The following is a 59,275-nucleotide window of genomic DNA, read 5'->3' as shown; positions in this document are numbered from 1 at the left end:
GAGGGAGGGTGATGTGGACCAAGACATGTGAAAGGGTGTCAATATATGTAAATTAATGCACCTTCTATCTGGCAAATATCATGTAACCCTTTTATTAAGTTCAATAAAAAAGAAGCAAAAAACCCCAAATATTTGTTTAACTATGTAAAATGTGGAATTACATTACTTTCACTCTTTCAGGAATTGCTAAATTATTTGTGTACTCCTATCCTTGTGGACACTCACTAACTCCTATTAATGGTATAAAACAACAAACTTCTTATTTGTAATTTATGATTTGTGTCATTTCTGATGTTTTTACACTTGATAGTATTTTTTTAATGTGTGCTGGTGCTAGAGCATGAACTAACAGCTTGGACACCACTCCTGAACTTTTATGCTCATACTATTGCTCTACTATTTGTCCACAGCTTTGTTTCAAGATTTTTTGGAAATTTCTTGGAGAAGAGTCTCACCGACTTTCTCACCCAGGCTGGCTTTGTACTACAATCCTCAAATCTCAGCCTCCTGACTACCTAGGATTCCAAGAATGAACCTTCATTCAAATTCACTTTTTTTTAGGAACCTGAATATTGTTTTCCCTCCTTGATAGTCTTTCCCAGCACTAATATATATGGACAACAGTAGCTTTCAGAGAGTGGCAAAGACAGAAACAGAGACAGGCAGATAAAGAAAGACAGGGATAGAGGAAGGGAGAGAGGAGAGAAAGAAAGGAGGAAAGACTGAAAGGTAGGAAGCAGAAAAACAAGAAAGAAAGTAAGAAGGCAGGAAGGCAGGAAGGCAAGAAGGAAGGAAGGCAGGCAGGCAGGAAGGAAGGAAGGAAGGAAGGAAGGAAGGAAGGAAGGAAGCAAGGAAGGAAGGAAGGAAGGAGAAAGAAAGGAAAAGAAATACAGAGATCTGCTGACTTCAACACAAGACAGCATGATGGAATACTGGAGTGGAAGAAATGAGAAAAGTGGAGAGGGAGAAATGCAGTGGGGATCAGGGATCAGAGGTTCATTGGCTCTTGAGCCTTGAGTTCCGGTAAGCAAGCTTCTTTATTTGGCTTAGTCCAGGGAAGGTTCTCATGGGTGGGTGCAGGAAATAAGTCCTCTATACTGTTCTGACAAGCACAGAGACAAACAAGAGTTGTGTGAATAACCAGCTTCCTTATTGTTTTGAGAGTGACAAATCCAAACATGTATTCTACTTCATCTAGCTCTCAAGGTCCAGCTGTCAACCCTTCCATCACTAAGGAAAGGGGCTACATTCCAGCCTGTTACCCCACTCCAGAGCTGTCTGTTTTCACTCTTCCATGGCCAAGGGTAGAGTTCCAACCCCCCAAACCTTCCTTAGGTATCACAGCTCAGCTTCCATGTTCCCTATATTAGACAGTGGTTACCAGGTGGCTCTTGAAAAAGATGTCCACAGGAGAAAAGTACATAGATTAGAAGAATGGGTTCAGGAGCCCCAATGCACCTCAGAACCACCATAAACGATGATATATTGAGTTCCTGAAAAATGCAGAGTTGATGTGAACAATTTTGACCACAAATATGACATGTAATTGTGTAAGGAAATAGACACCTGTCAGATTTAAGCATTACAGAATGGGAAATACAGCTGTACATTATACTGTATGCATCAAATATATGTAATTTATCAGGCTATGTATATAAGTTAATAGTAGACAGATAATTTTTTAAAAGAAGACCTAAATACACTTTTCAAATAGATATAGGAGGGGAGACTCAATGGGAGCCTGGTGGCAGGAGCAAATTTGTCTATATGTATGGAAATATTGAAATATTACAATGTTACCACTCCATATTACAAATCTACCAAAATTCAAAAATACAAGATACTTTTAAATGGGGAGAATGTAGAATGAAATGGGGGAGAACGTAGATTAAAAGTATCAAAATATAGGTTGTTAAAGACGGTAATGATAATGATGATGGTGATGGTGATGAGACTGTGTATATACATGTATATATACATATATATATATATATATGATTTTGTACTTTCCTATAAAAATTACAGTTCAGGCCTGATACTGGTGGCCCATAACTGTAACGCTAGCTTTTCAGGAGATGGAGTCCTGAGTTTATTATTTTATTCTGACACAACAATCTCTGAGTGTATATTCCAATGAATTAATTTGTTTGCCAGTCCTGGGGCTTGAATTCTGGGCCTTGCCACTGTCTTTGGATACTTTGTTCTCAAGCCTAGTGTTCTGCAACTTGAGCCCCAGGGCCACTTCTGCCTTTTTCTGAGTATTTGGTTGCAAGGAATTAAATCCAAGGACTTGGTGCATGCTAGGAGTGCACTCTATCACTACGCCACACTGCTGGACCTGAATTAAATTTTTCATACAAAAAGTACAAATTTGCCATGTGCGGTGGCTCACAACTGTAATCCTAGCTACTCAGGAGGCTGAGATCAGAGGACCAAGTTCAAAGCCAGCCCAGATACTAAGGACTGTGAGATTCTTATTTCCAATTAACCAGTAGAAAACCAGAAGTCTGGCTGTGGCTCAATGGGTAGAGCGGTAGCATTGAGCCTAAGAGCCCAGGGACAATACACAGGCCCAGAGATCAAGACCCAACAAAAACAAAACAGAAAATGTCCAAGTTTATACTGTGAACAATAGACAATTCACGGAACCAGTCCAGATGAATGGATAAAACCATATTGAAAGGCCTCATATCTAAAACATATCAACAACTAAAAAAATTGAATCACTCCCAAACTAATCTTCAAAGAAACAACCATCCGATTAAAAAATGGGCCAAAGACTTAAAGAGAGACTTCTCTGAAGAAGAAATAAGAATGGCCTATACACATATGAAGACATTTATGATTTCTTCTTCTCTATGTTATTTTTCATCTCTTTTGTTGTACCTTGGTTTTTCTCATATCACTACAATATCTTACCTTGTTATCTAGAATATTGTATATTTGACTATTTGTTTATTTGAAATAAGAAAGGGAAGGGGGAAACAAGATGAGTGGAGGCATGGGGGAGGGAAATGGCACAAAAACATGAGAAGGGGCATTAATGTGTGTAAAGTAATGCACCTTCTATTTGGCAAATATAACTGTAACCCTATAAATTACAATGAAAACATGTTGGGCTCTATAAACTCATGAGTATTATTTAGTGCAATAGAAAAATGACATTTTGGCCATTTGTAGAAAAAGATGGGTTGAACTGTGGACTATTAGATTAGATGAAATAATACAGGTCAAGAAAGAGAAATATACTATGTCTTTCTTCCTATGGGGGAAAACTCCAGATATATAGAAAAATGAAACTCATTATTTTTTCAGTTAATGACAAAATGTTGTCTTTCTTCCATATTGGATAATATTTGGATGGCAGGTAAACCGATTTATCTCCAGACATTTCTCTAGAGACTCAACCATAAACCAATAATACCTGGATTTTTGTCTCTTCTAGAACCAAGTATTACTTAATGAGATCTATCGTTATTTTTTTAAGAATTTATTAACGTTGATTTTACATCATATTTTAAATGACAAGTTTAACGTACAAGTGTTCAAGGAAGGAATCTCTATTTATAATCACTGGGACTTAGTATTAAGAACTTAATCACAATTAGGCTAAGGGTTTGTATGTCATAGAAACATATTAATTTATGAAATAAAACATTATGTCTATAGAGTCATAGGTTTTTATGTTTATATTTCCATTACAAAGTCCATAGCTTTGGGTGTGCAGTTATTGAGTCCTCGCTCTTGTGCTCTTTGGATTTAACAGCCACATATTAAGGATACCATGCGCCTTTTGATCCTTAGGTCTTGACTTGTCTCACTCAACATGATTCGCTCTAGATTCATCAACTTCCCTTCAAATGCCATTATTTTATCTTGTGTGTTGGCTATGTAGAATTCCATTGTATATATATACCACATGTTCTGTATCCATTCATCTGAAGTAGGGCATCTAAATTGTTTCCATCACCTGGCTATTGTGAATAGTGCAGAGATAACATAGCTGAGCAGGTGTCTTTATAATATCTTGGGTCATGATGTTCAGGATAGATGCCCAGAAGTGGTATGGTGGGATCGTAGGGAAGGTCTCTTTTCAGTTCTTCAAGAAACCTCCACACTGCTTTCCAGAGTGGCTGAACTAGTCTGCATTCCCACCAGCAGTGTAGTAGGGTTCCTTTTTCTCCACAACCCCGCCAGCAACTGTCATTGTCTGAGTTCAAAATCTTGGCCATTCTTGTTGGGGTAAGGTGGTATCTTAGGGTTGTTTTATTTGCATTTCCTTTATGACCATAGATGATAAACAGTTTTTCCTGTGCTTTTCTGCCATTTTAATCTCTTCTTCTGATAAATCTCTCTTTAGTTCCCTTGCCCATTTAGTGAATGGTTTATGGGGTTTGGGGTAAGCATTTGTCTGATGTATTGTTGGTGAATATCTTTTCCCAGTTGGTTGGCTGTCTCTCTACTTTTGCCACTATGTTTTCATCTGTACAGAAACTTTTTATTTTTAGGTAGTCCCATTTATCGAGTCTCTCTCCAACCTGTTGTGACCTAGGATTCTGTTCAGGAATCTTTTGCCTGTGCCTGTGAGTTCCAGTGTCCCTCCTACTTTATCATGTAGCAGTTTCACGGTTTCTGGTCTGTCATTGAGGCCTTTGATCCACTTTGAGTTAATGCTTGTGCATGGAGAAAGGCTAGGGTCAATTTTTAGTTTTCTGCATGTGGCTGCCCAGTTTTGCCAGCACCAATAATTGAATAGGCTGTGTTTGTTCCACTGTATATCTTTGGCTCCTTTGTCAAATACAAGTTGCCTATAGGTATGTGGTTCTATTTCTGGGTCTTCTATTCTGTTCCACTGATCTTCTGGTCTGTTTTTGTGCCAATACCAAACAATTTTTGTTATTATGGCTCTATAGTAGAGTTTGAAGTCTGGTATTGTAATACCTCCAGCATTGCTCTTTTTGTCTAGAATTGTTTTGGCTATTCTAGGTCTTTTCTTGTTCCATATGAATCTTTGGATTATATCTTCTATTTCTGTAAAGAATGTCTTTGGGATTTTGATGGGGATTGCGTTGAATTTGTATATCAATTTTGGCAGTATAGCCATTTTCACTATGTTGGTTCTCCCTAGCCATGAGCATGGGATGTCTTTCCATTTCTTAGTGTCCTCTTTAATTTCTTTCATTAGGCTTTTATAATTTTCATTGAATAATTCCTTTACTCCTTTGGTTAAGTATATTCCTAAGTATTTTATTCTTTTGGGGGCTATTGCGAATGGGACCATTTTCTTGATTTGGCCTTCTGTTTGTGTATTTTTGGTGTACAAGAAGGCTACTGACGTCTGAAGGTTAATTTTGTATCCTGCCACTTTGCTAAAGTGGTTTATTAATTCTAGAAGTTTGGGAGCAGTGTTTGTTGGGTCACTTAAGTAGAGGATCATGTCATATGCGAATAGCGATAGTTTAATTTCTTCTTTCCCTATGTGGATCCCGTTGATGTCCTTTTCTTCCCTTATTGCTCTTGCTAAGCGTTCCAGTTCTATATTGAAGAGAAGTGGATAGAGTGGGCATCCCTGTCTAGTTCCTGATTTTAAGGTGAATGGTTCCAAGTTTTTCACCATTTAGTATACTACTGGCTATAGGTTTGTCATATATGGCTTTAATTATTTTGAGGAATGTACCTCTTATTCCTATTTTTCTAGTGCTTTAAACATGAATGGATGTTGTATTTTGTCAAATGCCTTCTCTGCGTCCAGAGACATTTCATATGATTCTTATCCTTAGCTCTATTGATGTGATGTATTACATTGATTAATTTGTGAATGTTAAGCCTGCTTTGCATCTGTGATCATAGTGTATGATTTTTTAAATTTGTTTCTGGATCCTGTTGGCTAATATTTTATTGAGGAGCTTTGCATCTGTGTTCATAAGAGAGATAGGTCTGTAGTTTTATTTTTTTGTTGGGTCTTTCCCTGGTTTGGGGATGAGAATAATATTAGCTTCATAAATTGAGTTTGGTATTGCTCCTTCTGTTTATATTTCTTGGAAGAGTTTTAAGAGTATAGGTGTTATTTCATCTTTAAATGTCCTGTGGAATTCTGCAGTGAATCCATCTGGACCTGGGCTCTTTTTGGTTGGCATTTCCCTGATTGCTTCCACAATTTCGTTGTAAGAGATTGGTTAGTTCAATTTGTTTACCTCATCGTTATTCAGTGTGGGCAGCCTATATTTATTTAAGAAATCATCCATTTCTACTAGATTTTCTTGTTTCTTTGAATACAGGTCCTGGTAGTACCTATTCATTATAGACTGAATTTCTTGGGAATCAATTGTGATTGTTCCCGTGGGGCCTCTAATCTTGTTTATTTGAGTCTCCCCTTTCCTTTTTTTGATTAATCTTGCCAGGGGTCTGTCTATTTTGTTGACTCTTTCAAAGAACCAACTTTTTGATTTATCAATTTTGGGTATAGTAGATCTTATTTCAATTTTTGATAGTTCTGATTTTATTTTTGTTATTTTTGTCCTTCTAGTTTTTTTTAGCATCAACTTTTTCTTGCTCCTCTAGGTGTTTCCATTTTTTTAGGTTATTTCCATGCAGTTCTTCTGTCTTTTTAATATGTGCTCCTAGTGTGATAAATTTGCCTCTTAGAACTGCCTTGCTGTGTCCCATAAGTTCCTTTGTGATGTTTCTTGATTGTCATTACATTCAAGGAAGTTTTTAATTTCATTTCTGATCTGATGTTACCCAGGAGTTATTCAGAAGTGTGTTGTTCAGTTTTAAAGTGATTGAATGTGTTTTGACTTTGTCTGTGTTGTTCAAAATTAATCTGACTCCACTGTGGTCTGATAGGATGCATGGGATTATATCAGTCCTCTTGTATCTGCTTAAGTTTTCTGTATGAACTATTATATGATCTATTTTGGAGTGTGTTCCATGTGCTGCTGAGAAAAATGTAAAAAGTTTCGCCGTTGGGTGGAAGACTCTGTGTATATCTGTTAAGCCCAGCTGGCCTATGGTGTCATTTAAGTCGATGGTGTCTTTGCTTAATTTTTGTTGAGTTGACCTGGCATTTGTTGAGAGTGGTGTATTGAGGTCTCCCACTATGATTGTGTTTGAGTCTATCTTGTTCTGTAGTTCTAAGAGAGCTTGTTTGACGAATTTGGGTGCTCCCATGTTGGGGGAGTAAAGGTTTATAACTGTAATATTATCGGTATGGATTGTACCCTTTACTAATATACAATGGCCGTCTCTATCTTTATGTACTGATTTTACTGAGAAGTTAATTTTGTCGACCTCCATCATCCACTGGAACCTAGTCCATCTTTCCCCACAAGTTATGTTCTGTAGAGCCTTTTAAGCTTCTTTACTCTTTCTTACACAATGTCATTTACCTTTGTATTTTCTGTTGTTAGTGGCCTGTTTATTAACTGTATTGATTGTCATATGCGTTTGTTCTTGTTAACAATCCCTATAATTTTGTAGCAAAAAAATTACATGGCCAAGTGCTGGTGGTTCATATCTGCATCTGTAGGTATTCAGAAAGCTGAGGCCTGAGGAACACAGTTTGAAGCCAGACTAGATAAGAAGTCCATAAGTCTTCTTAGTTCTAGTTAACCATCAAATAACCATGAGTGGAACTGTGGCTCAAGTGGTAGAGCACTAGCCTTGAATGCAAAAGTTCAAGGACAATACCCACCCAGTCCCTGAGTTCAAGCTCAGGAATGATAATGTGAAAGAACAATTGAGTTCAAGTGAATGAGTTGTACTGTTGAAAAAAGGACAAACTTGTATTATTATAACATTAGTTTTTCAGGACATAATTGTAACCTATTTGTGTGTGTGCGCATGTGTGTGTGTGCGTGTGTGTGTGTGAATATGTCTGCCAGCACTTATGTTTAAACTCTGGGCCTGGGCAATATGCCATATCTCTTTTGTCTCTAGGCTAATTCTCTACCACTGAAGTCCCACTTACAGGTTTTTGGTGGTTATTTGGAGATAAGAGTCTCACAGACTTTCCTGCTTCACCTGGCTTTGAACCTCGATTCTCAGATCTCTGAATAGCTAGAATTACAGTCTTGAGCCACCAGTGCCCAACCTTCAATCCTTTATGATCGCTCTTAGCAGATGACAGGATTCACGTGAATCAATTATAAGAGCAAAACATCAGAGCAACACAAAATCTCAGATCCACACAAGATCCCAGCTTTTCCAGTAAGAGAGGAACACCCAGGCTGAGTGCCAGAAGTTTTATTGTAGGGGTAGAGATTCAGTCCTTCTTGGCCCTTAGCCTCGTAGTCCCCATCACACCATCTTTTCAAATCCCTCTGGAGTACAGCTCCCCTTCAGTCAACCAACTGCAAATTCTGTTCTCTGCTCTTAGAATGCCTCTGTGTGCTAGGAGAGATTTCAGGTGACCCATCTCAGAGCACAAGCATTGCTAGCCTAAAGGACCATCTCCCATTCCCTTTCTCACCCATTTGAAAGGCCAAGAGTCTGTAGTCTGTTTCATTGATTTCTATTCAACAGGCATTAAGACTCTTGAGTTGCTTAAATCACTGTGATTGTAAGCACACAGCTCACAAACTTGCATTTAGTTCTTATTTAACCTTGAATGTTCTGTATCAATCAGGCCTAATAGCAGTTTTTAGGGTAGCAATTCCATAGATGTGTATAGTAGCTTTCATTTGTATTCAACCCTCCCTCTGGTCAACTGCTTCTTAAAAACAGCCCTCTTAATTCCACATATAGCTTGTTTGTTTGTTGCAAAATCTTTTCTTGCCAGTCCAGGGCCTTGAACTCAGGGCCTGAGCATTGTCCTTGGTCTTTCTCAAGGTTAGAGCTCCACCACTTGAGCCATAGCATGACTTCTGGCTTTTTTATATACATATGTGTTACCAATGAATTGAACCCAGGTCTTTGTGTATGCTAGCTAAGCATTCTAACACTAGGGCAAACTCCCAGCTCTGTAAAATCTAATCTCTTACATATACGATCACTTCCTTTCTGCATGATTTAGCTCTCCAGGCTTATTCATTGTCCTGAATAATGACATGATTTCTTGTTGTTTTGTGTGTGAGTCTTGTCAAGTATGCATCTATCTGTATAATATATCATATACGTATACCACACTTTATCTACTTTTTAATACTTTAAGATGGTTTGGGGTGTATACAATTCTTGAAATTTGTGCTTTTGCATTGTCTGGGGTTTAAACCCTTAGCCCCATCATTGTTAGGTAAATGCTTAAGCATCCAAGCCACATCTCCAAGCCTTTTGAATTTAGGTTATTATTTACGGAGGGTCATACATTTCGTCCAGGCTGGCCTCACACCATGAACCTCCTAGGTATATCTCTCCTCTTGAACTGTGATTATGGGAACATATGTAACCAGTCCCAGCTTATTAATCAACATTGGGTTCATTTTATTTATGTTTGTTTTTACCATGAATGGCCTGAAACTTCCATTTTCCCTATCTCTATTTCCTAAATATCTGAGATAGAATACACCAGCTAATATCCAAGTAAGATTTCAATATTTTATTTGATTCAATCAGAAATATATTTTATCTGTGAATTCTGATGATGTAATTCAATCTGTAATCACTGAAGAACCTATACAAATTAGCATAAGCCCAATGCCTATTCCTTGTGACTGCTTATAGAGATAGTTGGGGATTGGGTCCTTTCTCCTATCTGTGTCTGTCATTGTTTTGGTTCCAGTTGGAAAGAATTCACCTAAATGGGCTTTTTCTGAAATATTCATCTGTTGAGAAATAATACAGTTGTTCAAAAGATGAGAATTCTATCTCAGATTAGATGCCCAGTGTAAGAGGACATGGTGAACAAATAAACTTGCAAGTGAGATACTGGTCACTCCCATCTGTAATCCTAGCTTCTCAGGATCTGAAATCAGGATCACAGATATAATTAACAGTCTGTGAGACTCTTATATCCAAGTAGCCACCAAAAGAGCCAGAAGTAGAGTTGTGGCTCAAGTGGTAGAAACCTAACAGAGCCACAAAGGCTAAGGAACAGCATTGAGTTCAAAGCACCAAATAGACACAAACACAGGTACATATGCACACACACCCACACACACACACACACCCACACACACACACACACACACAAACACACACACACACAGCCACCTCAATAATGTAAGTCAGTCATATTTATAACAAATTCCCTGAGAATATGTATGCCTGAATTTTTAAAGTATTTCCTCATGTCTGAAAGACTCCTTTTGTCAACTCATGTATGTCTGCATAGCAATGGTTTTCTTTCACATCGTTGATTATATTCCATCTCACGTTCCTTGTCCTTATGTGCTAAGGATCTGCAGAGAATGTTATGAATACTCCTTTGTATCACATGTATACCTTGTATCTTACTCCTCTCAGAAATTTTCTAGGGATTTTTTTTGGCAGTGAGAAGACTCTAAAAGTAGAGAAGTTCCTCTTTGGATTGAAATATATTGATGATATCTGTGGGCATTGCTCCTGAATACTGGTATCTTATCCAAATTCATTAAGATTGCAGCTGATAGTGTTCTTTAGTCTCAGGGCCTCACACTTCTTTGGCAACTATTCTACAATTAGAGACATTCCAAATCTTTTGGGTTTTTTTTCCCTCTAGCTTATTTTTCAACAGGATCCTGTGTTGGAGTCAGTTAAAGCACAGAGGGAAGGAATTTACATATGGAAAGATGATGCAATTAGCCATAAAGGGAATAATTATTTCTCTATGCTCCACTCAAAATCAGGTGTCATTCTTGCATTATTTTGTCCAATTAATTTGTTTGGAATCATGTCAATATATTTATGGCACTTCCTTATTGAGTCTTATCAATTCTATTGAAAAATTTTGGTATTCTATCATATTAGTATTTGTATATCTTGTTGCTTTGTCTTACTAGAGATTCATGTTCTTACTAATACACTGTTTTTGCTTATTGATAATTTTTTTCTTTCATATATTTTTTATTGTAATTAATAGAAGGGTTAAATTTTATTTGCCAGGTAGAAGGTGCATTAATTCACATACATTGATACCCTTTCTCATGAATTTGTCTCCATTTCCCTCCTCCCACCCCCACCCCATCTTGTTTTCCCCCCTTCCCTATCTGATATCACATAACCAAATACAAATATATGAAAGATATCAGATAACAAAGTGAAATACTGTAACAATATGAGATACCCAAGGGACAGCAAAAGAGATGAGAGATAACATAGTACATTAAGGACAACAATCAATCATTATATGACTTTTGTTTCTATATCCTAGAGGTCCTTTCATTTAGCATCATACTGTAATACACTTTTTATAGCAGTAATGAAGTTTGAACTCAGGTTCAAGGTACTTTCTCTGAGCATTTTATTCTCAAGGCTAATGCTCCACCACTTGAGCCAGCCACATCCACAACAGTTTTTGGTGTTTTGGGTGAGATTAATTGTAGATAAGAGTCTTATGGGCCAGAAGTGTGGCCTGGTCGTAGAGTGCTTGTCGAGCATGCACAGAGCCCAGGATTGATTCCTCAGTACCACATACACAGAAAAAGCTGTAAGTGGTGCTATGAGTCAAGGAGTAGATCACTAGCCTTCAGAAAGTTCAGTGCCTAGGCCTTGATTTCAATCACCAGTCTGGAAATAAAATAGCCTCATGAACTTTCCTACTTGGGCTGCCCTTGAACCACAATTCTCAGTCTCATAAATAGCTAGGATCACTTGTAGGAGCCACCAGCATCTGGCCTAATAATGAACATACATTTATGTAAACGCATAGGTATTTGGTTCACATATAGCAGAAAGAATAATTGGTTCTGATATATCTCCCAATTTTTTCTATTCATTCCAATAGTCCACAAAACATCTGCAGTAGAATTATTCATTCAGATTAAGCATAAGTAGCAACTCCTAGCCATCTCGAAGGTATTCAACAGTTATTCAAGTATACCAAGTTTCTTCTCGTATTCATTTTGGAATTTCAATAAATTTAGTATTTTACCCAAAGTTTAGATCCTCCTAAGATACATCTCTATCTCTATCTTTGTCTATCTATCAATCTATCTATCTATCTATCTATCTATCTACTTATTAGAAAAAAATAGATGAGAAGAAATTAAAATGAATGGCTACATCCAATGCCAGGAAGTAAGAACTAAGAACCTGAATGAAAAGAGAAATTATGAAATGTAACACATACATTAAGTACAGTGTCATAAGTTAGAAACACACACACACAAAAAACTCTAATCAAATGTAGCTATGACAAGAGAAAAGAATGGGTAAACACAAAGAAAAAGAATTGTGGTTAGATACACATTGCATCCAGAGATTCAAGATTTGTTATTTATATTATTATAAAAATTATTATTAAGTACTAAAAAGAGGCTACAATTTGTAAGTCAGGTTATGAATAAAATGTTTTTTGGACATTTTCACTTCTTCTGTTGTCCTCCACCACCATCCCAGCATTCTTAATTTATATATTCAATTTCAGGGCCTCGGCACTGTCCTTGGGCTTTCTCAAGGTTAGCACTCATCACTTCAGTAACAGCACCACTGCACAGCTTTTTCTATGTATGTGGTTCTGAGGAATCAAACCCAGGGCTTTGTGAATGCTAAGCAAGCACTCTACCACTAAGCCATGCTTCCAGCTCCTCTACTCCGAGTATTTCTTTCTGCCTATTCTTGATTTTGCCTAGGGGAGAGCAAAGGCACAGTGATCATGCCAATCTCCTGAGAATCCTCAGGAGAGCTCTCTTGATGTCCCTGTTCCTCAGACTGTAGATGAAGGGGTTCAGCAGAGGTGTGACCACGGTGTATATCACTGCCACCACAGCCACCATTCTGGGAGACTGAGAGATGGCTGAAGCAAGGTAGATGCCGGTGGTGGTACCGTAAAACAAGCCAACCACAGACAGGTGAGATCCACAGGTGGAGAAAGCTTTGTACTTCCCCACTCTTGAGGGGATTTTCATAATGGAGGTAACGATGCGTGTGTAAGAATAAAAGATCCCTAAGACTGGGACACCCCCAAACACAACACTCACCACGTAGATCAGTATGGAGTCACTGGAGATGTCAGAACAGGCAAGAGTGAGAAGTTGAGAAGCCTCACAGAAGAAATGGGGAATCACCACCTCCATGCAGAAGGTCAGATGGGACACCATGGAGCAGTGCATCTGGGCATCCAGGAGGCTGAAGAGCAATGTCACCAGAACCAACCCTCCACAGAGACGAGGGTGCATGATGACTTGGTAGTGCAGTGGGTGACAGATGGCCACCAGGCGGTCATAGGCCATCACACCAAGGAGCAGACTCTCCAGACATCCAAATAGGACAGAGAAGAACACCTGAGTCAGGCAGCCAGCATAGCTGATGGATTTGCTGTGTGTCTGGAGGTTGGTCAGCATCTGGGAAACGATACTGTTGCTGAAACCAAGGTCAGCCAAGGAGAGGATGGAGAGGAAGAAGTACATGGGGGTGTGGAGGTGAGGGTCAGAGCCCACGGCCAGGATGATGAGCAAGTTTCCCAGCATGGTGACCAGGTAAAGTGTCAAGAATAACACCAGTAATAAGGACTGGAGTTCAGGATCCTGTGAGAGTCCGAGGAGGAGAAATTCCCAGACACAGGTGAGGTTGTCTGCCTCGCTGTGGATGGGACATCTGGTGAAAGAGAAATAATGTTTAGTCATAGGATTTTTTAAAATTTATTTTTAATGCAAACCAAGGAAGATGGGAAAACAAGATGATTGGGAGTGAATGGGGAGTAAAACTTAAGAAAGGGTATCAATGATTGAGAAGTAATGCACCTACTATCTGGCGATTGTAACTGTAACTTTTCTATACATTACCTCGATAATTATAAATAAAGTGAAGAAAAAGCAAATCCAGAGGAATAAGTGTCCTTGTGGACTGCACATTCAAATAAGTTCAGGAATATTCCTGAGCTGAGCTCTTTAATAAAACTCATTGGAGTCTATTAAAGCCACTTGTTCTGTACTAATCCAATCTGTGTTCGGTGGTTCCAAGAACTCTGGACTCAAGGTCATTTTTTGAGATCATACATCCTGATCTCAGTTTCTTCTTTTTGAAGGAAAAAAATAGGAAAAGGGGATATCCTTCTCTCCCTAAGGGAAAAGTAATCTAACTACAAGGACACTATGAATTTTTCAAATATAAGTTATTTTATTCATGTTCAATATTCCTGCTAATGATAAGAATATAAATCCTGCATGTCTCAGGTGGTTTACATGTATAATCTGAAGATCTAAAGTTCTAAGAGTTAAAGATTTCCGTTCATAGTGAACCTAGGCTGTAAAATCTCTGAGCTTCTTATTTCCAATTAAAGCAAAAAGTTGGAAGTGGAGCTGTCACTTACGTGATATTGTGAAAGCCTTAGTGAAAAAGTTCAGGGATAGTGTCCGGGGTATAAAAAATAGATACATACATAGGAGAAAAATCAATCATCTTTCAATGGGTCAGCAGCTGGTTGTAGAAGGCACATTGTTTGGGCCTCTAATTACAGGGAAATTTTCAGAATTCTGTAGCACAATTTATGACCCTTACCTTGGTTTTTGGTTTACTTTATCCAGTCTTTATATACCTGGTTTATGGAGATAAAACTCTTCTCAAATGTTGTGCGATTGGGGGTCAACTATTCTTTTTAGTTTTTATTCTTTTAACATAACTCAAAATATAGCTGTTTGTCTACTGTACATCTCCTTTGGATAATTAATTTAATGAACCAAAATCACAAGACAACAACACCCTAATGACAATTCTGAACTACCATGCACTACTATTGACAAGTTTAAATAATATTATATGGTGATGGTCAGTAAGTGCAGAATTTGTATTTGTGTTTCTCTCTCTCTCTCTCTCTCTCTTTCTCTGTGTGTGTGTGTGTGTGTGTGTGTGCGCGCGTGTGTGTGCATGTACGTGTTTGTGTGTGTTTCTGTGTGTATCCGTGGTCATGTACCAGGAACTTGAAACTAGAGCCTAGAAATGGTCCCTCAGTTCTTTCATTCAGGGCTGGAACTCTACTACTTGGGTGGCAAATGGGAAATTAGAGTCTGCTTGACTTACCATTGATGGGCTATCTTCAAACTATGACCCCCACACCCCGCAAGAGTTTAGGATTAGAGAAGTAAGCCATGGGCACTCAGCAAGTGCAGAATTTTATCATGGCTTCACTATCTCAAAGAAATATATAAGGTTGTGTTTGCCAAACAGGTATTTGCTACTGTCTATCTGGAAATGATTTCCTCATCAATGACATACCTCCATTAGGTGTCATAAGAAAACGATGTCCACAAACACAGCAGAGCTTGAAGCTGCAACTCTGCCAACTTATGGTATTAGTTCAAAGCTTTCTAACCTGTTGGGATCTGAGGATCATGGCTCCAAGTCAGCCTGGGCAGAAAAGTCCCTGTGAGACTTTTATCTCCTCTCAACCATTCAAAACCCAGAAATGGAGTTGTGGCTCGAAGTGCTAGTCTTGGGTACAAAGATCTCAGGAGCAGCACCCAAGCCAGGATGTAAAGCCTGATGACCAATAAAAATTATTTGAACTTCATCCTTATTCGTAAAATAGATAGAATACCCCCCAAATTCAGACTCTTGATGAAAACTCAAACTTTCATCTCTCCTAGCAACAGAAATATAAGTAGGGAAATTTTTAAAGAACATTAAAAATATCTTGACAATTTGGTCATCAATAAAATAGGTATAATGTCACCTTACATGTGATTATATTTAAAAAATTAAATACGATGTGCTCTATTGTTTCTTTTTTATTTTTGTTTCCTTGTATTTGAATTTGTTTAGTTCTTGGACTTGAACTGAAAGCCTAAGCAAGGTCTCTGAATTTTGTCCCACTGAAGGCTGACCCTCTAAACACTTGAGCCACAGCTCTAATTCCATCTTTTTTAGTGGTTAATTGGAGATAACATTCTCACATACTTTCCTACCCAGGCTAGCTTTGAACTGTGAACTTCAGATCTCAGCTTCTTGACTAGGTAGGAATAAAAGCATGAGCCACCTGAACTAACCATTCTTAGAGATTTATTTTGTGGGAGCCATAATCTTCCCCAAAGTATTAGATTGTCATAAACTAGATCATGTGCAAGGAAAGAAAAATTACCTATGAGAGGAATTCTACCCTCACAATCTAAAGACTTTAAATTTCCTGGGCTTCTGAACTCAACTTTGCATTCTGGATCCTTTGCTTCTGGCTCACCCACCTGCCATGACTGAAGAGGTTATGAGGAAATACACCTGTTGTCCTCCTCCCTCCTAGCCCTGTAACTCACTGAGATGCCCTGGGCTTCTGTTGGAACGTGAACAGTGCGTCTCCATCCTCTCCCTTTCCCATCCTTGGTGTGTCAGCAAAGTTGAGGTTTGGTCACCACAACCGCTAGGCAGGAGGAGTCATGTGTGGACCCCTAGAACCACAGAGTGACTGAACGGAGATCACAGGACTGCCGACTCCCCAGATAGGAGCAATGGCCTGAGTAGGTAGATAGAGAAACAGGACTGATCATTTATAAATCTAGCACCTTGAGATCTCAATGCACAAAGCTCTGCATTCACTAAATTGCTCCTTGTTATTTCCAGTCTCTGAGGACATGATGATTGTAATGGATGATGAAAGAAGAAATTGTCTTTGAAAATAATCAGGCCCTTGCGATTCTCAGGAGAAATCTGTGTGCCAGTGAGCTTACAGCAATACCTAAAATTTATTATGTATTAATATCTCAACAATATTAACACAAATTATGTGTGACTTAGATTTTGATAGTGCAACTATTATTCCTATCAGGTAATTTGAGGGGAAATTAGGAATTCTAGAGCAAATATCCTGCGGCATTTCTATTTTCTTCAATATTTGTATTTAATAGGAACTTTTTGGTAGCTAAGGTCAGACTAGGGTTTGCATTTACTGGAGATGACTAGGGTGTATTTTTCCTCATTTAAATGATGGCCAAAGTCAAATGTTTGTTTTTGTCATTGAAATATGATGGGCAGCCTGCCACGTCTGGCTCATGCCTCTAATCATTTCTAACTCAGGAGGCTGAAATTTGAGGACCATATTTTTGAAGCAACCTCAGAAAGAAAAGCCCATGATATTCCTATGTCCCCTACACCAACAAAGAGCTAAAAGTATGTGAGACTGTATTCAGGCACAATAATTGGGATGCCCTTGAAATTTGATGTGGTGTAGATAAACCTGAATGACAAGATAGGCATGAAAATTATGGCAAAATCTCAACAGATATGAGGATCTAAACAGTACACACGTCATAAAAAATGCCGCAGGCACCATCAGAAAAAGCTGGCAGGAACATCATGTACGTAATAATTAAATAGCAGGGAACTTCCAGTTTCTTGGGTGACTTTAAGAAGATTCTTGTAGGTACTGTCAGATATAGTAAAAGAAAAATGCAGCAACAGATGCAAGGACAAGAACCACATGATAAACTCAATAAGTGCAGAAAATACATTTGACAAAATTCAACATCCCTTTATGAAAAATGCTCTGGAGAAACTAGAAATCCACGGAACATTCCTCACTATAATACAGGCTGCTATGACAATGTTATTGTCAGCATTACACTCAATTGTGAAAATCAGGAAAGAGAGGAAGATGGAAGAAGGTGGTCAAACAACAAGGAATTACTTTAGTTTTCTGAACCCTAACAGGAGATTTCAGTTTGTAACAACACTTCTCTTTGAAAGATTGACAACCATAGGTATAAAAACAATCTGAAAAACAAAAAATACAGCCAAGCTGAGAGTCATAGGAACTGAATAAACTCATAATTTCTACACATAAGCACAGAAAATCACAAAAACAGCTCTCCCACACACACCCCATTCTCATGCCAGTTATGTGAGATAGTGTCCTGTTTTCTGCCTTGAACTCTAAGACCCACCAGCAGACTGCAGCATCCTGATGCTGGAAACTCCCACACCAGACCCAGAGAGAGCAAAGAGAGGCAGAAGCCAGTTGAGAAGTACAGGACACCCAGACCTAGAGAATTTTCAGCGTCCCAGTGGTCAACCTACAGTGAATGTGCAATCGTCCACCACTTGAGAGCCATGGGAGCCATCTGGTAAGGGGAGCCGTTCCCTGGAATGGCAAGTGGATGGAGTAGCCCAGTGACCAGGCAAAGGGAACAGTTCAGCAGTGTGGCAAGGAGTGGCCTGGTGGTGCGAGTGATTCAGTGCATGTCCATCTAGGAGAATATATATAAGCTTTCCTGTTTCCACCACATAACTGACTGAATTCCCTCCAACTACTCTTCTTCTTCTTCTTCTTCTTCTTCTTCTTCTTCTTCTTCTTCTTCTTCTTCTTCTTCTTCTTCCTCCTCCTCCTCCTCCTCCTCCTCCTCCTCCTCCTATTCTTCATCCTCCTCCTCTTCTTCTTCTTCCTCTTCTTCCTTGTCCTCTTCCTCCTCCTTGTCTTCTTTTTCTTCTTCCTCTTCCTCTTCTTCTTCTCATTATTTGTTGCATTTTATTGTTAGGATAATGTATAAAGGAGTTACAGCTACATTCATCAGGTAATGGGTCCATTACTTCTCAAACCTTGATACCTTTCTCATGTTTTGTCCTCCTTTCCCTCCCCTTTCCTCCTCCCAAACATCTTGGTTTCCCTCTTCCCTTCACCAATTCAAATAAACAAATAAGCATATATACAATATACCAGGTACCAAAGTCAGATACAGTAACAATATGAGATTAACCATAAGTGAAGAAAAAGAGAAAAGAAATAATTTCACATAGTAATGAAGAACAATCACAAAGGTAAACCTCTTGTTTTCATAACCTAGAGTTCATTTCATTTAGTCTCATCCTGCATGACCATATGTACATAGCTTTTGAGCTTTTGTGACTCTCTGCTAGAAGAATCCTAGATGTGTACTAATTATTACAAATGAGGGAAGCCATGGAAACTATGTTCCTTTGGGTCTGGCTTACTTCACTTAATAGGATTTTTTCCAAGTCTTTCCATTTCCTTATGAATGGGGCAATGTCATTCTTTCTGATGGAAGCATAGAATTCCATTGTGCACAAGTTCCACATCTTCTTGATCCATTCATCTGGATTGGTTCCATGTTTTAGTTGTGGTGAATAATGCTACAGTGAACATCATTGTGCTAATGGCTTTAGTATGTCTTTGTTTCTGGACATTTGGGTAAATGCCAAGAAGTGGGATGCTGTGTCATAGGGGAGCTCTATGTTTATTCTTTTGAGGAATCACCATACTGCTTTCCAGAGTGACTGAACGAGTGTAGACTCCCACTAACAGTTTAGTAGTGATCCCTCCTGGCTACATCCCCACCAGCATCTTTTGTTATTAGATAAATTGATCATGGCCATTCTAAATGGAGTAAGGTGGAATCTCAAAGTTGTTTTGATTTGCATTTCTTTTATGGACAGAGATATCCACCATTTCTTCATATGTCTGTAGGCCATTCTTATTTCCTCTTCAGAGAAGTGTCTATTTAAGTCTTCGGCCCATCTTTTACTGGGATGGTTGTTTCTTTGAAGATTTGGGCACTGTCCTTGGACTTTCTCAAGGCTAGAGCTCTACCACTTGAGCCTCAGCACCACTTTGGCTTTTTTTTTCTATGTATGTGGTACCGAGGAATCGAACCCGGCTCTTCATGCATGCTAGGCAAGCACTTTAACCACTAGGCCAAACTCCCGGCCAAGAGATTTATTTTTTGAGCAGCTGATATATTTCAGATATGAGGCGTTTCTCTGTTGTATGATTAGTGAAGATCTTCCACTCTGTGGGCTTTGTATTTAACCTTTTATTTATGTCTAGTGTATCTAATGTACAGAAGCTCTGCAGATTAATGCAATCTCATTTGTCCATAATTTATTTAATATGTTGTTTTCAGGCAATTATTAAGAACGTTTTGCTCTCCTCCTCCTCCTCCTCCTCCTCTTCCTCCTCCTCCTCCTCCTCCTCCCCTTCTTCTTCTTCTTCTTCTTCTTCTTCTTCTTCTTCTTCTTCTTCTTCTTCTTCTTCTTCTTCTTCTGTATGAACCCATATTCAAATAGGCAACTAATATTTGATAAGGAAGGATGCAGTTGGTGCTCAAGTGGTAGGATGCTAGCTTTTGTTAAATAAGCAAAGCAAGAGAATTCAGGCCCAGATTTAAGACCTTGGACTTGTATGTGCATTCACACACCACACACACACACACACACACACACACACACACACACACACACACACACACACACACCACACAGGATAGATGCAAACATAGACAAATATTTTAAGGCACCTGCACACAGACAGATGGACAGACAGACAGACAGACAGAGAGACAGACAGACAGACAGACAGACACACACACACACACACACACACACACAGAAACTCTCACACACACAAAGATATTAACAAAAGGCTGAGACTGTGAAATAACGGTTCGAATTCTGGGTGGAAGATTTGGAACATTTGCTTGTCTCTGAAGGAGAATTCCAGTGATATGGAAGGAGAAAATCACACCTCATTACCACAATTTCTCCTCCTGGGCCTCTCAGATGATCCTGAACTCCAGCCCATGCTCTTTGGGCTCTTCCTGTCCATGTACCTGATCACCATGCTCAGAAATCTGCTCATCATCCTCGCCGTCACCTCTGACCCTCACCTCCCCAACCCCATGTACTTCTTCCTCTCCAACCTCTCCTTCCTGGACATCTGTTTCAACTCTACAAGATGCTGGTGGACCTGCAAGTACAGAATAAAGACATCTCCTATCCAGAGTGCCTGACACAGATATATATTTTTAATATGTTTATTGGATTGGATAATTTTCTACTGACTGTGATAGCCTATGACCGCTTTGTGGCCATCTGTCACCCCCTGAATTACCCACTCATCATGAGCCCCTCTCTGTGTGACCTCTTGCTTGTGATATCTTGGATCATCATGATCTGGGTTTCTCTGATACAGATTTTTTTAATGAAGTAACTGAATTTCCCCAAAGTCCCCAAAATCCCCCACTTCTTCTGTGAACTGGCCCAGGTTCTCAAGATGGCCAGCTCTGATACCCTTGTCAATAGCGTATTTATGTATGCGATGACTATCCTGCCAGGTATGTTTCCTCTCTCTGGCATAGTCTTCTCTTACTCTAAGATCATCTCCTCCTTATGGAGAATGTCTTCCTCTGTGGGTAAGCACAGAGCCTTTTCCACTTGTGGCTCTCACCTCTGCATGGTCTGCTTGTTCTATGGGATGGTGTGTTGGGTGTATCTCAGTTCTGTCCTGAACAATTCCTTCTCCTATGGAAGCATGGTGGCCCACAGTGGTGTACACAGTGGTCACTCCCATGCTGAACCCCTTCATCTACAGCCTGAGGAACCAGGATGTGAAAGGAGCCCTGGGGAGACTCCTCTGCAGAATGGCCTCTTGACATGGAGAGAAACGTGGGGTTTACAACTACTTAATCCATCGTGTCCCCAAGGCAAATGTGGATCTCAATGTATTGATTCTTTTTCATTCCTAACAAACATGTCCATTTTGTAATATTTCCAATGTATTTGTGTGTGTGTGCATGAGTGTATGTGTGTGAATGTGTGTGTGTGTGTGTGTGTGTGTGTGTGTGTGTGTGCCAGATCTGCGGCTTGAACAGTGTCCTCTGAGTTTTTTTTGCTCTATTACTCTGCCCCTTGAATCCAGCTCCACTTTCAGCTCTCAGTGGTGAACTGGAAATAAGACCCTCATGGAGTTTCCAGCGAAGATGGCTCAGTTTTATCTACATTGCAGCAAAAGTCAAGATCATTCTAATTGTTGTGCCTGAAAATAGTCTCATTTTGTACCACATTTCTATACCTATTCACTTGATAGTGAATATGCGTTGATTATTTGCGTACATTGATTAATGGGCCAAATTTGCTACTTTATCTTTGACAATGGGAGTGTAAATAAATTTCATCTTAGCGATTTCATTTCCTTTGGATAGGCATGAATTAGTGAATGGCTTGAAGAAACATAGTCCTATTTTCATTTTTATTTTTCTGCAATCCTCAAAATTACACAATACTTGCACTAATATAAATTATAATCAATATCATTCTAATGTCTTGCTCCTTTCTCTTGCTTTTTGGTCCAAGACTGGGACTTGAACTCTATATTTGATGCTTTTACTCGTTGGCTGGCACTCTACCAACTGAGCCATGACTCCAACCCTCATCTAAACATTTTTTCTATATCATTAGTGTCTTTTTGGCATTTTCAGTATGAAGAGATAAGAAATGTCATTATATAATAATAAAGGGAATGATTCATGAAAAAGTAATCACAGCTGTGTATACTTATGCATCAAACAATGGCATGATTAAATATATTAAACACTTTTGGACTTACAAAATAGAATAGTCCCCACCAGGATAATAGTGGAAGATTTTATTTATTTATTTATTTATTTATTTATTTATTTATTTATTTATTTATTTATTTTGCCAGTCCTGGGCTTAAGCTCAGGGCCTGACCACTGTCCTTGGATTTTCTCAAGACTAGAGCTCTACCACTTGAGCCTCAGCACCACTTCTGGCTTTTTTTCTATGTATGTGGTACCAAGGAATTGAACTTGGGTCTTCATGCATGCTAGGCAAGCACTCTACCACTAGGCCATACTCTAGGCCTAGTAGGAGATTTTAATACAGCTCTATCACCAAAGGACAGGTCAACCGAACAAAAGATGAGCAAAGTAGCTTCTGAGTTAAATAACAACAACCCAATTTACATTTATTTCAGCAGCTCACAAAACAGTCTCCAAAATAAATTATACCATACAATAAACAAAGAACCTATGCAACACAAGATTGACATAATTTGCCTTCTGTCTGACCACTGTGGAATCAAAGTAGTTCTCAAAAACAGAACATATTGTAGAAATCAAACACATGGAGACTGAACAACACACTACTGAATAACACCTGATTCACAGAAGAAATTAAGGACAATGAGGCTCAGGGACAGTTCCCGTGCACTGCAAAACTCATTTTAGGATACAAAACAATAAAGTCCTCAAAAAATGAAGTTGGAGGTAGGTTGTTCATACTTGTAACCAAGGTACTCAAGAGACTAATATTTCCGGACTTAAGTTCAAAGCTGTCCGGGGCTGAAAAGACAGTGAAATGTTTACCTTCATTCGTTTACCCAAAAATCCTGAAATGGAGATGTGGATCAAATGGTAGAGTACTAGTTTGAGCAGAAAAAGCTCAGAAATGGAGCCCAAACACTTACCTCAAGCCCTAGGACTGGAACACACACACACACACACACACACACACACACACACACACACACACACACACACACAAATATTATCATGTTATGTGTATCTATCAGAAATGACACACTTCATAACCTACAAATACAAATGTGGTGTTATTGTATATGATTAAAAGGAGTCAATAACTTCATAATGAGAGGAGTTCACAAATAAATTGGCAACTCTTTAAAAAGTCAAAATAATACAATGCCACATTAGAATGTGTTAAAACACAGCTAAACCAATCTTTTAAAGTGACAGACTTATGGGGATGTCTTCCTGGTGGATGATGATGCTTTACTGTGAAGTTGTCACAATAGTACGCTTGGCAGAAACAAAAAGGGAATAAGACTTACTAAACCACGTGATTGCCACACAATCTTCTTCTTTCTTGGAGAAAAAGAATATGAAAATATAAAAGAATATGGAATTTACAAAATGTGCTTTAAGGGCCACAATTTCCACGTCGTTTTGAGGTCAAAGATCCAGGAAGGATTGGTGATCACATTGGAATGGAGTCTCCCCAGGGCCCCCTTCATGTCCTGGTTCCTCAGGCTGTAGATGAAGGGGTTCAGGAAGGGGTTGACCACTGTGTACATCATCGAAGCCACCATGCTCTTGTGGGCAGAATAGGACATGGCTGAGCTGAGGTACACCCCAAAGGCTGTCCCATAGAACAAGCAGAGCATGCAGAGGTGAGAGCCACACTTGGAGAAGGCTTTGTGCTTGCTAGTGGTGGAGGACATCTTCATTAAAGAGGAGAGGATCTGACAGTAAGAGAACAGGATCCAGGTGGCAGGAAAGACCCCAAATAAAGCACATGACAGATACAAGCAGATGGTGTTGAGCAGCGTGTCAGAGCTGGCCACCTAGAGAATTTGAGCTAGTTCACAGAAGAAATGGGGATCTCGGTGCCCACAGAGAATGTCAGGCGAACCATGATCAGGATATAGAGCATGGCAATACAGAACATTATAAGCCAAGACACCAGGACCAGGAGGCCATGATCACCTGGTAGTTTAATGGGTGACAGATGGCCACAAATCTATGAAAGACCATTATGATCAATAGTAAATTATCCATTCCACCAGACATCATGAAGAAAAACACCTGAGTGACACAGTCTGGGTAGGAGATGTCCTTCCTCTGGGTCTGAATGTTCACCAGCATTTGGGGATGGTGGTGGAGGTGAAGCAGATGTCCACAAAGGACAAGTTGGAGAGGAAGAAGTACATGGGGGTGTGGAGGTGGGGGTCAGAGGTGACTGCCAGAATGATGAGCAGATTTCCAAGCACAGTGATCATGTACATGGACAGGAAGATCCCAAAGAGTATGGGCTGGAGTTCAGGGTCACCTGAGAGGCCCAAGAGGAGAAATTGCTTTAATAAGGTGTGATTTTCTCTTTCCATATCACTGGAATTCTCCTTCAGAGACAAGCAAATGTTCTAAGTCATCCACCCAGAATTCAGACAGTTATTTTACATTGTCAGATTTGTGTTAATATCTGTGTGTGTGTCTGTGTGTCTGTCAGTCTATGTGTGCGTCTGTCTTAATGCCTGTGTCTATGTGTGCATCTATCTTTGTGTATGTGTGTGTGTGTGTGTGTGCATGAGCACGCGCTTGTTTATGTGATTGTATGTGTGTGTGTGTGTGTGTGTGCAAGCACACACCAGTCCAAGGTCTTAAAAATCCAGGGCTGAATTCTCTTGCTTTGCTTATTTAACCAACGCTAGCATCCTACCTCTTGAGCACCAACTGTATCCTGCCCAAGATGGCTTTCAACTATGATCTTCAGATCTCACCATCCTGTGCAGCCATAAATCACCCTCACCAGAGATTTTCTTTTACCATGTCATCTTACACTAGGCAGTCATGCAAGATAGAATTCAAGTCACTGAAGTATGTCTGTTACATCTTTAGAATGACTGTCTCATTTTTCATCAGACGAATCTCTCAGAAAAAAAATGTGTTTTGGATGAAGTCTTTTCAGTATGAACCAAAATAATGACAGACACACACCAAGGAGAAAAGGCCAATTCCCAACCATCTGTAGAAAAAATCACAAGGAATATGTGCGAGTCTTAAGTCACTATGGAAGGAGGTAAGTTCCCCAGAATTCATGTATTAAAATATGTTTGATCAAATGAATTAATACATCAAAGGCTTACCTGTTGCAAAATCACCTGCTCATTATATTCTCAGATAATCAGGAGATAGGGATTGGAAAAAATTAACTTCCAAGTCAGCTTGGACAAAAACAATAAATAAATGAGACCTGATGTCAGCTACAAAGCTAGAGGGAGTGACATGTGCTCCCATAATCACAGTAAAGTGAAAGATACAGCTAAGCAGTTCATGCTCTGAGACCAGACTTGGTAAAAGGTGTAAGACCCTATCTGCATAATTACCTAAGTACAAAATGGTTGGAGATGTGCTTTGAATGCTTAAGCAGTTCCCTAGCAAGGATGGAGCTTAGAGTTCAAACCCCAGTCAATAAAAAAACAAAAATTTCAAGGCTTCTGTAAATATTAATCATCTTAAATTTTGAAAAAGGGAAAGTCCATGTGGATAGATGAATGTTTTAAACATAACACTTGACAAGACACACATGAAACAATGAGAAATGGATGTATCTCAAGATCCTTATAAATGTTCAAACATGCAGCCACAGAAAGGATGCAATCACTTGTGCTAGCTAGAAGATTTGGGAGGGCAAAGATGATGTGATGGGGATTATAGACTGAGGGCCAAGTGGGATTGGATGTAAACCCCTACATCAAAACTTCTGGCACTCTACTTCAATGTTCCCCTTGCACTGGAAAAATCAGATTCATTTGTGGGTCTGAGGTTTCATGTTGCTCTCATCTTTCATGTTTATCAGTGGCTATAGGAATCCCAATTCCTGGTACCCAGTGAAAAATACTAATGTCAGCAGGATCTAAAGGTTTGAAGGCTGGGGCATTGGGGGCTAATGCCCATAATTCTACCTATTGGGTTGGCTGAGCGCTGAAGTTCAAGGTTCAAGGCTAGTCCAGGCAGGAAAGTCTCTGATACTCCTATCTCCAAGTCACCAACAAAACCCAGAAGTGGGACTTAAGTGGTAGAAAACTGGTCTGGAGCTAAAAGAGGTCAGAGCCAGCACTGATACCCACATTTGGAGCCTTATTGCAAGCAGACACACACACAGACACACAGACACACACACACACACACACACACACACTCACAAATCTGTTATACTTCTTTCTGAAACCAATATGATAAGACAAGTTTGTCTTGTTTTTCTCTATTATGGGGAGAAGAGAGTGTGTAATTACACAGATAATAGTAAAACTCATTCACCTGAAACTCAATTGTTACTCACATTATCAGCCCTGGGTTAATATCTGTGTGCGTGTGAGTGTATGTGTGTGTGCATATGTGTGTGTGTGCAACTTTAACTCAGGGACATGATGTTTTCACTGAGATTTTTCACTCATGGTTAATGCTCTGCCACTTGAGCCATACCTCCACTTATGATTATTTCTGGGTTATTTGGGGAAAAGAGTCTCATGGACATTTCTACCTAGCCTGGTTGCAAACTGTGCCCCACTAGTCTCAACATGCTAAGTAGCCAGGCTTAAACATATACACTGCCAGTATCTACCCCTGTAAAATTTCCTACATTATTGTAGAACATTTTAATAAGAACAAAGGAAACAACAATCAGTACGGTTAATAAACAGATCATTGAAAACAGGAAATACAAAGAACGTTGACAATGTATACAACATACCTTGTCATGAAAGCCAGTCTGGGTTCCACTGCTGGACAGAGGAAACAAAATTAAAAAAAAACAATTGAGGAGAAAAATTAATAGATTTGGTGAAACCAGAACTCTTTTTTTCCATATATTTTTATTGTAATTAATAGAAGGGTTACCTTTTATTTGCCAGATAGAAGGTACATTAATTCACATACATTGATACTCTTTCTCATGTCTTGGTCCCCATTTCTATCCCCTTCACTCCCACCCCTCATCTTGTTTTCCTCACTTCCCTATCCAATTTCAAATAACCAAATACAAACATATCCAATATATCAGATAACAAAGTAAGACACTGTAACAATATGAGTAAATCAAGGGATAGCAAAAGACATGAGAGATAACATAGTACATTAAGGACAACAATCACTCATTATATGGCTTTTGTTTCTATATCCTAGAGGTCCTTTCATTTAGCATCATACTATATGGCATTTTGTATCTAGGTTTAGCTCTATTTCAAATCTCTGCTTGGAGAGACCAAGGTTGCTACTGATTATGACGAATGAGGGAAACCATTGAGCCTAATTTCCTTTGAGTCTGGCTTACTTCACTTAATATGACTTTTTCTAAGTGTTTCCATTTCCTAACAAATAGGGTGATGTAATTCTTTCTGACAGTAGCATAAAATTCCATTTTGTAAAATACCACATTTTGTTGATCCACTCATCAACTGAGGGACATCTGGGTTGGTTCCATATCTTCGCTATGGTAAATAGTGCTGCAATGAATATCATTGTGTTAGTGGATAGAGTCTGACCTTGTTTCTGGACAATTGGGTAAATGCCTAGTAGTGGAATCGCTGTGTCATAGAGGAGCTCTATGATAATCTTTTGAGGAACTGCCATCCTGCTATCCATAGTGGTTGAATGAGTTTGCACTCCCACCAGCAGTGTAGTAGTGATCCCTCCTGGCCAAATCCGCTCCAACATCTGCTGTTACTAGTTTTCTTGATCCTGGCCATTCTAACTGGAGTGAGATGGAATCTTAGACTTGTTTTGATTTGCATTGTTGAATCACCAATGGGTCATCGAAGAGATCAGAAAAGAAATCCAACAGTTTATGAAATTTAACAAAAAGGAGAACACAAAATACCAACTCCTTTGGTACATGGCAAAGGCAATACTCAAAGGAAAATTCATAGCTCTGAGTGCCTACAACAACAAACTGGAAAAATCACAAACCAACAATTTAATGTGTCTCCTTAAGCTACTGAAACAAGAGCAACAAACCAACCATAATCCCACTAGAAGGAAGCAAATTATTAAAATCAAAGCAGAATTAAATGAATTGGAGTCTAAAAATCTACAGAAAGAATCAAGAAAACAAGGAGTTGGTTCTTCAAAAAAATTAACAAAATTAACAGACCCTTAGCAAATCTTACCAAAAGAAGAGAGCATACCAAAATAAACAAAATCACAGACGAAAATGGTAAAATCACAACAGAAATTACCAAGATCCAGAATATCATAAGGGAATACTTCTCAAATCTTTATCCCAACAAATTTGAGAATCTAGAAGAAATTGATGAATTCCTAGCCAATATTAACATACCCACACTGAACCAAGGAGAACTAAGCCAACTAAACAGGCCTATTTCAAGCACTGAAATAGAAATGGCAGTAAGAGACCTTCCACCTAAGAAAAGCCCAGGGCCAGATGGATTCACAGCTCAATTCTATAAGGTCTTCAAGGCAGAGTTCACACCAATACTCCTCAAGCTCTTCAACGAAATTGAAAATGAAGGTCCTTTACCAAACTCATTCTATGAAGCCAGTATAACCCTCATGCCCAAACCAGACAGAGATTCATCAAAGAAAGAGAACTATAGACCTATTTCTTCGATGAACATCAATGTAAAACTTCTCAACAAAATACTGGCCAACCGTCTACAACACCTCATCAAAAATTATACACTATGATCAAAAAGGATTCATCACAGGGAGGCAAATCTGGTTCAACATACGCAAATCCATTAATATAATTCAACACATCAACAGGAGCAAGGACAAAAATCACATGATTGTCTCAATAGGTGCAGAAAAGGCATTTCACTAGATCCAACACACCTTTATGTTAAAAGCTCTGGAGAAACTAGGAATCCATGGAACATTCCTCAATATAATAAAGGCTGTGTATGACAAACCCACTGCTAGTATTATACTTAATGGTGAAAAGCTAAAGCCATTCCCTCTCAAATCAGGAACGAGACAAGGATGCCCACTCTCTCCACTCCTCTTTAACATAGTATTAGAATTCCTAGCCAGTGCAATAAGGCAAGAAGCAAGCATAAAGGGGATCCAAATAGGGAAAAAGGAAGTAAAACTCTCCCTCTTTGCAGATGACATAATCCTGTATTTAAAGAATCCTATAGACTCCACTCGCAAGCTCCTTGAGCTGATTCAAAACTTTGGAAGGGTAGCAGGCTATAAAATTAACGCTCAAAAATCAACTGCCTTCCTCTACGCCAACAGTGAGAGGAAAGAAGCAAGAATCAGGAAAGCAACTCCTTTTTCAATAGCTTCAAAGATAATAAAGTACCTAGGAATTAGCTTACCTAAGAATGTAAAGGACCTTTTTGATGAAAACTTTAAAACCCTAAAAAAGGAAATTAAAGCAGAACTAAGGAAATGGAAAATCCTCCCATGCTCCTGGATTGGAAGATTCAACATTGTGAAAATGACAATCTTGCCAAGGGCTATCTACAAATTCAACGCAATACCCATCAATATCCCAATGTCATTCTTTAAAGAAATAGAAGAGGCAATCCAAAATTTCATATGGAATAATAAAAGACCCCCTTTAGCAAAAACACTTCTTAGCAGAAAGAACAGCGCAGGAGGAATTTCAATACCAAACTTTACACTGTATTACAGAGCTATAATCATCAAAACAGCTTGGAACTGGCACAAGAACAGGCCTGAAGACCAATGGAATAGAACTGAAGACCCAGATATTAAACCACAGACCTATGGCCACCTAATCTTTGACAAGGGAGCCAAAAAATAGAGTGGAAGAAAGACAGCCTCTTCAACAAGCGGTGCTGGTAGAACTGGATAAGCACATGCAGAAAACTAAAGTTGGATTCTTCTTTGTCACCCTGCACCAAGATTAACTCCAAATGGATCAAAGACCTGAGGTAAAAGCCGACACTCTGAAAACTTTACAAGAAGGCATAGGAGATACACTAGGTCTCCTTGGCACAGGTCGAAACTTTCTTAATAAGGACCAAGAATCACAACAAATCAGAGAAAGGCTGGATAAGTAGGACTGCATTAAACTGCAGAGCTTTTGTATGGCAAGGGACATAGCTAGTAAATTAATTAGGAAGCCTACAGAGTGGGAGAAGATCTTCACCAACCACACAATGGATAATGGCCTAATATCTAAAATATATCAACAGCACAAAAAATTGTATCACCCCAAAACTAATCTCCAAAGAAACAACCATCCTATTAAAAGATGGGCCAAAGACTTAAAGAGAGTCTTCTCTAAAGAAGAAACAAAATTAGCCTATAGACACATGAAGAAATGCTCAACATCTCTGCTCATAAAAGAAACTAGAACTCTTTTCCCTAAGGAAAGGGAATTCCCATTCAAATATTACATAAATTTGATGTGTTCCCACTCTTACTGTGTCAAAACTATAATTAACTACATGTTTGCTTCTTCATTTTCTTCTTTATTCATTTGAATTTTTTAAACAAAGACAGCACAGATCGCTTCTCTGAAAGTTTCTGAAACTCTGAAATGTGCTCTTAGGAACTCTGCTGGGATTTTAAAGGAACCTTGATTCAGACAATTGCATTGGATGGTCAACAGGGATATGTTTAACTTTGTAGTGTGTTAATGGTTTCATTATCAAAAGAATTCATTAAACAAATGGTACAATTATTCTACCATTCTCTAAATATTGCACTTCCAAAGGCTACCAAGAAGATTGCAGTATGAGAAAAAATTCCTGCCAAATTTATGTCAATTAGTACCACAGTAGGAGCTATTTTACTTGTTCCCATGGGCATGTAATTCTTCTTTTATTTTGCTTGATTTAAAAATCACATGAAGGGAACAAGAGTTTGGCCTGCTGGTAGGGTGCTGGCCTAGCATGTATGAAAACCCAGGTTCCATTTCCCCTGTCACATACACAGACAGAAAGCCAGAAGTGGTGTTGTGGCTTAAGTGGCAGAGCAGAAGCCTTGAGAAAGCCGAAGGACCATGCTCAGGCCCTGAGCTCAAGCCCTACAACTGGCCAAAAAAAAATCACATGAAATCTCATTAAGGAATAATTATTTCTAGAAGAGCCAAAAATGCAGGTATCATTGTTTAATGCTAAAAGTCTCCACAGGAATCACTGGAGATAGAGAATTACTTGTCATCCTAATTACTATGGAGGAAAGAAAAATGTGGTTTTTAAAATTTTTGTTGTAAAGGTGATGTACAGAAGAATACAGTTACATAAGTCAAATACTTAGTACATGTTCTTCTTGAACAGCAGCTCCTCTTCCCTTGTTTTCATTTATTCCTCCCAAACTCTTCCCCCACAAGTTGTATAGAACATTTTCAACAAGGTCTAATCAGTAGCTCTGCTTAATTGGTTTATCATTTGTCTAGCCATTTCTATGCTTCCCCAATCCCTCCGGAAATCACATAAATTTATATACAAAGCAAAAGGTACAGAAATAATAATAAGAAGAAAAGCAACAAAATTACCATTTGGTTAATCTCATGTTACTGTATCTGACTTTGTTACTTGCTATATTGTATATATGTTTATTTGATTATTTGAAATAGGACAGGGAAGGGGGGAAACAGATGGTTGGGAGGGAGTTGGGGGAGGGAAATAGGAACAAAAACATGAGGAGTATCAGTGTGTGAGAAGTAATGTACCTATTGTCTGGCTAATGTCACTGTAACCCCTCTATATATTACAATATAAAAGCAAAAAGAAAAGCAACAAAAGGAAAAAACAGAAGTTAAAAAATGAGCAGCAGGGCTGGGAATGTGGCTTACTGGTAGAGTGCTTGTCTAGTATGAATGTAGCCCTGGGTTCAATTCCTCAGAACCACATGAGTAGGAAAAGCCAGAAATGATACTCTGGCTCGGGTGGTAAAATTCTAGCCTTAAGCGAATAGATGGTCACAGTGCCCAGGCCCTGAGTTCCAGCCCCAGATATGCAACACAAACACACACACACACACACACACACACACACACACACACACACACACACACGTGAAGCAAGAAGGTTCTTTTTCCTTTTTCTTGGAGTTTATTTTGATAGGCCTCATTTTGTATTATCATATGCACATAGCAATTGAGCCCTTGTGATCCCTTCCTAAGAATATCATCCTTTGGTCTCATGTATGAATGTTTAGAATGCTGCGTAATTTATCATGTGTAGTCTAATGTTTGTCTTTTATTGTCCATTAGGTTTACTTGTAGATGTATAAGCACATTCTAATTATTGCAAATAAGGGAATCTATGCATGCTAAGTTTATTCGGGTCTGACTTACTCTGCTGAATACACTTTTTCCCCAAGTCTTTTCATTTCCTCTTTTCCTCATGAAAGAGGCAATGTCATTCTTTCTAATGGAAGCATAGAATTACATTCATTCATATCATATTTTCTTTATCCAGTCCTTTACTGAGGGGCATCTGTGTTGATTTCATAACTTGGTTAATGGTAATCAGTGCTGTAATGAACTTGGTTGTTCTGGTAACTTTATTTATTTATGTCTTTATTTATTTATTTATTTTGTTGGTCATGGGGCTTGAACTAGGCCTGGGTGCTGTCCCTGAGCTCTTGTGCTCAAGGCTACCACCCCACCCTAGAGCCAATCTCCACTTCCCATTTTCTAGAGGTTAATTGGAGATAAGAGTCTCAGGTCCTTTAGTGCCTGGGCTGGCTTTGATCCTTTATCTTCAGATCTCAGGCTCCTGAGTAGCTAAGATTACAAGCGAGAGCCCCCATGCTTGGCCTGTTCTCATAGCTTTAGGTAGAACTTGTTTGTGTCTCTTGAATAAATGTCCAGAAGTAGAATTGCTGGATCATAGGAAAACTATATGTATAGTCTTTTGAGGAATCTTCATACTGCTTTCCAGGTTGGTTGAATGAGTTTATACTCCTACCAATAGTGTAGTAGTGATCCCATTGTAACATATCCCCACCAGCATTGGTTATTGAAGTTTTCTTTATAATGGCCATTTTAACTGGGGTGACATGAAATATCAGTGTCATTGGATTTGCATTTTTCTTTTTTTGGCCCAAGATGTTGAACATCTCTTCATGTGTCTATTGGCCATTCTTACTTCTTCTCCTATTATGTCTACCTTTAAGTCTTTAGCTCATTTAATATTTGGGCTTTTTAAGAGGATTTGCTTTTGGGATGTGGGTTTTTTTTAGCTCTGAGTATATTTTAGTTAAGAGGTCCATATCCAGTGATAGCTAGTAAATTTTTCTCCCATTTTGTGGCTTTCCACTTATCTTGCTAACTATGTTGCTGTGCAGAAACCCGTCAGTTTCGTGCAATCCCATTAGTCTAGTCTTTCTTGGATTTGTTGTGGTTTTCTGGATCTCCACTTAGAAAATGTTGACCTGTGCCAAGGAGACCTGATGTTTCCACTATCCCTGCCTGAAATATTTTCATGGAATCTGGCCTTACATTGAGGTATTTCACCCATTCGGAATTTATTCTGTTGAGGGATGGTATATGAGGATCTATCCTTCAGTTCTCTACAGATGTATTGCCAGTTCTGCCCAGCACCATTTGTGAATAGACTATCTTTCATCCATTCTGTGTTTATCAAAAATTAGGTGCCTACTTGATTGTGGGTTCATTTCTGAGAAGAAGAGATGAAGAAGACGAAGAAGATGAAGAAGACGATGACAATGACAACGACGAAAACGACGACGACGACGAAGAAGAAGAAGAAGAAGAAGAAGAAGAAGAAGAAGAAGAAGAAGAAGAAGAAGAGGAAATAAATGCTCAGAAACAACATATTAGACAAATGAGACTGCATTTATCTGCAGAATTTCTGTATGCTAGACATACTGGACATAGGTAGAAAGTTAAATGGAAAGCCCACAGAGTGGAAGACCTTCACTAATAATACAACAGAGAAACACCTCATATGTAAAATATATCAATGTTCAAAAAATAAATCTCTCCAAAACAAATCTTCAAAGAAACAACCATCCCAGTAAAAGATGGGCCAAAGACTTAAATAGACACTTCTCTAAAGAGGAAATAAGAATGGCCTATAGACATATGAAGAAATGCTGGACATCTCTGGCCATAAAAGAAATGCAAATCAAAACAACTCTAAGATTCCACCTCACTCCAGTTAGAACGGCCATGATCAAGAAATCTAATAACAACAGATGCTGGCAGAGATGTAGCCAAGAGGGATCACTACTACACTGTTGGTGGGAGTCTCAACTCGTTCAATCATTCTGGAAAGCAGTATGGCGATTGCTCAAAAGACTAAACATAGAACTCCCCTATGACCCAGCAATTCCACTTCTTGGCATTTACCCAAATGTCCAGAAACAAGGACATACTAAAGCCATTAGCACAATGATGTTCACTGTAGCATCATTCACCACAACTAAAATATGGAACCAATCCAGATGAATGGATCAAGAAGATGTGGAACTTGTGCACAAAAACATGAGAAAGGGAGTCAAGGTTTGAGAAGTAATGTACCCATTATCTGATGAATGTAGCTGTAACCCCTTTATACATTATCCTTACAATAAAATGCAACAAATAATGAGAAGAAGAGGAGGAATAGGTAGAAGAAGAAAAAGAAGAGGAGGAAGACAAGGACAAGGACAAAGAAGAAGGAGAAGAAGAAGGAAGAAGAAGAAGAAGAAGAAGAAGAAGAAGAAGAAGAAGAAGAAGAAGAAGAGGCAGCGGCGGAGGAGGAAGAGGAGCAGGAGGAGGAGGAGGAGGAGGAGGAGGAGGAGGAGGAGGAAGAGCTGGAGGAAGTTCAGTCAGTTATGTGGTGGAGACAGGATAGCTTATATATATTCTCTGAGATGGACATGCGCTGAATCACGCCCAGTACCAGGCCACTCCTTGACACATTGCTGGACTGTTCCTTTTGCCTGCTCACTAGGCCAATCCATTCACTTGCCATTCCAGTGGAGGGCTCCCCTCACCAGTTAGCTCCCATGGCTCTAAAGTGCTTGGACGCTTGCAGTTAGTGCACATTCACTGTAGGTTGACCACTGGAACATTGAGAGTTCTCTAGGTCTGGGTGTCCTGATACTTCTGGACTGGCCTCTGCCTCTCTTTACTCTCTCTGGGTCTGGTGTGGGAGTTTCCAGCATCAGAATGCTGCAGTGTAGTGGTTGGTGGGTTTTAGAGATCAAGGCAGCCACTAGGCCACTTTCTCGAATTGCTGGCATGAGATGGGGCAGGATGTGGTAGAGCTTTTTTGTGATTTTCTATCCTTATGTGTAGAAATTATGAGTATATTCAGTTCCTGTGACTCTCGGGTTGATTGTTTTTGTTTGTTTTTCAGCTTGTTTTTATATCTATGGTTGTCAATCTTTCAGGGAGGTGTTGTTAGGAAACCATACCTCTATTAGGTTAGAATAAGCTGGAGTGATTCCTTGTTGTTTGACCACCTTTTTACTTCTTCCTCTCTTTCCTGATTTTCACAATTAAGTGTAATGCTGACAGTAACATTGTCATAGCAGTCTGTATTATAGTGAGGAATGTTCCGTGGATTTCTAGTTTCCCCAGAGCATTTTTCATAAAAGGATGTTGAATTTTATCAGATGTATTTTCTGCACTTATTGAGTTGATCATATGGTTCCTGTCCTTGTTTCTATTGCTGCCTTTTTCTTTTACTATATCTGACAGTACCTACAAGAATATTCTTAAAGTCACACAAGAAACTGGAAGTTCCCTGCTATTTAATTATTACGTACATGATGTTCCTGCCAGCATTTTCTGATGGTGCCTGTGGCATTTTTTATGAGGTGTGTACTGTTTAGATCCTCATATATGTTGAGATTTTGCCATAATTTTCATGCCTATCTTGTCATTCAGGTTTATCTACACCACATCAAACTTCAAGGGCATCCCACTTATTGTGCCTGAATACAGTCTCACATACTTTTAGCTCTTTGTTGGTGTAGGGGACATAGGAATATCATGGGCTTTTCTTCCTGAGGTTGCTTCAAAACTATGGTCCTCAAATTTCAGCCTCCTGAGTTAGCAATGATTAGAGGCATGAGCCAGACGTGGCAGGCTGCCCATCATATTTCAATGACAAAAACAAACATTTGACTTTGGCCATCATTTAAATGAGGAAAAATACACCCTAGTCATCTCCAGTAAATGCAAACCCTAGTCTGACCTTAGCTACCAAAAAGTTCCTATTAAATACAAATATTGAAGAAAATAGAAATGCCGCAGGATATTTGCTCTAGAATTCCTAATTTCCCCTCAAATTACCTGATAGGAATAATAGTTGCACTATCAAAATCTAAGTCACACATAATTTGTGTTAATATTGTTGAGATATTAATACATAATAAATTTTAGGTATTGCCGTAAGATCACTGGCAAACAGATTTCTCCTGAGAATCGCAAGGGCCTGATTATTTTCAAAGACAATTTCTTCTTTCATCATCCATTACAATCATCATGTCCTCAGAGACTGGAAATAACAAGGAGCAATTTAGTGAATGCAGAGCTTTGTGCATTGAGATCTCAAGGTGCTAGATTTATAAACGATCAGTCCTGTTTCTCTATCTACCTACTCAGGCCATTGCTCCTATCTGGGGAGTCGGCAGTCCTGTGATCTCCGTTCAGTCACTCTGTGGTTCTAGGCATCCACACATGACTCCTCCTTCCTAGCGGTTGTGCTGACCAAACCTCAACCTTGCTGACACACCAAGGATGGGAAAGGGAGAGGATGGAGACGCACTGTTCACGTTCCAACAGAAGCCCAGGGCATCTCAGTGAGTTACAGGGCTAGGAGGGAGGAGGACAACAGGTGTATTTCCTCATAACCTCTTCAGTCATGGCAGGTGGGTGAGCCAGAAGCAAAGGATCCAGAATGCAAAGTTGAGTTCAGAAGCCCAGGAAATTTAAAGTCTTTAGATTGTGAGGGTAGAATTCCTCTCATAGGTAATTTTGCTTTCCTTGCACATGATCTAGTTTATGACAATCTAATACTTTGGGGAAGATTATGGCTCCCACAAAATAAATCTCTAAGAATGGTTAGTTCAGGTGGCCCATGCTTTTATTCCTACCTACTCAAGAAGCTGAGATCTGAAGTTCACAGTTCAAAGCTAGCCTGAATAGGAAAGTATGTGACACTGTTATCTCCAATTAACCACCAAAAACCTGGAAGTGGAGCTGTGGCTCAAGTGGTTAAAGGGACAGCCTTCAGTTGGAAAAAATTGAGAGACCGTGCCTAGGCTTTCAGTTCAAGTCCAAGAACTAAACAAATTCAAATACAAGGAAACAAAAATAAAAAAGAAACAATAGAACACATCGTATTTAATTTTTTAAATATAATCACATGTAAGGTGACATTATACCTATTTTATTGATGACCAAATTGTCACAATATTATTTAAAATATTTCCCTACTTATGTTTCTGTTGTTAGGAGAGTTGAAAGTCTGAGTTTTCATCAAGAGTCTGAATTTGGGGGACATTCCATCTATTTTATGAGAAAAGATGAAGTTAAAATAATTTTTATTGGTCATCAGGTTTTATATCAGGACCTGGGTGCTATTCCAGAGATCTTTGTGCTCAAGGCTAGCACTTTGGCACTTCGAGCCACAACTCCATTTCTGGGTTTTTAATGGTTGATAGGAGATAAAAGTCTCACAGGGACTTTTCTGCCCACGCTGACTTGGAGCCACGATCCTCAGATCCCAACAGGTTAGAAAGCTTTGAATTAATATAAGTTGGTAGAGTTGCAGCTTCAAACTCTGCTGTGGTTCTAGACATCAGTTTCTTATGACACCTAATGGAGGAATGCCACTGATGAGGGAAACATATCCAGATAAACAGTAGCAAATACCTGTTTGGCAAACACAACCTGATATATTTCTTTGAGGTAGTGAAGCGATGATAAAATAATTCTGTACTTGCTGAGTGCCCATGGCTTATGTCGGTAATCCTACACTCTTGGGTGGGGTATCATAGTTTGAAGATAGCTCATCCAGGAAAAATCAAGCTGACTGTTATTTCCCATTTGCCACCCAAGTAGTAGAGTTCCATCCCTGAGTGAAAGACCTGAGGGACAGCCTCCAGGCACTAGGTTCAAGTTCCTGGTACATGAGCAAGCAAGCACACACACAAATACACACATACACACACACACATACACACACACACATACACACATACACACACACACACACACACACACACACACATACAAATTCTGCACTTACTGACCATCAGCACAAAATACTATTTAAACGTGTCAATAATAGTGCATGGTAGTTCAGAATTGTTATTATTGTTGGTGTTGTCTTGTGATTTTGGTTCATTTAACAAAAACTCATTATCCAAAGGAGATGTACAATAGATATATTTTTAGTTATGTTAAAACAAAAAAAACTAAAAAGAATATTTGACCCTCAAACACACAACATTTGAGTAGGATCCTTTATCTCCATAAAACCAGCTATATAAAGACTGGATAAAGTAAACCATCAACCACGGTCAGGGTCATAAAACGTGCTACTGAATTCTGAAAATGTCCTTGTAATCAGAGGTCCAGACAATGTGCCTTCTACCACCAGGCCCTGACCAATTGAAAAATGATTGATTTTCCTCCTATATATGTATCTATTTTTATATACCCTGGACCCTATAAGTGAACTTTTTCACTCCAGGCAATAACAATATCACTTAAGTGACAGCTCCACTTCCAACTTTTTGCTTTAATTGGGAATAAGAAGCTCAGAGACTTTACTTCCCAGGTTCACTTTGAACTGAAATCTTAACACTTATAATTTTGGATCTTCAGATTATACATATAAGCCACCTGAGCCAGGCAGGATTTATATTCTTATCATTAGCAGGAATATTCAACATGAATAAAATAACCTATATTTGAAAAATTCATAGTGCCCTTTTAGTTAGATTACTTTTTCCTTAGGGAGAGAAGGATATTCCTTTTTCCCATTTTTTTCCTTCAAAAAGAAGAAACTGAGATCAGGATGTATGATCTCAAAAATTACCTTGAGTCTCCAAAGCTCTTGAACCAACCAACCACATATTGGGTTTGTACAGAACAAGTGGCTTTCAGAGACTCCAATGAGTTTAATTAAAGAGCTCAGCTGAGGAATATTCCTGAACTTATTTGAATGTGCAGTCCACAAGGACACTTATTCCCCCTGATTTGCTTTTTTTTCACTTTATTTTTTTATTATCGTGGTAATGCATAGAAAGGTTACAGTTACATTCACCAGACAGAAGGTGCATTACTTCTCACACATTGATACCCTGTCTTTTGTTTGTCTTCCCATTTCCCTCCCCACCCCCTCCCAAACATCTTGTTTCCCCTCTTCCTTGGTTTGCTTTAAAACTAACATTTTTATATCCAAAGACTAAACATTCTCTCTCTTTCACCAGGTGTCCCATTCACAGGGAGGCAGACAACTTCACCTGTGTCTGGGAATTTCTCCTCCTCGGACTCTCACAGGATCCTGAACTCCAGTCCTTATTACTGGTGTTATTCTTGACACTTTACCTGGTCACCATGCTGGGAAACTTGCTCATCATCCTGGCCGTGGGCTCTGACCCCCACCTCCACACCCCCATGTACTTCTTCCTCTCCATCCTCTCCTTGGCTGACATTGGTTTCAGCAACAGTATCGTTCCCCAGATGCTGACCAACCTCCAGACACACAGCAAATTTATCAGCTATGCTGGCTGCCTGACTCAGGTGTTCTTCTCTTACCTATTTGGAGGTCTGGAGTGTCTGCTCCTTGGTGTGATGGCCTATGACCGCCTGGTGGCCATCTGTCACCCATTGCACTACCAAGTCATCATGCACCCTCGTCTCTGTGGAGGGTTGGTTCTGGTGACATTGTTTTTCAGCCTCCTGGATGCCCAGATGCACTGCTCCATGGTGTCCCATCTGACCTTCTGCACAGAGGTGAAGATCCCCCATTTCTTCTGTGAGGCTTCTCAACTTCTCACTCTTGCCTGTTCTGACATCTCCAGTGACTCCATACTGATCTACGTGGTGAGTGTTGTGTTTGGGGGTGTCCCAGCCTCGGGGATCTTTTATTCTTACACACGCATCATTTCCTCCATTATGAAAATCCCCTCAAGAGCGGGGAAGTACAAAGCTTTCTCCACCTGCGGATCTCACCTATCAGTGGTTGGCTTGTTTTTCGGCACCGTCACCGGAGTCTACCTTGCTTCAGCCATCTCTCAGTCCCACAGAATGGTGGCTGTGGTGGCAGTGATGTACACCGTGGTCACACCCCTGCTAAACCCCTTCATCTACAGTCTGAGGAACACGGACATCAAGAAAGCTCTCCTGAGGATTCTCAGGGGATTGGCATGATCACTATGCCTCTGCTCTCTCCTAAGCAAAATCAAGACTATGCAGAAAGAAATTCTTGAGTAGAGGAGCTGGAAGCATGGCCTAGTGGTAGGGTGCTTGCCTAGCATTCACAAAGCCCTGGGTTTGATTCCTCAGAACCACATACACAAAAAAGCTGGAAGTGGTGCTGTGACTGAAGCGATGCAGTGCTAACCTTGAGAAAGCCCACAGACAGTGCATAGGCCCTGAAATTGAATATTTAAATTGAGAAAGGGGGTTGAGGTGGTGGAGGAGAGCAATGGAAGCAGTGACAATGACCAAGAAGCATTTTACTCATAACCTGACTTGCATATTATAGCCCCCTTTAGTACTTAATAATAATATTTATAATTATAGAAAATAAATTTTGAATCTCCAAATATAATGTATATCTAATCACAATCCTTTTTTCCTTGTTTATCCATATTTTTCTCTTGTCATAGTTCCATTCGATCAGAGTTTTATGTGTGTGTGTTTCTACCTTATGACACTGTACATATATCAATGCAGCATGTGTTATATTTCATAATATCTCTTTTCAATCAGGTTCTTAGTTCTTTCTAGCATTAGATGTAGACTTTCCTTTTATTTTCATCTCATTTATTTCTTCAAATAAGTAGATAGGTAGATAGATAGAGAGAGAGACAAAGATAGAGCTAGAGATATATCTTAGGAGGATCTAACCATTGGGTTAAAACATTAAATTTATCGGAATTCCAAAATGAATACAAGAAGAAACTTGGTATACTTGAATAACTGTTGAATACCTTGGAAATGGCTAGAGGTTGCTACTTCTGCTTAATTGGAATGAATAATTCTACTGTAGAAGCTTTCTGGACTAATGGAATGACCAGAAAAATTTGGGAGGTCTATCAGAGCCAATAATTCTTTCTGCTATATGTGAACCAAATACATATGTGTTTACATAAATGTATGTTCATTAATAGGCTAGATGCTGGTGGCTCCTACATGTGGTCATAGTCATTTATGAGACTGAGAATTGTGGTTCAAAGGCAGACCAAACAGGAAAGTTCATGAGGCTCTTTTTTTTCCAGACTGGGGATTGAACTCAGGGACTAGGCACTGAAGTTTCTGAAGGCTAGTGATCTACTCCTTGAGTCATATCATCACTTCCAGCTTTTTCTCTGTATGTGGTACTGAGGAATCAAACCCTGGGCTCTGTGTGTGCTCGGCAAGCACTCTACAACTAGGCCGCATTCCTAGCCCATGAGACTCTTATCTACAATTAATCTCATCAAAAACAGCCAGAAGTTGGGGATGTGGCTGGCTCAAGTGGTGGTGCACTAGCCTTGAGCATAAGAAGCTCAGAAAAAGTACCTTGGACTTGAGTTCAAACTTCAAGTCTGCTATAGAAAGTGTATTAGTAAGGCCCATGAATATCTAGTAAGACAGAACAATAAGATATAGAAATACTAATATGACAGAAAACTGAAAATTTTTCCATGGAATATATAAGAATCAATAAGAAAGTGCCATAAATATATTGACATGATTCCACACAAATTAATTGGACAAAATAATGCAAGAATGACACCTGATTTTGAGTGGAGCATAGAGAAATAATTATTCCTTTTATGGCTAATTGCATCATCTTTCCATATGTAAATTCCTTCCCTCTGTGCTTTAAATGACTCCAACACAGGATCCTCCTGAAAAATAAGCTAGAGGAAAAAAAAAACAAAAGATTTGGAATGTCTCTAATTTTAGAATAGTTGCCTAAGAAGTGTGAGGCCCTGAGATCAAAGACCACTATCAGCTGCAATCTTAATGAATTTGGATAAATACCAGTGTTCAGGAACAATACCCACAGATATCATCAATCTATTTCAATCCAAAGAGGAACTTCTCCACCTATAGAGTCTCCTCACTACAAAAAAATCCCTAGGATTTCTGAGAGGAGTAAGACACAAGGTATACATGAGATACATAGGAGTATTCACAGCACTCTTCCATAGATCCTTAGCAAATGAGGACAAGGAATGAGAGATGGAATAAAATCAATGACGTGGAAGAAAACCATTGCTATCCAGACACACATGAGTTGACAAAAGAAGTCTTTCAGACATGAGAAAATATTTTTAAAATTCAGGAGAAAAACTCTCAGGGAATTTGTTATAAATATGTCTGACTTACATTATTAAAGTGGCTCTGTCCATATAATGAATGATTGTTGTCCTTAATGTACTATGTTGTCTCTCATCTCCTTTGCTGTCCCTTGGTTATCTCATATTGGTATAGTATCTCACTTTGTTATCTGATATATTGAATTCATTTGTATTTGGATATTGAAACTTGATAGGGAAGGGGGGAAAACCAAGACGGGTGTGGGGTGTGGGGGGGGAGGGAAACGGGTACCAAGACATGTGAAAGGGTATCAATGTATGTGAATTAGTGCACCTTCTATCTGGCAAATATCATGTAACCCTTTTACTAATTACAATAAAAAAATTAAGTGGCTCTGTGTGTGTGTGTGTGTGTGTGTGTGTGTGTGTGTGTGTGTGTGTGCATATGCACCTGTATTTGTGTCTGTTTGGTGCTTTGAACTCAATTCCATTCCTGAGCCTTTTTTCCTCCAAGTTAGGGCTCTACCACTTGAGCCACAGCTCTACTTCTGCCTCTTTTGGTGGATATGTGGAGATAAGAGTCTCACCAACTGGTAATTCTACCTGTTATCCTGCTTTCAGATCCTGAGAAGCTAGGATTACAGATGGGAGTGACCAGTATCTCACTTGCAAGTTTATTTGTTCACCATGTTCTCTTACACTGGGCATCTAATCTGAGATAGAATTCTCCTCATCTTTTGACCAACTGTATTATTTCTCAACAGATGAATATTACAGAAAAAGCCCATTCGGGTGAATTCTTTCCAACCTGAACCAAAACAATGACAGACACAGATAGGAGAAAGGACCCAATCCCCAACTATCTCTAAAATCAGTCACAAGGAATAGGCATTGGGCTTCTGGTAATTTGTATAGGTTCTTCAGTGATTACAGACTGAATTACATTACCAGAATTCACAGATAAAATATATTTCTGATTGAATCAAATAAAATATTGAAATCTTACTTTGGATATTAGCTCGTGTATGCTATCTCAGATATTCAGGAAATAGAGATAGGGAAAATAGAAATTTCAGGCTGTTCATGGTAAAAAACAAACATAAATAAAATGAACCCATTGTCGATTAATAAGCTGAACGTGGTTATATATGTTCCCATAATCACAGTTCAAGAGGAGAGGTATACCTAGGAGGTTCATGTTGTGAGGCCTGCCTGGAGGAAGTGTAAGACCCTCCGTGAATAAGTCAAAAGGCTTGGAGATGTGCCTTGGATACTTAAGCATTTACCTAACAATGATGGGGCTAAGGGTTTAAACCCCAGTCAATCCAAAATACAAATTTCAAGAATTCTATAAACCCCAAACCATCTTAAAGTATTAAAAAATGAAAGTCTGCACAAATAAATGAGTGTTGTATACATATATGATGTATTATACAGATAGATGCATACTTGACAAGACACACACAAAACAACAGGAAATCATGTCATTATTCAGGACAATGGATAAGCCTAGAGATACATCATGAGCTAAATCATGCAGATTCAGAAAGGAAGCGATCGTATATGTAAGAGATTAGATTTTACAGAGCTGGTAGTTTGGCCTAGTGTTAGAATGCTTTCCTAGCATGCACAAAGACCTGGGTTCATTTCATTGGTATCATATATGTATATAAAAAAGCCAGAAGTCATGCTGTGGCTCAAGTGGTAGAGCTCTAACCTTGAGAAAGCCCAAAGACAATGCTCAGGCCCTGAACTCAAGGCCCTGGACTGGCAAAAAAAAGATTTTGCAAGAAACAAACAAGCTCCATGTAGAATAAAGAGGGCTGTTTTTGAAGAAGCAATTGACTAGTGAGAGTGATTTCCCTCATTTGTCATAATCAGTAGAAACCCTTGGGCTCTCGTAGCAGAGATTTGCAATAGAGCAAAACCTAGATACATAAGGCCATATGGTATGATGCTAAATGAAAGAAACTCTAGGCTATAGAAACAACACCCATATAATGAGTGATTGTTGTCCTTAATGTACTATATTATCTCTCATCTCTTTTGCTGTCCCTTGGTTATCTCATATTGTTACAGTATCTCACTTTGTTATCTGATGTACTGGATATATTTGCATTTGGCTATTTGTAATTGGATAGGGAAGGGGGAAAACAAGATGAGGGATGGGGGTGGCAGGGAGGGAAATGGGGACCAAGACATGAGAAAGGGTATCAATGTATGTGAATTAATGCACCTTCTACCTGGCAAATATAATGGAACCCTTCTATTAAATACAATAAAAAATATATGAGACAAAAAAAAACAAAAAAGCTACTATTCACATTTATAGAACTGCTACCCTAAAAACTGCTATTAGGCCTGATTGATATAGAACATTCAAGGTTAAATAAGAAACAAATGCATGTTTGTGAGCTGTGTGCTTACAATCACAGTGATTCAAGCAAGTCAAGAGTCTTAATGCCTGTTGAATAGAAATCAATGAAATTGACCAAAGACTCTTGGCCTTTCAAATGGGTGAGAAAGGGAATGGGCGATGGTCCTAAACGCTAGCAATGCTTGGGCTCTGAGATGGGTCACCTGCAATCTCTCCTAGCACCCAGAGGCATTCTAAGAGCAGAGAACAGAATTTGCAGTTGGTTGACTGAAGGGGAGCTGTACTCCAGAGGGATTTGAAAAGATGGTGTGATGGGGACTACGAGGATAAGGGCCAAGAAGGACTGAATCTCTACCCCTACAATAAAACTTCTGGCACTCAGCCTGGGTGTTCCTCTCCCACTGGAGAAGCTGGGATCTTGTGTGGATCTGAGATTTTGTGTAGCTCTCATGTTTTTCTCTTATGAGTGACTCACATGAATCCTGTCATATGCTAAGAGGGATCCTAGAGGATTGAAGTTTGGGCACTGGTGGCTCAAGACTGTAATTCTAGCTATTCAGAGATCTGGGAATCGAGGTTCAAAGCCAGCTGAGGCAGGAAAGTCTGTGAAACTCTTATCTCCAAATAACCACCAAAAACCTGTAAGTGGGACTTCAGTGGTAGAGAATTAGCCTAGAGACAAAAGAGATATGGCATATTGCCCAGGCCCTGAGTTTAAACATAAGCGCTGGCAGATATATTCACACACACACACACACACACACACACACACACACACACGAATAGGTTGCAATTTTGTCCTGACAAAACTAATTGTATAATAATACAAGTTTGTCCTTTTTTTTTTTTACTACAACTCATTCACTTGAACTCAACTGTTATTTCACATTATCAACCCTGATCTTGAACTCAGGGACTACTTAGGTATTATCCCTGAACTTTTTCATTCAAGGCTAGTGCTCTACCACTTGAGCCACAGTTCCACTCATGGTTATTTGTTGGTTAACTAGAAGTAAGAAGCCTATTGACTTCTTATCTAGTCTGGCTTCAAACTGTGTTCCTCAGGCCTCAGCTTCCTGAATAGCTACAATTGCAGGTATGAACCACCACCACTTGGCCATGTAATTTTTTTGCTACAAAATTATAGGGATTGTTAACAAGAACAAAAGCATATGGCAATCAATATAGGCCACTAACAACAGAAAATACAAAGGAAAATGGCAATGTGTAAGAAAGAGTGAAGAAGCTTAAAAGGCTCTGCAGAACATAATTTGTGGGGAAAGATTGTCTAGGTTCCAGTGGATGATGGAGGAAACCAAATAAATAGCAGGGGGGGAGGGTGGGGATTAGTACATTTTGTGCAATTGGATCTTTTTTCCCTAAGGATAGGGACTTCACACCTAAATACTACATAAAAATTTGTTCCCATTTCTTCTGTGTCTGAAGTAAATTCTATAACTCACTATAACTCACTTATTTTTTCTCCTTTTCTTTTTTATCTATTGAATATTTTTTTTCTATGAAGACATCGCCGGTCTCTGGTAACTGTAATAGAAACTCTCTGTGAAATCTGTCCTCAGGACAGTTGTGGTTTTAAATCAGTTACAAAGGATGGTCAACAGGGATGTGTTTAATGTGTCTAGTGTGTTAATAGTTGCATTATCAAAATTCCTTGCTAAATAAATTATTCAATTGTTTATCCATTCTCCAAATATAATAGTTCTCTATGGTACCAAGAAAATTGAAGTATGGAAAAAAATTGCAGCCAAATTTAAGTCAGTTTAGACGGCCATTGAAAATAATAGATTTATTTTGTTCCAAGTAATTTAACTCCTTTTTGTTTGATTTAAAAATAACGATAAATCTCATTTAGTAATACATAGTTCTAGAAGAGACAAAAATCCAAGTATCATTGGTTTATGGTTAAGTCTCTAGAGAAATGTCTGCAGATAAAGAGATTTAACTGCCTTCCAAATATTATTCAATATGGAAGATAGACAACATTTTTTATTAACTGAAAAAATAATGAGTTTCACTTTTCTATATATCTGGAGTTTTCCCCCATAGGAAGAAAGACATAGTATATTTCTCTTTCTTGACCTGTATTTCTTCGTCTAATAGTCCACAGTTCAACCTGCTTTTTTCCACAAATGACAAAAATGATATTTTTCTATACTACTAAATAATACTCATCTGTTTATAGAGCTCAACATGTTTTTTAACTGTAATTAATGGGTTACAACTATATTCACCAGATAGAAGGTGCATTATTTCACACACATTGATACCCCTTCTCATGTTTTTGTGCCCATTAAAAAATACCATCAAGTGTGGAAACATCATCATAAATGACATACTTCATAAATAACAAATAAGAAGTTTATTTTACAAGAATAATAAGAGTTAATGAGAGTCCAGAAGATTAAGAGTTCACAAATAATTTAGCAATTCATGAAAGAGTCAAAGTATAATAATTCCACATTTTTATATAGTGAAACAAATATTTGAAAGTGACAGTTAGATGATGTTTTCTTGTCATATTTATAGAGTATCATGATCTTTGGCTGAGGGACAACCTCATGCAATGAACTTTCCAAACTAAAAGGGCACCATGATTGCCACACAATCTTTTTCTTATAGAAAAACAGTGTACAGAAATTCACAAAATGTGCTTTAAGGGCCACAATTTCCATTTCATTGTGAGGTCAGGGATCCAGGAAAGAAAGGTGACAAGTCTTAGCAGTCTCCCCAGGGCCCTTTCCACATCCTGGTTCCTCAGGCTGTAGATGAACGGGCTCAGCAGGGGGCTGACTGCTGTGTACATCACTGAAGCCACCATGCATCTGTGGGGAGAATAGGACACAGCGGAGCTGAGATACAACCCAAGGGCTCTCCCATAGAACAAGGAGACCACACAGAGATAGAGCCACAGATGGACAAGGCCTTGTGCTTGCTAGCGGTAGAGGTCATTGTGGGGAGCCCGGCCCCTCCAGCGCGGTGGCGGGACCTGGAGGCAAGCGTCCCCCTTTCACTGTGGGGCCGCCTGCGGTGCTGGTGGCTGCTTGACTCAGGGATATCCCCTGCATGAGCGGATGAAGGCCAGCATCCATTTTGGGGAGTGCTGCCATTGTTAGCGGAAGCCTGGTCTCTGCATGGCCAGATGCATACAGGGTGCATGACTGGAGCATGTGAAACAGTGATTGGAGGGCCTGGGTGAGCTGGCATGAGTTGATTGGCCCACTGCCTGTATATAGCAGCCTGGAGAGAGGAAGGAGGGGGAGGAGAAGAGGAAAGGAAGAGAGAGAAGAATAAAGGATCCTGCTTTAGCTGTAACCTGTGTGTCGTGCGTTCTTTCTTGCTGGACGAGAAGTGCGAGTGACAGGACATCTTCATTTTGCAATAGCCTCAAAGAAAATAAAGTACCTAGGAATTACCTTAACTAAGAATGTAAAGGACCTTTTTGATGAAAACTTTAAAACCCTGAAAAACGAAACTAAAGCAGAACTGAGGAAATGGAAAAACCTCCCATGCTCCTGGATTGGAAGAATCAACATCGTGAAAATGACAATCTTCCAAGGGCTATCTACAAATTCAACGCAATACCCAACAATATCCCAATGTCATTCTTTAAAGAAATAGAAGAGGCAATCCAAAATTTCATATGGAATAATAAAAGACCCCGTGTATAGCAAAAACACTTCTTAGCAGAAAGAACAGCGCAGGAGGAATTTCAATTCCAAACTTTACACTGTATTACAGAGCTATAGTCATCAAAACAGGTTGCTACTGGCACAAGAACAGGCCTGAAGACCACTGGAATAGAACTGAAGACCCAGATATTGAACCACAGACCTATGGCCACCTAATCTTTGACAAGGGAGCCAAAAAATAGAATGGAAGAAAGATAGCCTCTTCAACAAGTGGTACTGGCAGAACTGGTTAAGCAATTGCAGAAAACTAAAGTTGGATCCTTCTTTGTCACCTTGCACTAGAATTAACTCCAAATGGATCAAAGACCTGGAGGTAAAAGTCGACACTCTGAAAACTTTACAAGAAGGCATAGGAGATACACTAGGCCTCCTTGGCACAGGATGAAACTTTCTTAATAAGGACCAAGAATCACAACAAATCAGAGAAAGGCTGGATAAGTGGAACTGCATTAAACTGCAGAGCTTTTGTATGGCAAAGGACATAGCTAGTAAATTAATTAGGAAGCCAACAGAGTGGGAGAAGATCTTCACCAACCATACAACAGACAAAGGCCTCATATCTAAAATATATCAACAGCTCAAAAAATTGAATCACTCCAAAACTAATCTCCAAAGTAACAACCATCCCATTAAAAGATGGGCCAAAGACTTAAAGAGAGTCTTCTCTGAAGAAGAAACAAAAATGGCCTATAGACACATGAAGAAATGCTCAACATCTCTGGTCATAAAAGAAATGCAAATCAAAACAACTCTAAGGTTCCACCTCACTCCAGTTAGAATGGCCAGGATCAGGAAAACGAATAATAACAGATGCTGGAGGGGATGTGTCCAGGAGGGATCACTACTATACTGTTGGTGGGAGTGCAAACTCGTTCAACCACTATGGAAAGCAGTATGTCAGTGCCTCAAAAAGCTAAACATAGAGATCCCCTATGACCCAGCAATTCCACTACTTGGCAATTACCCAACCATCCAGAAATTAGGGCATACTAAATCCACTAGCACAACAATGTTCATGGCAGCATTATTCACCATAGCAAAAATATGGAACCAACCTAGATGTCCCTCAGTTGATGAGTGGATCAACAAGTTGTGGTATTTGTACACAATGGAATTCTGTGCTGCTGTCAGAAAAAACAACATCGCCCCATTTGTTAGGAAATGGAAAGTCTTAGAAAAAAATCAAATTAAGTGAAGTAAGCCAGACTCAAAGGAACTTAGGCTCAATGGTTTCCCTCATTTGTCATAATCAGTAGAAACCTTGGGCTCTCCTAGCAGAGATTAGCAATAGAGCAAAACCTTGATACAAAAGGAAATATAGTAGGACTTTAAATGAATGGATCTCTAGGATATAGAAACATAAGCCATATAATGAATGATTGTTGTTTTTAAGGTACTATGCTATCTCTCATCTCTTTTGCTGTCCCTTGGTTATCTCATTTTGTTACAGTATCTCACTTTGTTACCTGATGTATTGCATATATTTGTATTTGGTTATTTGAAATTGGATAGGAAACGGGGGGGAGAAACAAGATGAGGGGTCGGGGTGGGGGGAGGGAAATGGGGACCAAGACATGTGAAAGGGTATCAATGTATGTGAATTAGTGCACCTTCTATCTGGCAAATATCATGTAACCTTCTATTAATTACAATAAAAAATATGACAAAAAAGAGGAGAGGATCTGACAGTAAGATTACCGGATCCCAGTGGCAGGCAAGACCACAAATAAAGCAACTGCCAGATACAAGCAGATGGTATTGAGCAGGGTGTCAGAGCTGACCACCTGGAAAACCTGTGCTAGTTCACAGAAGAAATAGGGGATCTCGGTGCCCACAGAGAAGGTCAGGGGAAGCATGAGAGGATACGGACCATGGCGATACAGAACATGACCAGGCAAGACACAAGGACCAGCAGGCCACAGAAGTGAGGGTTCATGATCACCTGGTAGTTTAATGGGTGACAGATGGCCACAAATCTATCAAAGGCCCTTATGATCAATAGGAAATTATCCATTCCACAAAACATTATGAAGAAAAACACCTGAGTGAGGCACTCTGGGTAGGAGATGTCCTTCCTCTGGGCCTGGAGGTTCACCAGAATCTTGAGGAGGGTGGTGCAGGTGAAGCAGACATCGGTGAAAGAGAGATTGGAGAGGAAGAAGTAAATGAGGCTGTGGAGGTGGGGGTCAGAGGTGACTGCCAGGATGATGAGCAGATATCCAAACACGGTGATCAGGTACATGGACAGGAAGAGCCCGAAGAGCATGGACTGGAGTTCAGGGTCATCTGAGAGGCCCAGGAGAAGGAACTGTGGCAGTGAGGTGTGATTTTCCCCTTCCATGTCACTGGCTTTTCTCCTGCAGAGACAAGTACATGTTCAAATTCATTCACCTGGAACTCAGGCATACAATTCATAATTATTTCACATTATCAACACTGGGTTAATATCTGTGTGTGTGCACCAATTCTGGGTCTGGAGCTCAGTGCTTGGACACTGCTGTTCAGATTTTTCACTCAAGGCTTGTGGTCTACCACTGGAACTTCACCTCCACATCCAGCTTTTCTTTTGTTTGTATTTTATTGTCAGGGTAACAGACAGAGGCGTCACAGTTACATTAGAGGTGTCACAGTTACATTAGAGGCGTCACAGTTGCAATCATCAGGTAGCAGCTATATTACTTCTAGAACATTGATATTCCTTCTCATGTTTTTCTCCCACTTTCCCTGCTCTGCCACTCAACCATCTTGGTTTCCCCCTTCCAGCTTCGTGTGTGTGTGTGTGTGTGTGTGTGTGTGTGTGTGTGTGTGTGTGTGTGCTCGTGCATGGTTAATTGGAGATAAGAATTTCATGAGGCATACATATACACAAAGTAATTCTATTCATCCATTAGAAAGAATGACCTTGAGGCCGGGAGTTTGGCCTAGTGGTTAAAGTGCTTGCCTAGCATGCATGAAGACCCGGGTTCGATTCCTCAGTACCACATACATAGAAAAAAGCCGGAAGTGGTGCTGAGGCTCAAGTGGTAGAGCTCTGGCCTTGAGAAAGTCCAAGGACAGTGCTCAGGCCCTGAGCTCAAGCCCAGGACTGGCAAAAAAAAAGAAAGAATGACCTTGAAGAATTCCATTCATAAGGAAATGGAAAGATTTGGAAAGGTCTATGGTCAGTGGAATAAGCCAGACAGACCCAGAGAAACACAGGTTGCATGGTTTTCCTCATTAGCGGGAAGTAGAATGTGCCTATAAATCTACAGGTAATTATTCTGGCTGGCATTAAGCAGATCTAAATAAATAACTGAAATACAATAGAATCTATGTAGTTCATAAAATAATTCTTTAGAAAGACTAAGTCAAAGGCCAACCGGAACTGGATACTTGCAAGGGGTTCAAGAGGAGTGTGGTAGAAGAATAAATGAAGGAAATGAGTAGAATGCAGTCAAGAATGTATTGTATGTACCACAAAACCTAAATTGCTTTGCCAAATGGCAAAAAAGTCATTACATCGCTAAAATTAAGAAAAGTGAGGAAAGAGGTAGTTTGGGAGGGGTTGGTGAGCATGTTCAAACGCTGATAATGTTTGAGAGCTGCTCAGTCCAATAGCAAATCTTCTGTATAACCACCTAAAAACCATATCAAGAAAGAAAATGTCTCATGGACTTTACTGCCCTGGTAGGCTTTGAACTTTGATCTCACATCTCAGCTCCCTGAGTAGCTAAGATTACAGGCATGAGCCACTGGCACACTTTTTCCAAGGCCATTTTTAAAGTGGAAAAAGCTACACATAATAGAATTCTCCTCACTCAAACTTATATCTCTAATCAACTCTATCATTTGTCATTGGATGAATCTTTCAGAAAAAAAATGCCATTTGAGTAAGTTCTGTCCAATCTACACCAAAATAGTGGTGACAGGCACATATGGAAGTGAAAGAACCAATTTCCAACCATCTCTAAATGCAGTAACAAGGAATAGGTGTGGACTTCCCGCCCATTTGTTCATGTTCTTCAGTGACTATAAAATGAAATAAGATACATAGGATTCTTGACTAAAAGACATATATATTACCAGCCTTTGGGGCTTGAACTCAGGGCCTGAGCACTATCCCTGAGCTTCTTTTTGCTCAAGGCTAGTATTCTACCTCTTGACCCACGGTATCACTGCCAGCTTTCTCTGTGTATGTGATACTGAGGAACTGAACCCAGGGTTTCACCGCTCTACCACTAAGCCACCTTCCCAGACCCTAAAAGATATGTTCGCTTGAATTAATTAAGGCATTGAAGACTTACATGACAAATTATTTCATTTCTACAATCTCAGATATTCAGGAGGTGAAGATTGAGAAAACTGAACTTCCATGCCAAGCATGGGAAAAACAAGCGTGGGCAAAAATCTATGTGAAAATCTATGTCAATTAGTAAGCTAAAAGTAGTGATACATACTCCTGTACTCACAGCTAAATGGGAGGTATATCTACGAGTTTCAAGGCCGGGGGGCAGCCTGAGGGAAAAGTGTGGGACTCTTTCTAAATAAGATAAAGATAAAAGGCTTGGAGATGTAGCTTGTAGGTTTAAGTAAGCACTTTCCTGTCAAGAGGGGGCTAAGTTGAAACTTTGTCAATCAAAAATTAAAATTTCTTGAAGTCATTCTTATCACTTTCAACAAAAATAAAAACAAATAAATATAAATTTCAAGTCTTCTATAATTCCAAATCATTTGGAAGTAAGGGAAAATGAAAGACTTGTGGTTCAATAAAATATACTATGCCTACATGAATATATATTATACAGATAGACACATAATTGACAAGACACACCAAAAGTTGGAGACATTATTCACATGATAGTGCCTATTCCTAGCAACGGTGAAATGCTGAGTTCAAATCCAAGTAGTACTACAGGATATTTTAAAAAAGAAAATCAACATAGCCTCTGGTGTCTCGGGCCAGCAATTCTAGCTACTCCAGAGTCTGAGACCTCAGGTTCACAGGTTGAAGCCATCTTAGCTGGAAACTCGATGAGAGTCTTATTTCCAGTTTACCACTGAGAGCTGAAAGTGGAGCTGGGCCTCAATTGGTAGAGTAATAGAGCAAAAAAGCTCAGAAGACAGTGTTCAAGCCACAGATCTGGCACATGCACACACACACATACACTGGAGATATTAAAAACGGACATGTTTGTTAGGAATGAAAAAGAATCAATACATTGAGATCCACGTTTGCCTTGGGGACACGATGGATTAAGTAGTTGTAAACCCCACGTTTCTCTCCATGTCAAGAGGCCATTCTGTACAGGAGTCTCCCCAGGGCTCCTTTCACATCCTGGTTCCTTAGGCTGTAGATGAAGGGGTTCAGCATGGGAGTGACCACTGTGTACATCACTGAGGCCACCATGCTTCCATAGGAGGAGGAATTGTTCAGGGCAGAACTGAGATACACCCAACACGCCGTCCCATAGAACAAGCAGACCATGCAGAGGTGAGAGCCACAGGTGGAAAAGGCTCTGTGCTTACCCACAGAGGAAGACATTCTCCATAAGGAGGAGATGATCTTAGAGTAAGAGAAGACTATGCCAGAGAGAGGAAACATACCTGCCAGGATAGTCATCGCATACATAAATACGCTATTGACAAGGGTATCAGAGCTGGCCATCTCGAGAACCTGGGCCAGTTCACAGAAGAAGTGGTGGATTTTGGTGACTGTGGGGAAATTGAGTTGCTTCATTAACAAAACATGTATCAGAGAAACCCAGATCATGATGATCCAAGATAGCAGAAGCAAGAGGTCAAGAGAGAGGGGCTCATGATGAGTGGGTAATTCAGGGGGTGACAGATGGCCACAAAGCGGTCATAGGCCATCACAGTCAGTAGAAAATTATCCAATCCAATAAACATATTTAAAAAATATATCTGTGTCAGGCACTCTGGATAGGAGATGTCTTTATTCTGTTCTTGGAGGTTCACCAGCATCTTGGGGACAGTGGTAGAGATAAAACAGATGTCCAGGAAGGAGAGGCTGGAGAGGAAGAAGTACATGGGGGTGTGGAGGTGGGGGTCAGAGGTAACGGCCAGGATGATGAGCAGATTTCCAAGCACGGTGACCAGGTACGTGGACAGGAAGAGCTCAAAGAGGATGGGCTGGAGTTCGGGATCCTCTGAGAGGCCCAGGAGCTGAAATTCTAAGACACTTGTGAGATTGTTTTGTTTCTGCATTGTTTCCACACACTCATTGAAAAACAATCAATTGGCAAAGGGAAACAAATGGATAGGCAGACAAGGTTCTGCCTACTTTAAATGCAAAGTTCACAAGATGAAAATCACACTTGTGGGGCCAAATGTTCAGAAATATGTCTTCAGTGTGACAAATTCAATCCTTTCACCCTTGACTGCTTTCCTAACCGAATAGTTTTGTACACATCTATTTTAGGGTGTTCAGACGTTAGACGTTCTAGAATACAAAAGATAACAGGATCATAAAAGACAAATACATATATTATATATATTTACCTATATATACACATTACATATTCAGACACATAACACAATGAAATTTAATTCATCCACCAGGAAGAGTTGCAAAGAAATGGATGGACCTGGAAAAGATTATGCTAAGTGAAGTAAGTCAGAGAGACAAAGGACACAGATTCTTCCTTATGTATGGAAGTTAGATCTAATTTATAAGTATATGTGGAGATACCTCAGGTCATGAGCATATTATGTACAATGGAACATGCATGGAAAATTCAATTGGTATGATTCCACTGAAGAGCTAAGAACTACAGTCTTACAAAATAAATACCAGGAATCTGGAATTCGAGGTTTCAGTGATGGCTGAGGTCAAGGGCAAATATAATCCTAATATTCAATGACTGTATAAAATATATAATACATACACATATATATTATTCTGTATATATTCCATATATATATATATATATATATGGAATCAGGTAGCTTGAGAGGAGGGGTGGGGTTAAGTAAGATGTGGAGAATGATGGAAGGGAAACATTGATGAAAGTGCATTGTAGTCATAAACTGACTTGTTGAATAGAAACTCCTTTGTATGCCTATATAAACATGATTTTTAAAATTGATCGTGAGGAATATAAAACATTCTCTTTTTAGCTGGGTACCTATGAGTGTGTGAGGGGACCAAAAGGGAGGATCTGTGGGGGAGGTTCAATATGGTTGAAGCCTTCTATACACATGTAGGAAATTAGAAAAACTAAACCTGTTGCATTTTTTTTTCAGGAAGTTGGGCAGGAGCCTAAGCAGGAGAGAAAGAAGGGATGGATTGGATATCAGGGAATATTATATTCATATATAAAAATATCACAATTGAATAGCTCAATGAAATATCACAATATAACATATGCTAAGAGAAATGTGAAAAAAAGACATCCGGCAATAAAAGGGCCCAGTGAAATTATTGATTTCATAGCAAGACAATAATTCATATGGACGTGGAAGAAGAGATTTCAAAGGCAGAGAGGCACAAAGATCTCTTAATCATGATTCAGAAGTTAGGGCTGACTGCTTCCTCCTCCTCCTCCTCCTCCTCCTCCTCCTCCTCCTCCTCCTCCTCCTTCTCCTCCTCCTTTTCCTCCTCCTTTTTGTCTTCTTCAAAATCCTCTCAGTAAGTAGGACAATAGTGAAGGACCCATTTGCTCTTTCAAGTGAGATATTCAATGGACATAGAAAACCAGAAAAAAAAAATTCTTGCATCCAGAGCTGATGGCTCAGTCCTGTATTCCAGCTACTAAGAACACTAAGATCTGGAGCTCAAGGGTCAAAGCCAGCCCAGTCGGAAAAGTCCGTAAGACTTTTATCTCCAATTAGTCAGCCAAAAGCCAGAAGTGGCTTTTGAAATGTAGTTCAATTAGTCAACTAAGAAACACAATTAGGAGTGAGAAGCCTTGACTTCAATTCCCAGTACTGGCAGAGAAAGAAAAAGACAGAAAGAAATTGAGCAAGAAAGGAAGAAAGGGAGGAAAGAAAGAAGGAGGAAACAGCAAGAGGGAAATGGGGACCATGTCATAAGAAACGGTATCAATGTTTGTGAAGTTATGCACCTTCTATTTGGTGAATATAATGTAACCTTTCTATTAATCACAATTAAAAAAAAGAAAGAGAGAAAGAATGGTATGAATGGAGAAAGAACAACAGGAAGAAAGGAAGGAAGGAAAGAGAAAGAAAGCCAGGAAAGAGCAAGCTGTGGAGGGTTAAGGAGGTGAAATGAGAGGAAAAGAATTTTGGTCAAGTTTCAAGGTTTCTGGTTTCTTCAAATACTAAGAACCTAACGTTGACAGTTCTCCATCTATAGCTATTCATATTGATTTTCGTGAGTCTGGTTATCCAAACTCACATTTGTCATCAAAACAAACAAATAGAACTTTCAACACCCCTGCTAAAATTCATCTATGAACACTTACTGGGTTCAGGTCTTCTCTTTCTGGTCATCACCAAGGAGTGTTTATCTAAAGACCCGCCCAGGCTTATAGCCCAGAGAACATTCTAGGCCTGTGAATTCCAGGCCTGTGTTTATGATGTCAGAGATATGTAGTCATGAGAGGACTCTGGTAGGTGTAGAAACAACTGTACAGGAGCCATGGAAGGGAACGCATAGAAGAAAAGGCTGATAAGTGAGCTTATATGACCCTGAAGGCTCAAGGCCCAGAGCTTACCATTAGTGAAATTGGTTATCTTATTATAGGGTCAAATCTCTAAGGAATTCTACCATTACTAGAGAAAGAATTACCAATAATATATTTTTTTACAGTAGATTCATGATTCTTCCATTCCTTGGAATAGATTAGATCTAATTTTTCCCCTTTTCAAATTTCTGCTAACTTTTAAACGCTTATCATTTCTTACTTGTCTTCATTCAGTCAGTCATTCTTCCATTGCTGGGGTTTGGACACAGGGCCTCATTCTTACAAGAAAAGCATTTTCGTACTGGAAACATGCTCTTAGATCTTTCTGCTTTATTTTTTTTCAGATAGCATCTTGTAATTTTTGTTCAGGAGCAACTTCTAAAAGTGATCCTCTTATCTCAGTTCAAAGCCAATCCCAGACACTAAAAAGTCCTTGAGACACTTATCTCCAATTAATCACCAGAAAATCGCAAGTGGTGCTTTTGTTCCAGGGGTAGGGAGATACCCTGGGCTCAGGGACAACACCCAGGCCCATAGACCAAATCCCATGACCAGAAAAAATATATGATCCTGTTAAACCTCCCACATAGCTGAGATTACAGGCATGCACCATACACAGCACGCTGAGTTTCATTTTAATGTTCACTTTTATTAGGGTAAAAATAGACATAGAAAACATACAATTTTCACTAACTAAAATACAAGTTGCCTAATATTTATCAAATTTATATTTTTGCAAACCTATCACCATCAAATATCCAGGAACATGTTTTATAGCTGAAATTTCTAATAATTTTAAAACTTGGTTTTAAAAACTTGGGTTATCACACAAACCAAACCTGAGAACCATAATTTCACCATGAACATTATGAGAAATTAAAATTCTGGAACTGCAATAATAGATTGCTTTGATCAGAGGGTTTTTTTTCCTGGTATGTGTGCATGTGTGTGTGTGTGCCAGTACAGTGGCTTTAACTCATGGCAAGGAGCTTGAACTCAGGCACTGGGTATTCTTTAGTATTTTTGACCAAGGCTGGTACTACACTGATTGGAACATAGCTTCCCTTTGCCTTGTTGCTGGTTCATTGGAAATAAAGCCCCAGCCATTGTTGACCCATACTATCTGTATCTTGAGACTTCCAGTCAACCTTCACCAGATACATCCTGTTATGATTACACTAACCCAATAACCTGTAGATAACGAAGTGTGGGATTTGTTGTTGTGAAACCCCTCAGCATATTTGCTGCCCTTACACAACAACTTCTTTTTTTCTTAAAAAATATTTTTATTGATCTTTTACCATACAAAATTCATTTGAATACAAAATGTATTCAATTTACATCCATTTGAAGTGGTAAGATCACAGCTAGAGAACAGTCACCCTGTAACAAATCTATTTACAAAATCCATCCTAAAAACTTTTTTTTTACATTATATTATATGTTTCCTTTTTTCTATTTTTTTAAAGTAGCAAACAACACAAAACTAAACTAATTAGTAGTTTGCCTATTCCCAAGTATTTCTCCCAAGAAATACTTTTACAAAATCATGTACCCCACAGGAAATTTAAGCAATTCCCACACCTGACAATTGCCAGTCACCTTATCCCGAAAGGCGTCTTCCTTCAAACCCTTTCTTCTCACCCACACAAGCCTTCATGTCCAGAGTTCTTACTTCATTTTTCCTGGAAACTAAAGCTTTAAACACTGCAGTTCTATTTACAGATCTACACATACGACAAAATGAAAACAAGACCCACAACATCA

At 39.3% G+C, this 59,275-nt stretch overlaps 3 protein-coding genes and 3 pseudogenes across 3 annotated transcripts; 2 read left to right on the top strand and 4 right to left on the bottom strand.

Annotated features, from left to right (window-relative positions):
- Positions 1–12,728: 12,728 nt before the first annotated feature.
- Positions 12,729–15,294, bottom strand: LOC150068915 (olfactory receptor 7E178-like). The gene is made up of 2 exons (XM_090330285.1): positions 15,285–15,294; positions 12,729–13,648 (listed from the first exon to the last, which is right to left on the bottom strand). Exons 1-2 carry the CDS (start codon positions 15,292–15,294, stop codon positions 12,729–12,731), a joined length of 930 nt encoding a protein of 309 aa, XP_090186411.1.
- Positions 15,295–20,516: 5,222 nt separating this feature from the next.
- On the top strand, positions 20,517–21,443 carry LOC150068914 (olfactory receptor 7D11-like; annotated as a pseudogene).
- A 2,294-nt stretch (positions 21,444–23,737) lies between these two features.
- Positions 23,738–24,718, bottom strand: LOC150068913 (olfactory receptor 7D4-like; annotated as a pseudogene).
- Positions 24,719–37,029: 12,311 nt separating this feature from the next.
- LOC150068912 (olfactory receptor 7G3-like) lies at positions 37,030–43,498 on the top strand. The gene is made up of 3 exons (XM_090329590.1): positions 37,030–37,091; positions 39,732–40,661; positions 43,363–43,498. The coding sequence occupies exons 1-3, from the start codon at positions 37,030–37,032 to the stop codon at positions 43,496–43,498; spliced, it is 1,128 nt and encodes a 375-aa protein (XP_090185716.1).
- A 4,077-nt stretch (positions 43,499–47,575) lies between these two features.
- On the bottom strand, positions 47,576–57,372 carry LOC150068910 (olfactory receptor 7D4-like). Its single transcript, XM_090330249.1, has 3 exons — positions 57,287–57,372; positions 50,905–51,220; positions 47,576–47,996 (listed from the first exon to the last, which is right to left on the bottom strand). Exons 2-3 carry the CDS (start codon positions 51,202–51,204, stop codon positions 47,859–47,861), a joined length of 438 nt encoding a protein of 145 aa, XP_090186375.1. The 5' UTR covers positions 51,205–51,220; positions 57,287–57,372; the 3' UTR covers positions 47,576–47,858.
- LOC150068911 (olfactory receptor 7D4-like) lies at positions 54,130–55,282 on the bottom strand (annotated as a pseudogene).
- Positions 57,373–59,275: the final 1,903 nt, after the last annotated feature.

Source organism: Megascapheus bottae, chromosome 1, assembly GCF_031878675.1.
Source record: "Megascapheus bottae isolate mThoBot1 chromosome 1, mThoBot2.hap1, whole genome shotgun sequence".
Lineage (NCBI taxonomy): Eukaryota > Metazoa > Chordata > Mammalia > Rodentia > Geomyidae > Megascapheus > Megascapheus bottae.
This window is presented reverse-complemented; position numbering and strand designations above follow the sequence as displayed.

Coding starts and splice junctions, on each gene's coding strand:
- LOC150068912 (XM_090329590.1), top strand. CDS start 37,030: ATGGGAAAGGGAGAGGATGGAGACGCACTGTTCACGTTCCAACAGAAG. Junction 37,092..39,731: donor CAGAAGCCCAGGGCATCTCA/GTGAGTTACAGG, acceptor CTCTTTCACCAG/GTGTCCCATTCACAGGGAGG. Junction 40,662..43,362: donor GCTCTCCTGAGGATTCTCAG/GGGATTGGCATG, acceptor ATAAGAGTCTCA/CCAACTGGTAATTCTACCTG.
- LOC150068910 (XM_090330249.1), bottom strand. CDS start 51,204: ATGGAAGGGGAAAATCACACCTCACTGCCACAGTTCCTTCTCCTGGGC. Junction 47,997..50,904: donor ACCCAGAGTGCCTCACTCAG/GTGTTTTTCTTC, acceptor TTCTCCCCACAG/ATGCATGGTGGCTTCAGTGA.